Genomic DNA, 70,897 nt, shown 5'->3' with positions numbered 1-70,897 from the left:
AAAACATACATTGCATCAATTTTATCATTCTATATTTAAGCTCATTACGTGCATTTCCATTGCTGTGCAGCCCACATCACCATCCATCTGGAACTTTGCCATCATCCTAAAACAAAGTTCTAGAGGCATTCAATAACAGCCTCCCTCAGCCCTGGCCACCTCTATTCTATTCTTTGTCTCTCCAGATTTGACTTCTCTGAGAGCCCCCATGCAAGTAGACTCATGCAGTCCACTTCCCTGGACTGGCTTAGTTCATTTACATTATGTCTTCAAAGTTCATCCATGTATCAGAAGTTCATTTCTTTGTAAGGTTAATATTCCCGGGCATATGTACACTCTCTTATCCATTTCTCCATGGATGGACATTTGGGTTGTTTGTACCATTCAGCTATTGGGCATAACACTTCAATAAACATGCATGTTAAAAATATCACTTCAAAGCTAGACATGGCTCATGCCTGTAAGCCTAGCTACTTAGGAGGCTAAGATTTGGAGATTGTAAGTCAAAGTCAGCCTGGGCAGGAAAAATCCATGAGATTCTTATCTCCAATTAACCACCAGAACACTGGAAGTGGAACTGTGGCTCAGAGTGGTAGAATGCTAACCTTGAGCAGAAAAGCTCAAGCCCAGCACCCAAGCCCTGAATTCAGGCCCCATGACTGACAAGGAATGAAGGAGAGAAGGAAGAAAAGAAGGAAGGAAGGAAGGAAGGAAGGAAGGAAGGAAGGAAGGAAGGAAGGAAGGAAGGAAGGAAGGAAGGAAGGAAGGAGAAAGAAAAATCACTTCAAATAGATGGACCTAAAACAAAAGATGTTAATTGAGGTGAGCTTAGCTCAGAGAGACCAACAGCATATGTTTTCTTTCATATGTGGAAGTCAGATATAAAATACACAAGGACCTGATAAATTCCACAGGCCTGTAGGCATTCACACATAGTGAGACCAAAGGAGGATAGTCTTAGGAGAGGAACACAACGGCATTAATGCCTCTGTGCCTCTGATCATAATATTTATCAAAATGAAAAATAAAATCACTTCGAGCTCCTGCTTTCAAGTCTACCCTAGAATGGGTCTCTGCATCTGATGGTAATTATATGGCTAATTTTCTTTAAAGGACGTGCCACCTTGTTTTCCAAGAACCAAGGGGCTTTTCATACACAGATGCCCAAAGGTCCCCCACCAACCACATCTCCCTGCTTTATTTCCCAGCCATGGGATGGATAGCAATAATGAGCTTCAGCAATGGCCTCCAGGGAAAGAGAGAACCATGGAAAACACCACTTTGCCCATAGGCCCCTGAATAAGAATTCCGACTGCCTTACATGGGGAAATGAACTTGGACTTCCAGGATGCCCAGTGGTGGCTTCCACCCAGCAAGCAAACATCTTCCCCAAAACACAGATGCAGGCAGGAGGGGTACCTACCTCCTCCGGCCTGGCGATTCTTGCAAAGCACACAGAGAGCAAGACCGCAAAAACACAAGTGCCTGCTCTGCCCCTCCACCTAATTATGATCCAGTGTCTCCATGTTCCCCAGGGACTGGGGACTTGTTTGTTCCAGCTGACATGTCTATTATTACTCTTTAGGTAGTTAGGAGAATCATTTTCAGTGTTCATTAACAAGTGTCACCTTATGGATTGCTAAACAGCAGCTCTGCGTTAACTAATGAGACTCCATAGTGTGATACATTACATATTTTATAGTGAGACAATTAAGCAGCGGCTGGCTTTTATAGCAAGCCTTAAAATAAATCACCTGAGACCCAGAAAGGAGACAGGGGTGATGGTACGTAGAGTGTGTCTGTGGTTAGAATTAGGGATGCCGACCCCTTCGTCACCAGTCTTGTTACACCTCTACATAAGTGGATCTGTCAATGAAAGAATGACACTGGCTCTCTGGTCTTTCTTGTCCTTCTCTCAACTGCATAATTGCAAATAAGTGAAACGTGTGTGCTTCCCATGCAGAGAAGAAAGGGGAACGAAGGAGGGGGAAGATTCATGTTAAGCTACATACACACACCTTGCTTCAGTGATCACAAACTCCTGCAGGGCCACTACTAGTATCCCCGTTGCACAGATGGGAACACTGAGACCTGCAGGGGTTGTCACTTAATCAAGGACTCAAGTGTGCTAGGTCTGTGTGACACCAGCAATGCCATTCCTTCCAGGACTTCATGTCGAGGACAGGGGCAGATTTCCATCACTGCCAGCTAGTTAGGAAATGCCCTCACCTTCCCATAGCAGGAAGGGAGCTCCAAGGTCCTGCCCGTACTCATGGCCAAAGGACAGCTAGTCATCCTGGGCCTCCTTGACAAAACCTCTCCTCCACCGAGGCTTCCCTTCACTCCACCCACATCGGTTGATCACAGCCACGTCATTGGCTCACAATGGACCAGTCATAAGGTCCTTGGCCCCTGCAACCCTAGCAGTCAGGAATGGAGGAATGCCAGGCTCTGTCTTACGTTTCTTAGAGAGGGGACTTCAGTGACAAGCATAAGTACCTCCCTCCCCACCACCCACTCAGACCTTCCATCTCCTGCTTCTCATAGCCCTCCAATCACAGGCATTAGGGCTGCAGAGAGACAGGCAGTGTGAGCAGCTGCCCTGGGCAGAGGCCCGGGCCACCTACAAGCTTCCAGGTAGACCAGGAATTTAAGATGCACCAAGATACCAGTTCTCTACATGTGGGATAATGGCAGGTCTTCTCTTCTTCCTTCAAAGCAGAAGGTCATTTCCCTGAAGGAGACATTGTCCCCAAGGCTGGTCCTCATCCCATTTACTCTAATGGCTCTCTAGGGGCTGTGGGCAGCCTTCATGACTTCCAAGAAGGAAGGAGACTCTTACCACAGATGAAGCCAATGGGGAGAGCTTCCAGGCTGTGTTCAAAAACCTTTTATTCAGGCAACTCAAATGTTCCTCTGTAGAGTGTGTGTGTGTGTGTGTGTGTGTGTGTGTGTGTGTGTGTGTGTGTGTGTGTGTATGTAATTTTATTACATATAATGTATTAGGTATGTAAATACATATGTATATGTATATGTATATGTGAGTGCTCTGCTGTAGTATCCTTCTGATAGAAGAAGGATGAAGGTAAAAAGTAAACAAGCAAATGAGCAAGGTCGTTCTTAACAGAAATGGAAATAAATCTAATCTACATTCTAAAGTGAAAAAAAATTGGAAGTACAAATGATTATCATGAAACTGGAGAAAATAAGACTCCACATTCACATTTGTATAAATGCATGATTGGATTCCTGAAGTGGCTCTGAGACATCAAGCTGAATTTCTTTCTTCTCATATCAGATATGCCTAGGAACGCTGAACCTGACGAAGGTATTGAGTACTCAAACACCACTATAAATCCAAACTCACAGACACCCAGGAAAGGGCAGAGCAAAGCAAAAAGCAAGTACACGGGATTTCCCAGCTGTGTCCTGCCAGCGTGGGCCTCAGTGGGCGGGGCCCGGAGGTGACATGGGCAAACAGCCCACAAGGCTGTTGAGTCACAAATGTGTCCCTAAATCTTTGACTGCATCTAATGGGAACGGGTGGCCAATGGAGAAGGAAGAGCCTGTCAATAACTGCTTTTCTCACCCCCATCTCCTCAGCAACCAGCCCCTTCCCCAGGGGTACCTCGAGCATGCTCCAACAGTGAGCTGCTATGCCTGGATCGAAAGCAGAACTTTCCAAGTTCCTGCTAATTGCAGCTTCTGTCGGGGTTCTTTCTGGATGCTGTATCGGGTCTCCAGCACCAGACTTGGGCTCCCTGGATATCTGAAAACACATACACACACACACACACACACACACACACACACACACACACACACATACACATACACACACACACACACACACACACACACACAGAGTATATACAGGAGAGGTTCACACAGTCTGGTTGGATGAATGCAAACCTCCAGAAAAAGCAGCTATTGTTATTTCCATTTTACTAGAAAAGGAATGAAAGTGATTGCAAACAGCATATGGGTGGAAGGACTCATGGCAACCTGATGACAATGGACAGCAAAGCCGAAAACCACGTGCAGCAGCACCAAGGATCCCCACAGCAGCTCTGTGGCCAGCCACTGCTCAGACCCGGGCTGACCCTGCTGTGTATCACCCAAGCCCCAAGCCTTGAAACCAAAGACCATGCTCTGTAGGTTCTTCTTAGTAAGGAGATGGCCCAGATGACACTTTCTGAAATAGTTCTATGAAAAGTATATTTCAGGAACCAGAACTTGAATGAAAACACCCAATGCTCTGGAAAGGTCTCAGTTTGGAGACAACTCAGTCCCTTGTTATAGAAACAAGAGAGACAAGGCCATATTAGGCCTCCTCACTAAGGAGACCAGCATTCTCTAGTTAGGATGCTTGCTCCAGATGCCCAGGCTCCATCTGGTTAATCCCAAGCCAAGGGAATCCTATGGGAAGGCAGAAGCTCCGAGGAGACAGGCCCCAGAAAGGAATGGTGAAGACCATGCTCTCATAGTGATGGCAGGAGACACCGTGTCCTGGAGGCCCACAAGAGTCTACAGAGCTGCCAGCAGCCTTGGCTGGAAACAAAGCAAAATTCAGACCAAGTTACCATTTTCCATCCAGCTTACCACCTCTCAATACATACTCCCGGACCATACTTCCTTCTCCACCATATCCTCCACACTGGCCCTGAAATGATGTCACTCAACACCAGCTCTTAGGCTTGTGTCCACACACGTGGGGAGATATGGGGACCCCAGACCTGCAGAGAGGACGATGAGAGAAGTAAGTCTGTAACTGTGGAAGTGAGCACTGACCAGGGCAACTGGAACCACAAAAAATGAGGCACCCTGATATGTGGATGTTAAATCCAAAACATAAGGAGATATGACAAAGTAAACAAGACTAGAGAAACAAAGGACCTCCACTCATCTGGTCACATCATTACTAAACGACCCCATGCTGCTGACCACCTATATGGTATATATGTACACATCACAGAGAAACTAGGAGGACACAGGGGAAACAGGGGAAAACAACAGCAGGACCCATCAGCTGCACTGGACATTGATCAAAACAAACTAAGCAACTCAGTGGCAGCGATAGGAGGGTGGGAATGAGCGGGAAGGAGGGAACAGCTAAGCAAAAGTAAAGAAATGTACATATCACCCTATGTGGAAGAAATAGCTGTATTGTCAAAGCTCATAGAATTCACAAACTTTATAGACCACAATAAAGACAATTTGCCCCATGAAGGTTAGAATGTGTTAGTGACATTAACTAAGTATCACTATCTCACAAGACTATGACATTTGTGAAATTTATATAATCACTTAATCACAATAAAAAAAAGATGTGAGAGAAAGTGACCATCTCACACTAAAAATAAATAAATAAATAAATGAGGGAGTGAGGAGAAATTGGGTGATGGACATAATCCCAATGATGTTATTTCCTGAGGACCTGCCAGGTGCCAGCCACTATTTTGTCTGTGCAGAATGAGACAGGCCAACACCAATGAAACACACAGAGATGATCAAGAATGACGGTAGTGCTGAGCACCAGTGGCTCATGCCTGTGATCCTAGCTATTCAAGAGGCTGAGATCTGAGGATCAAGGTTAGAAGCTAGCCCAGGCAGAAAAGCCTGTGAGATTCTTCTCTCCAATTCACCAGCAAAATGCTGGAAACACAGGTGAAGAGGGAAAGCAAGAAGCCATGGGCTCAAGCCCCAGCACACGCACACACGAGAGAGAGAGAGAGAGAGAGAGAGAGAGAGAGAGAGAGAGAGAGAGAGAGAGAGAGAGAGAGAGAGAGAGAGAGAGAGAGAGGAGAGAGGAGAGAGAGAGAGAGAGAGAGAGAGAGAGAGAATAATGTTGCTGCAAAAGTATGAAAGTATGTGATGCGGAATGACTGAGGTGGCATCTACACAATGCTCAGTGATGAAAGGAGACTCGTCTGAATTGTGATTGGACTCCCAAGGAGACAGCATCTCTCCATGTTAAGATCTGAAGATACACAGAGCATAAAGCAAATGAAAAGACCATGGCAGGGACACACTTCCAAGAGTGACTAACAGAATGACCAGAGGGTCTGGAGTTGGGGGGAACAGGATGGAATACTAAAAGATGAGACTAGTCACATTGGCCATGAAACTGTCATGCAGGGTCTTGGAGGCTCTAAGAAGAATTCTGGGCTCACTTCCAAGTGTGACAGGAAGCCCCCAAGAGGGGATGAAGTGAGCATCTCAATAGCCAAAGAAAGGAGCAGATCCAGACATACCCACCAGGCCAAGGCTGTTACAGGAGTCACCAAAAGATGGTGATAGACTGGACATGGAGAGAAGCAATGGAGATGGAGAGAGAAGCCACACTTGAGCCAAATTTTTAATCCCTTATTTTTAACTCTTTGCTAATGGGGTAGAAGTGGGAAGGATGTGAGAATAAAGGAATTGTGTGATACTTCATGTCATATGTCCCTTATTGCTATCACTACACATTGACCCCAGTAAGAACTCATTAATGTTTGGATGCCTGGCTGTATGCTGGCAGTCAGTTGCTAGTTGATGAATGATTAATTGGATAGTTGGTTAATTGGGTGGGTGGGTGGTTAACAGGTAAATGGGCAGTTGGCTGGCTAGGTGAGTTGTTAGATAGTTGAATACATGGACAGGTAGACATGGTTAGTTGATAGTCACATGGGAGGATAGTAAAGAGGATGGTTGGGGGCTGGGAAGCTGGCTCAGTGGCAGAGTGCTTGCCTTGCATGAATGAGGCCCTGGGTTCGATTCCTCAGCACCACATACACAGAAAAAACTGGAAGTGGGTGCTATGGCTCAAGTGGTAGAGTGCTAACCTTGAGCTGAAGAGCTCAGAACAGTGCCCAGGCCCAAAGTTCAAGCTCCTCAACCAGCAAAAAAATAAAAAATAAAAAAATAAAGAGGATGGTTGCTTCACTGATGACTTTAATGTCTTCATCACTCATAGAAACTAAGTCTCTTGAAGCTGAGTCTTGTCTTGGCCAAAATCCAACCGCTAACACTCCAGCCCAGTGCCTGCCATCTCTCCTAAGTCCTGCATCCAAAGGTTTTCCTCTAGAAGACCAGTGCTGAGTGCCAGGTCCTGACAGCGTTTCAGAGTAGTACATGCATCTACACAGCAGGCTGTACACTCACAGAGTTCTAGCTTTGCCCTCTAGTGGCATATGGCCCCAGGTAGGGAAGGAGGGCTCACTCTACCTAGCTGCACTTTGGCAAAAAGGAACTGAGAACATTGGCCCACCAACTCACAGGGACATGAGAATTAAGTATGCAGTAAAAGTGTGCTCCTCAGATGTCAGGGACCGTCCTCTCTGTCTTCCTACAGAAGTTAAGAACAGAAGTTGCCACTGGATCAAGCCTCTCCTGAGGTCTAGGTCTTTCTGTCCTCTTCACCTGGAACTGTACTCAGTCAGCCTACTTATCATTGTTGCCTGGCTTTGTCCCCCCTTTGCCTTGGAGACCTGCTCTCTGCTCTGCCAATGTCCCTCACTCACAGCCCCCATCTGATCATCCTTAAGACAAAGTTCCTATGATGTCTTTCATCTTCTGGCTCTGCACTGGCAAAATGAAACCTGTCCTTTCTCTTGAGATGTCACACCGAGCCCCTAACCCAATGCCTAGAACACAGAATGTCTTCGTAAGTGCACAGACAGCTGGGACACCTTGCTAATTCCCCAAACTGTCTTTTGCTCACATGTAGCAGCTTTTACTACACAACCAACCACCCCAATATGTGGCTTAAAACACAGATACTAGTTGTTCGGATTCTGTGGTTGATAGCCAGATCTTGGGCCAGGGTGACTTATCTGAAGACTCATTCCCCTGTCTGTGCTGTTGAGTGATTAGAGCCTCTCTCCAATGTCTCTCACCCTCACAGAGGGGAGCTTAGTGTTTTCAGCCCAATGCACATGAACTTAAGCAGCAGGTATCCATTGTCTTCTGGTTTAGCTACGCCCCAGCCTAGAGTTAAGCTGAGAAATAATACACAAGGGCCTTGACATAGAAGTATTGACTGGAGGCCTTCAATGCAACAACCCACCATACTAGGTAACTCAGAACAGGTTTGATGGTGTCTATAACTTATCAGTCCTTCCAGGAAGCACTGAAGACCACTGAGGGAATTAGGGAGATAAAGTAGCTGCTGACTGGAAGCCCTTGGTTCTGGCTGGAATCCTGAAAAAAGGAACCAGAACTTTCTATCAACATGCCCCTCTACACACAACATCTGTCAGTTCTGCATCTGTCAGCTAATGATAGAGACTATTGCCTAATAAGCATCCCAAACATCAATTTTATACGATTCCAAGTCAGGGCTATGGGCCAATTGGGACCTAGTTATGTTTTAGACTTAGCTGAGAGGAGGAGGTTCTCTTTAGCATATCTCCTTCTGAGTTTTCAATAGAAAGGGCAGTGGTGACCCATAGCATAGACTTCTCATGGAAATGGCAGAGGCAGGAGGGAGAGAACCCAACTGTGCAATCATGTATCATTCTTCTTCATCCGTGGCATCCCATTGGCCAAATCAAATTTCATGGCTAAATCCAAAGTCAAAGAACCTCCCTAACCACTCTGAAACCATGCCCAGGTGCGGGTATAATAGACTCCTACACAGAAGGGAAGAATTGGGTGTTATCATCTCCATAACTTCTCATCCTAGCCTTCCTGACCTATCCATTCCCCTCTCCCCAGCTCCATCACTGCAAACCCGGTCAGCCATCCTTGCCCTACCAGGGTACCAGCAATTTCCCTGAAGCTTCTCTGTGTCCAAGACCTATACTGGAAATGGCAAAACAAAACAACAACAACAACAAAGATGCCATGAAGGTGAACTCTGTCTTCCCTCAGAGGAGAAGGCACTGAGGCCAGCGGATGCTTTGCTCAAGATAGGATCATCCCATTTTGCCTATTTCATCACTTATCATCACTGGTGACCAACAGTATCAATACCTTACCACCAAGGTGGAAAGCAGAGCCAATAGCTAACCTCTATATCTGATGGAGACTCTTATCCGGGACATGTTTTTATCATTAAACTCCTATCCGTTAAAATAAAAGAACACTTTTGAGGTGACTGGATAAAACTTCCTCAGGAAACACGCTGATTTCAACCACCTGGTTAGAGCAGATGCCTCGATCTTCTTTTTATCTTGCTGAGCTCCTTTGTTGGTTTATTGCCTTCCCTGAACATGTGTACAGGGAGATGTCATTCATGAGCTCATTAGTTCCTGGGACCTGAGGACTAGGGGGCACCTGCTAAGTGCTAGGTACCAAATCACAAGCTAGAAGCAGTGGCAGGACCTGGTTCTGGTCCTTGAGTAGCACAGGCTGCTGGAAGAATCCTGAGGAGGCAGAAGAAGTACTTGGTGTGGGAGTAAAGCTACAGGCATGGCCTGTAGGCTGTCGGGGCACAGACAGGGCAACTTGAGATCACTGGTATAGGTGGTTTAAGGGCACTTAGATTGAGAAAGATGAACTGAAGCTTGTGAAACTAGAAGTCAACCTAAACTGTCCTGAATTTGGGTTCCAAGCTCTTAGAGCACCTACCATCACTGAGAATTTTCCAGACATGCCTCGCTTAGTTACGCCAGTCTCAAGATTATTTTGATGGCCATGATGACTCACGACTACAAACCCAGCTACTCCTTTTTATAAAGGAAGACAGTCAAATCTCTACAGCTGATTAACACAGTAATCATAAGTCTATAATCCAGCCAATTAGTAGACAATGAAGAAGCAGTGTCACCAATAACTAGGAAAAAATAAGCCAATTAAATTAAATTAATATAGTCTAGATGACATAATTAGCAGATGAGAACTTTAAAACAACTATTACAGTTGTTTTAAACTACAATAGTTTGAAAGCCTTAAAGGAAAATATGGACATGGTTAAAAGAAACATAGAAAATACAAAAAGAGCTAACTGAAACTCTTAGGCTGAAGACTATAATGTAGTAAATGAAAAGTTCAATGGACTTACTGGATACAGCAGAAGAAAATATCAGTAAACTTGAAGAGAAATCTTTTCTATCTGATGCACAAATGAAGGGAAGGCTAAGAAAGTAAACAGAGCCAAAGTCATCAGGACAAAATATTAAGCAGGCTAACCTGCATGCAATTGTAATTCCTGAATTTGAGAGGGGGGGGAATACATGAATGGCTAGATTTTGTACAGATTTGATTAAAAAATAAATCTACATATCAAAGAATCTTAATGAATAAAACTACATCCTATCACATCATACAAATAAATACAGGGAAGCAGGGTGCTGGTGGCTCACGCCTATAATCCTAGCTACTCAGAAGGCTGAGATCTGAGGATCGAGGTTCAAAGCCAGCCCCGGCAGGAAAGTCCGTGAGACTCTTATCTCTAATAAACCACTAGAAAACCAGAAGTGGTGCTGTGGCTCAACTGGTAGAGAGCTTGCCTTGAGCTAAAGAGCGCCCAAGCACAGAGTTCAAGCCCCATGACCGACAATACATACATACATACAGGGAAATTTTTGGAAACACAGTACAGACTCCTGACTCTTTTAATAAAATGAAACTGAGGAGACAACAGAATGACAACTATGATGCTGGAAATAATAGGAGAGAGAGAGAGAGAGAGAGAGAGAGAGAGAGGGAGAGAGAGAGAGAGAGACTCTAAGACTAGAAACCTATATCCACTAAAATGCTCTTCAAGAAGCAGACAAAATGAAGACATGTTCATGCTCTCACACAAAAAAATAATAGATCAAGAAAATTTATAGCCAGCAGATCTGCATTGCCAAGGGAATGATTTTAAAATTCCTTCAGGCTGAAGGAACACAGCAGCAAACAAATTCAGACCTGCATGTTGGAATGAGGAGAAACAGACAAAATAAATGCAGGGATTAATGTAAAATATGCTTTTTATTTTAATTTCATAATAACCAGTGTTGTGGGGTTTATAATATATGTACAGATGAGATATATGATAAAAGCAAGAGATGGCAAAGAGAATGAAATATTATTATAAGATTAGTGTGTTGTATAAAAGTGACAGAACACTGTTCCACGGTTGACTGCGATAAAAATTAAAGATGCATACTGTAAACCCCTTATCAATCATATAAAGAAAAAAAAGAAAAGAAAAAGGTATAGGTCAGAACCCAATAAAGAGGATAAAAATGAAGCACTAAAAGTTTCTCAACTTATTCCAAAATAATAAAATAAACATCAAGTCGTATTTAAGAAAAAAAAAAAGAAAGAGTAGAAATAACCAACCCTTTTAGAATTTGAGGTGGCTCAATTAGTAGAGCACTAGCCAATGAGCAAAAGCATCAGGTACCGAGTTCGACTCCTGGTGAAATAAGGATTATCTCAGCAAATTAGAAATAAGAGGGACTATTCTCAATCTTTCAAAATGGTACTCATGAATGTCTTACAGCTAACATCATATACACTGCTAAGTAGTTAGAACATTTTCACTGTAAGATCAAGAATGGTGGTCTATAGACTTGGATCCTGTCTGTTTAACTCTCACCCTCTGCCTGCATTGATGCAAATCTGTGCACCGCTAGAAATAAATATATTTCCAGCTACTATAGTCAGTGTGGTTGTGTAGCCTTACATCTAACAACTTTCTCCAGCATTCTGCATTCCAACTCTGACTGTCCCTTCAAACCAGCTCTGTGGCTACCCTGGGAACAAAATCATAGGCATTCCCAGAGCTTTTCTGGTTACTTTCAGACAACATATGACCTTGTGGTCACCCGCAGTCCCAAGCACAGTCTCATTTTAGTTGTTAAACTGTCAAGGCCTAGGGCCATAATGACTAAGTCCCTAGCATCACACAGTGCCATCCCTCCCCAGCTCAGACCGGCCTCAACCAGGGAGGCCTGCATGGGCTGAAGGCCACAAGTAGCCTCCTCTCTATTCCCAACCTTGTGAATCACTCACGCTGACCAAACCCTTCCCTTTCAGGGAAGTTTTCTTCTCCTCCAAAGACGACACAGAACGGAAAGCCATAGCTGGCTGTCTTCCATGCCAAACTTCACTTGTCCCTTGGGTGCATCTGGTTTCTCTGTGCCTCTACTTCTGGAAGTTTCTGGTCCTTCTGCAACTTAAGACCTCCTCCCTTCAGCTTCCAGAAGCCCTCCATTCACACCTTCTCTGTTGGGAGTCATATTGCCTAGCAGCGCCCCAGCCCCCTGCCTCCAGCAGTGTTTCCTGCAGGTCCCCTAGGTTCATGGGAAATGCCCATGCCCCATAACACTAGGAGCCTGCCTGTCTGTCTTTCCTTGAGTCCCTTAGGTGGGGCAGAGTGGGGTGGGCATGAAGGGGGTCTGTGAAATGGAGAAATGTAATGCATCCCAGGCAGTCCCTAAATCTACAATGGCGCCCACTTCACCTCAGACCTCTCAGAACCATCAAATGGGTATCATTTTTTGCAATCATCTGAGCACCAAGTGACAGAATCCACACATGGACTTTCATACACACACACACACACACACACACACACACACACACACACACACACACACACACACACACACACACACACACACACACACACACACACACACACCATTTGAATTTCTCAAATTCTAAGTTTGAGCCAATTTACCAGGAACCATCATTTATAACCCTACGGGTCGGTCGCCGATGCATATATTCATTCACCTCACCGTTATGAGCACATGATACTACTAGACTCTGGTCCTCTCATCATTCCCACACCTGGCCAAGAAATGTGGCCATGAACAGAGCAACCTAAGGGGAAGTAGTAAGGGACAAACCTTTAAGATTTTGTCATGCTGGGCGCTGGTGGCTCACGCCTGTAATCCTAGCTACTCAGAAGGCTGAGATCTGAGGATCTCGGTTCAAAGCCAGCCCGGGCAGGAAAGACCAATTAACCACCAGAAAACGGGAGGTGGCACTGTAGCTCAAGTGGTAGAACACTCGCCTTGAGCTGAAGAGCTGAGGGACAGCACTCAGGCCCAGAGTTCAAGCCCCACGACCGACCAAAAAAAAAAAAAAGAGAGAGAGATTTTGTCACAGGGGCACATCAGGCCACATGTGGAAGTCTAACTCTCCAGGATTACATACTTGAAATTTTCTCAAATGGTTTCCCCATGAGACATCCTGAAGCCCTGGAGAGTAAGAAGATAAGTATACAAGCCTGGCACCAGTGGCTCATGCCTATGATCCTAGCTACTCAGGAAGCTGAGTTCTAGGTTCATGGTTCGAAACCAGCCCATGCAGGAAAGTCTGTGAGACTCTTATCTCCAATTAACCACCAGAAAAACAGAAGTGTCGCTGTGGCCATCCTTATTGTTTTCTCTTGCTATAACCAAATACCAGAGGTGGGGTCTTTTATTTTTTAAGAGATTTATTTAACTCACAGTTTGGGAAGGTCAAAGATGAGGCGGTCCCATCTGTTTGGCCTCTGGTAAAGAGCACCCCTTGGTTGTATCAAATGTAGCAGAGAAATGGAAAAGGAAGCAGCTACAAGCAGAAGGGGCCAAGCGTATGTGGTGTCCTGTGACCTAATGACGTCACCCTAAGCCCCACCCCTTAAGGGCTCTACCACCTCAACACTGGGAACCAAGCTTCTGGTGAATGAGCCTTTGGAGAACCCAACTGAATCATACCCCAACCAAACACCCATGATGGTTCCAGGGCAAGTGAGTATTCAGGATGTGTCAGTTGAATAGATGAATAAACAGAAACCAATAACCCAGGCTGGCAATGTATCAAAGCTACTTCACAAACATGTAACACTAATTGCACGGTGCTTTAAGAGATCCTCATCACATTCTGACTTTAGGAGGTCAATATGATGACCAAGCCCCTATTACCGATGATGAAACAGGCAGAGGCAGGGTAGGCCCAGCTCCAGAGCTCTGCTCTGAACTCCTACATCCATGGTTGCTGTCCCCAGCAGTGTACCCACCATCTGCAAGACCTGAGAGTATGGTAGACATGCAAGTCCCCAGCCAGGCCCTGGGAGGAGGCGGGGGGGGGGGGGAGGGGGAGGGGGCTAGTGGCGGGGGGGGGGGGGGCTCAGGTTGCACTCTATAACAAGCTGCTACTGATGCAGATTCCTGCTCTGGTTCAAACAACTCCAATCCTTGTCTCCTGCCTCTGAGACTCAGCTAAGAATAAGAATTATCTGGGCTCTGGCTTCCCCCACACCTGGGGAGACTAGGTAGGGTGAGCTTCTGAATCTAGCGTTTCTAACTTCCTATGAGACAAGCTCTAGGAAGATCCATCCAGGCTTTTCACATTCCAACTCTGAGCTGGAAGGATACAAAGCGGAAGGGCTGGTGAGCAGGTGGGTGGGTGTGTCTGGTGGGTGGCAGGTTTGTCTTTTCTAAAAGTCGAGTGGAACATAACAGCTGTTCCAGCCCTCTCAGAGGGGAAAGGACAGCCGATTGTAAGGTATAAATCTCCATCCTGCCACAGCCTGACAGCAATGCAAGGCCCTTGTTCACAACTTCCGAATCAGAGCAGCAGGTCCCGCCTCCTGCAGGAATGTGGGGGTGCCTCCCTCAGATCCTGGCAGCTCAGCCTCAGAAGTCCTCTGCTCCAGGCAAAAGCTCCTTTATTGCTGTCTCTGAGAACCATTAGCTCTCCTTGCCAGAGATTTCCTGTAATAAATACTTTTGTCATCTTGACTGAAGAAGGTATTGATCTAAAACACCTTGGGCAGGAATATTTCCTCTCCTCTCTAGCCACAGTGGCAGAAGCTGGGTACGGGGGACTCTTGAAGGGAAAGATCAAGCCAATGAGGGGCAGAGTCACCTAGGAACAGTGCTGGGTCTACCCACCACACCTGCTTTCTACCTACGAGTGGAAATCAACAATACAATCCAGGGAAAATTTAGGAGTCCTAAAATGCAAGGGTTAAGTTCACATGAGTGGCTGGTCATACTGCTTTGAATGGATCATATATTCTAGAACATTCATGATGTTCTGTCTGCACACACACATGAGAAAAAAGAGAGTACTCAAGTCTGAGCCTTGGAAGCCAGTTTCAGTCCTGCTTGGCCACCGTTTACCAGCCAATATGATTTGGGCTCTGATTCTCCTCAGCCTTGGGTTACTTACCTGCAAGAGTAATGGTCATCCTACCTGCTCAGCTGACCGCAAGGGCTGTTGGGAAAGCACCTGAAGTGTTCCATAGGTGAGGAGTCTTGGTGGCACCTGACATTGAGGAAAGAGGAAGGTGGAGAAAGCGATGTCCCGGATGGACAATGAAAGAGGTTTACGGGACAGTTGGCTTTGACACTGAAATCCATGTCTCCAACTTGTCAGTGTAAGGATCTGAAACATCACCCACTAGGCCAGAGCCAAATGGACCCGAGAAATCGTTCCTCTTCCCTGGGCACAATAAATGTCAAAGAGCTGACCCTCAGAATCCAACTGTGGAAATGGAAATGCAAGAGCAGCCACCCACTTGCAGTGGTCCCCAGAGCTAGCACATGCTGGCCAATTGTGTGCACTGGTCCCCAACTCACCGCCAATGACATCGTGTGAAGAGCTTGAATCTGCAGGGTAGAAGTGTTTACACCCCAGCAATGGGCAGATGCAGTAAGCCAGGACCGAGGCGGGTGCTGGACATGTGTCACTGCAGCTCAGAGACCAGCGGCCCTGTTCAGAGGTGTGGGCTGCTGCAAAAGTCCAAAGGGGAAGACAGCAGGGCTCGCCTTCTACTGGGAGAGAGGATGGCATGAAATCACCAAAGGGCTCCTGATTAATCTAAGCAGACTTCTCAAAAGAGATAGCACTTCATAAAACAATTTTAAAAATTATGATTAAAAAAATGCTTTATCTGTAAATAGCTTCCCCGCAAACCCCATCCCCAGCAGGCATTCTGCAATGTCAGACAGAGCACCACCACCTCCAGGCAGTCTTCCTGGATTCTCCTCTCCTTACTCAGCACAGGACTCCAGCATCTTCTCAGTTGTTTCTCCACAGTCACAGATGGTTTCTGAGAGCTCAGGACTGGCAGTTTGGTGTTTGAGTTTGAAATGCTGAAAGGAGCCCTAGCATCAGGAGACCCTCAGGAAATCCATACTAGCCTAACAGAGATGAAATCAGCCATGCTTCCGTCCAAAGATGGGACACAGCACGGACAAGAACATGCCGGATGGGACCAGGTCACGTGGCAGACAGCAGAACCCTGTGCTGCCTGGCACAGATCCCTCCGGCTGGGGCCTTTCCCACCATGTGCCCTGGGCTGTACTCCGTCCAAGGTCATACACCTGCCTGGTAGCCGGTGTTCAGGAGGTGACCCACACAGGATCCCAGAGACCTGTCCCCTGGCCTCAGTTCAGAAGGGCCAGCTGGAACATGTGTTACAGCAGCTCTGCCGGACAACCCCTCGCTGGGTCCCGCCCAGCGCCCCTTGCCCTCTCAGGACATCCCCTGGGACAGATGGCTGTGGGCCCTGAGCACAGATGGCAGCCCCAGGGCCATCTACAGGCGTCTTCAAGTGATCACACACAGGTCATCTGTACCATTAAAAATGGGCAACAGACATTAACACATCCTAGGACGCAGGTAGAAATATTCTGCCTGCATGACCCCACATGTACCATTCACGGAAGCAAAATTGTTGACCAAGCAAAAAAAGAAAGAAGGAAGGATGGAACCAAGGAAGGAACAAATGAACAAAGGGAATATCCCCTAACAGACATGTCAGCCTTCATCTCAGATCGGAAGCAGAATCTAGCACGCTTGCATCCCTGTGCAAAGAAGAAGACCACTGTGCAGCCCCTACTCGCACCCGAGTCCTTCTGAAGCTGTCCCGGGCCCTGTGAACAAAGCTCATCCCCAGACAGACTCCACCCTGGTGCCACCCTGGCCTCAGTCAGGATGGTTCCCAGTGCTAGCAAGCAGCCTCCCCTCCCTTATCCTTGTTACCTTCTTCATCTTGGAGCCTGGCCCTGTTGTTTTTGGTTTGGTTTGGTTTGGTTTTTTTGGAGGGGAGACAGGATCAGAAGCAAATCTGGAATGAGGATGTACCTTCTAATGACATAAGAAAGAAAAGAGCTATAAGAATATCTAGGGGAAGTAGGACAAGAAAGGGTCAGACCTCCACCAGGTAGCATTTCCAGTTGATTTCCAAATTCTAGCTGGAGATCCCAGCACTTCCGGGCATGAGTCGCACCTCAGGGTTGGTCCTCCATGACTTCCCACGCACCTGCAGCTTCAGCAGCTCTAAGGCAGCTTCTAATGGTGGGGAAGTTGTGTGAGAAAGAGCAAAGAGCCTGGGGAATGGGTTCTGGAACAAGAGAAAGAGGCCCACACCCATCTGGCAGAGATCCACTAGCACCCAGCCCAGTGCCCCCCACCAAAACCGAATGAGAAGATAGACACCGGAAAGACCTGTCAGGAAGAGAACACCTGGTTTGAGCTAGAATCCCAAACCCAGCCTGGCTGTTACTTTGTGATCATGAGCAAGTCTCTTAGCCTCAGTTTCCCCATCTGTAAAATCAACATAGCAAGGCAAACAAATCCTTTCTAGCTCTGGGGGTGCAGTGTGGTTTAAGTGGAATGATGTTTGTGGACCACGAGAGAACCCCTGGCTTGGAAGAGGCAGTCTGCTATCACCAGCATCACCAGCCCTATCCACACCCAGCCGGGAGTTCCCTCTTCTCCCCTGGCCAACCTCACTTTACTGTCTCCTCCAAGCCTCCCATGTCTGAACTGTGCGATGTTAAACTCCTGATCCCAAATAATCTGATAAAATGCTTTCTGAGGACTTGCTTCCAAGTAGATGGACAAGGATGGCGTTGGCCCCAGACACCAAACTCAGAGCTCCCAGCACAGCAGAGATGCTTTCCACAGGCCTGTAAGGAAGGCTCACCTGTGGCCCCCAGCTCTCTGCATCTAGCTCATTCAATCCTAATTGCCAGGTCCCCAAGCCTGGTGGAGAGGGCTGTTTGTCTAAAGCTGTGTGAGACACAGACGGATGTTCACAGTGTATGTCTCTGACACCAGCCCAAGAAGAACCCTGCTTCTGCTCACATTCCCTATCCACCCTATGGCAAAGACCTCTTTCCTTTTTCCAAGAGCCGGACCAAGCCCTCTGGGGCAGGAACCTATGGCCTTAACTGGAGGGAACAGTTCATACCTGGGAACAGACATGCTTAGTAGTTCCTGGGGCAGGTGAAGAGATGAGAAACTGCTGAGATGTTTCATTTAAGCTATATTCATATCAGCCCACCAGACTGAAGTCGAGTGAGTGCCGGCCTGAGAGCCAGGTGTGCCTTGAGGCCCAGGCTTACTTGACTACTCCTTGGGCAGGTCATCCTGGTCAGGGCCTGTTTCCTTACCTGCACAAGGTGACTGTGCTACTGCAGCCTGTCCTGGGGCACCGTGGGGGACATGATGGAAAGACAGGAGCTTAGAGAGAGGAACATGTCTGTAACAGGGAAGGCTGTGTGCCATCTTCTCTTCTGATCACCTGGTGGGTACCAAGTGCTCCACACACCCTCTCTTGCTGAGTCCCAAGGGGTATGTGGTACCCATCTGGCTCCAAAACGCAGTCTCTTTCTGCCTAGAAGGAGCCAGTGTGGGCAAACATTCCATCATCCATGCATTCCTCTACTGAGGATATTCTGGAGCCCCCTGGCTGGGAGCTAAGGGATGGTGGATCGTGACCTATGCCATGGCCCACAGGGAGCATCGCCACCCTCCTAATGCTCTGTCTCCCCCTGGTCTTGCCTTGGGAATCCTCTGCCAAAGGCAAAGCTGGTTCACAGCCCCCCCTCGTGCTCCTGCCCTGCTGTTGTCTACTGCTCAGCCCTCACTGGACATCTCATCGAGGCACGGAGAAGGCCTCACCCTGGGCCACAGGGCCACACTGAACATCAAGAGGTCACAGCAGAACTGGCGTGGGCACCATGCTGGGTCCCTCAGATGTGTGTTCTCCATCCTCTCTCAGGCCCCCAGATGATGCATTTGGTGTCCCCAGTCACAGAGCCCAAGGAAAAGAGGCAGGCTTTGAAATCTGGCTTTCTTGCCCGCTCCACCCTTTCATCTCCAACCCTACTTCCTCTGGCATGCCCAATGACTTTGGACAAAGCCCTTCTCGCTCTTTGCCTTAGTTTCCCCATCTACAACCCATTGGGTTCCAACTTGCTCTTCCAACCCTGACAAGTATTTTGACCTGGGAGATGGAACAGGTAATGTACCCTCTGCCCATGGGCCTCTAGAATCCGCAAGGAACCTGGAGAAGAGCCCAGTGGAGCTGAGCCTGAGCTGAGCAGAGAGGAAGTATGGCAATGGGGACCAGCCTCACCAGACAGCTTCTCCCTGGAAGCCAAACTGCTTGTTGACGCCAGAGTAAAGCTCTTACCATGTCCACACACAGACCACTCACTGGCCTTGGCTCTTGCGCTAATGAGTTCGGGATGTCAAACTCCATCAGTCAGGCATGAGGACAGGGCACGATGGCACATGCGTGCAGGAGGAGGTGTGGTCCGCTTGCCCTTCTCTGGGCTTTGCAGTAACATTTGTCATGCTACACATGGAAATTAGAACCAGATGGAATCCCCAAGCCATGGTGAAGGGCTCTCCATCCCCAGGCAGCAGGGCAAAGGCTGCGGTGGGCACCCAGGCCCCTGTGGACTGAGGAGCCATCAGCTTCCTCACAGAGCAACTCCCCAGCCAGGATCACAACATGGCCAATCTGGACCTTCTTGTCTCTTCTCTTCTGGGCCTTAGAAGGTCACTGGAGATGAGAGGTTCCTCCAGCCAGGCCTAGATACTCACTGCTGTCTTCCCTTGGGCCTTTGGGTACCCCTCAGGGCCACTCTCTATGAACACCTCTGTGTGGCATACATGCAATCTCCCCTCCTCCAGGAAGCCTTCGCTCACCTCCCCAGCCCTCGCCTTCCAAGTCTTGCTACCCTAAGGCCAAGCCTCACGCCTTCAACACCAACTTGTCTGTCCACTCAGTATGTCATGAGTGGCTGGCTGTCATCATCACCCAGCCTGTTAACAGCTCCCTGGGACCAACGACACTCCACACTTGCTCTGAGGTCACCCTTGTCTCCTAAGGCAGCTCCCGCTTTATCAAAGTGGCCCTGTCACTGCACACAGAATGAGCATGGTCAGAGCGTCAGTTGAGGAACACAAACCCAGCAAAGACACTCACTTTCCTTTTTTCAGTGTTACGCATGCCCTGGGCAAGGTGTCCTAACCATCCTATTACCCCAGCTGTGCTGCCCACCAACTATGAAATCCTTGAATCGCAGCTGGCACTGGCCTCTATGCCAGCAGAGGCTTGTCCAGGGTTTGGTTAGGGTTGGCAGTCTCTTGGTAGTTTGGAGGCAACATCTTAGAGCACTCTCCCTAGGCCTCAATTTGCTCATCTGCAAAGCATAAAGGACTAGAAAATGTTCTGACCCCAGCTGGGAGACTTGGGTGCGGGTGGGGGTGGAATCTGCGCTGGGTGTCCCCATCCTCCCTTCCCTACCATCCCGGAAGCAGAAGCACCTCCAATGTCACAGTCCAGAGGAGTATGGAGCAAACTCAGTCAGGGAAGAAGAGGAACCCACACCCTGCAAGACAATGCCCCCAACCCCAGCAAAGTCCTAAATCTTGGCCTGGACTTTCTTTACTTTCTCCCTTTGCACCCAGGCCGCCAGCCTGAGAGCATCCCAGCTGAAAGTGCTCACATCCCAAACTAGAAAGCTCTCCCCCACTCCTAATCCAAATCAGCACGAAGCAGCACTCCCAAAGGAGGAGGGTCAGACCCCAGGATCTACGGATGTATCCTGAACTTGCTACCTGTGTCCTCCATCCTGGATGGATGTTGAATGTGGTCCATAATAAATGCCCTCCATTCAGCTTTGGTCCACAAGCCAGCCATTTACAGCTATCTTTGTTACACAGCTGAGTGTTTTGTATTTCTATTTGTTAAATCTGGCAATGTTACTCAAACCTATGGTGTTCTGAGGCCATCAACCACACCCAGCCCTGGACAGGGTGAGAACTACTATAGAGATATCATGGAAGTAGCTGGCTCTGTCTGTGTGTGTGCGCACACGCATCAGAACATGAGAATGGCTCATCTCCATCCAACTAGAGCAAAGCACACGGCAGGAGATGACCAGGAGTTGGGCTGAGTTATGCTAAAGGTAGATTTTCAATCCCTTCCTATTGGGATCTTCCTTCTAGCTTAGGATCCATCCTGTCAGGCCCAGCTCTGAGGCTGAGTGAGGCATTTCAGGGACACCACAGGTTTATGATATTCTTATGCCCAAGAGAGAAAACAAACCCAGATAAGGAAAGGGATTGTCCCAAGGCTCACAGAGAAAGAAGTGGACCTAGAATCCAGGTTGCCCAACCCTAATCTAGGATACTCATCACACTGTATAAATAGATGCTGTCTCAGAGCAGGGAGACATCGGCAGCAGCGTGTGGTCCAGAGGAAGCTGCACTCTTGGGGATACCATGCCAGACCTTTGCTCTCCGTCTCAGTATTAGGTACAGCCATGTGTAGCACTTACTGTAGCTTGTGCCGCAGATGCTCATTGCAATCGCACAGCTCTCCCCGTTGGAATTTTTATTATTGTCTTCATTTATGCATGGGGAAACTGTAGCTGTGCAAGTCAGGAACTCTAGCTCTGATCTGTTAACCTTCTCCCTAGGAGATTTGTCCTGCACAGGGGGCAGGAAATAACCTGTGTTTCCACCTTGTAAGTCCTGCCTTTCAACTTTCCCCTGGAGACCAGACACTTTCTCTCCTTTCCTCCTAAAAGGCTCTTCCTGTGCCACCCCATAATCCCCTCCCCTCCCGCCCCGGCCCCCCAGCAGCCCTAGCAGCCCAGCTCAGGTCCATCCACTTCATTTAGCTGCTGCTGTCTCCATGACCTGACCCCCCCTGTGCAGGTATACTGTTCCCTCCCTTGCTTTCCAGAAAGTAAGTAGCTTTTTGGTTGGTGGCCAGTTAGAAAAGACTGGAAATGGGCGGAGGGCCTTACACACAGGATCATCCCTGGGGAGCACTGGCATGTTATCTGGCACTCCTGAAATCCAAGCCTGGTAGTGGGGCAGCCAGGTGTGCCCAACACCAGACTGTCCTCTTCCCCCATGGGGGAGGCAGGGGTGCAGTGGGAGGTGAGGGGGGGTTCTGGTTCCTGCTGTGGCAAGAACCCCTGTCGGGGACTCACCTGTAAATTCTCTCTGGACCTTCTTGCTCTCTGCTCCTGGTTTATGAGCCCCTCCATCTGACTGGCTGAGCTCGCCTTCACCTTTTTAAAAATGATTACTTTTTCTTTTTTTTTTTTTTTTGGTCGGTTGTGGGGCTTGAACTCAGGACCTGGGCACTGTCACTGTCCCTGAGCTCCTTTTGTCAAGGCTAGCACTCTACCACTTCCAATTTCCTAGTGGTTAATTGGAGATAAGAGTCTCACCTCCTTTCCTTCCTGGGCTGTTTCAAACCATGATCCTCAGATCTCAGACTCTTGATTAGCTAGGATTACAGGCATGAGCCACTGGTGCCCAGAAATATATATATATATATATATATATATAATCATATATATAATCTTTAAATAATTGTACAAAGGGGTTTCAATTCAAAATGTCATGCAAGGCAAGTACTCTACCACTGAGCCACCTTCCCAGCCCTCGACCATTTTTACCATATGCTCTCTGACATATTGATTTTCTACTGCTTTATTTTTACCTTAGAATGTGCTTTGGCCTCTTATGTACTATTAATTAAGTTTAAGTATGTCCCCTGAGGGCCACCCCAAATATTTTTTGTAATGACGCAGGAAAGGCAGAGATACTCCATGCTGCGCAGAGACAGGCAGAAGTGAAGAGGAAGGAGAGATGCAGAAGGTGGAGGCAGAGAGCTGGGCAGGAGGAGAAGGCAGCGGGAGGCTGGGCGGCTCCAGCTGGAGCTGGGTACCCACAGACAATGAGAGGAAGGTGGCCAGCCTGGCTCCACTGCATGTCTGCAGCCTGTGGCAGAGGCAGATTTACCTGCTTAGAGAGGCAAGCACATGGCTCAGCAGCAAGGAAAAGGGTGCAGGTGGTGGCAAGAAAGCCCCCTCCGGCACGTCCTGGAGCTCCAGACTATGAGCCTGCCTCAAACCACAAGGAGAGGGCGCCCAGACTGGAGCAGAGGCAAACACTGCACATATACTCATATATACATATATCCAGATGACACACCCATACACACATATGCAAGCACACTCATACATGTGAGTATATATATATATGTGTGTGTATATATGAGTATGAATATATATACATATACTATGCACACATAAATATACATATATACATTGTACACTTATACAGTACCCCCACACATGCATAAACACATATGTGTGCATGCACATACCTACACACACTCATGCACATATTTATAGATATACCTCCAGAGTCATTGCAGGGGCTTCCTCTGAGCACCACAGGGTCAACCACACACACAACAAGCTCCCAGACCTTGTGTCTGGCTGCAGACTATGGGCTCTCCCAGTCCCAGCCTTGTGCCCCAGCATGCTTTGCAGAGGCTCAGGAGAGCAAGAAGAGCTTACGCAGGGTGCCACACTGCTCCACCCTCTCCCTCTTAGGCCAGGCTGCTAGACAGGGGTCTGTCCAGACAGGCTCCTTGTCCTGTAGTCCAGCCTGGTCCTACCCTGGCCCAGGTATCCATTGACCCTCTGCCTTTTTAGCACAGTGAGAAGGAAATCTGATAGGTGGCTCCCTTGAAATGGAGAAGGAGGTCAGAGACACATTTCCTAACTTTCAAAAGAAGCTGTTTGGATAATTAATCAACACATCACCAACACTAAGGGATTGTTTTATACCTGACGACATATAATTAAGGAAACAATAAGCAGGCTTGTTGTGTGTTTTGTTCCTAAAGAATGCTAATTATGTTTAGCACCCTGACACATCCAAAGGTTCCCCCCAATATTTAGAAATCAAACAGAAGTTGTCACCAAGGTATATCTTTGCCAAAGCTTAGAACAGGAAGGGTGGAGGGGCACAACAGAACCCCATCAGGTCTTTGAATGGGCCCTTTGCCTGGGATGGCCAGCCCAGTGAGTAAACCCACTTGCAATTGCTAAATTGCATTCACTATTGCTTAATTACACCTTCAGATCAGCACCTAATTTGCTTAGGGTGCAATTGAGCTGCCGAGGGTATAATTACTTGCCAAGGACACTACTTAACAATGCAGCAACTGCAGGAGGAAATGGTGAGCCTCTCTTGGCTCTGCTCAGAGAGGCGGCAGCCCCACCACTGAGCATTCTAGGGTCGAGGACCTCAGAAGCCCTGAGGGGAAGATAGGTCTGGCCCCGCTTGCTGCCTGAAACATGCCATAATACCAGGACATGAGAAAGGTCCATCCGAGGTATTCAATGACTAACAAGCATCCCCACTGAGCCTCTGGCTGGGACTCCAGCCACCCTTCCCTGAGGAGGTAGCTCTGGGATCTGAGCATCTCTGGGACACCCAGCATAGTGGCCTTTACAGGGACCATAGTTCTGGAGACTAGAAATCTGAGGTCAAGTTGGCAGTGAGCTGGTCCTTATGAAGAAAGGAGTGTCTTCCAGTCCTTGGTTATATCTACCTAGACCTGTGTGTATCCAAATTTCCTCTTCTCCTGTTTTCTTTAGCTTTTTTCTCTTTTTCAGTACTGGAGAATGAACCCAAGTCCTTGCATATATTAGGCAAGCCCTGAACGGTTGAACTATATCGCCAGTCCCCAAAGACAGTCTCTTCTAAAGCCACTGGTCATAACTTAGACACCATTCCAATGACTGCATTGAACGCTTATTACTTTAATGAAGATCCTACCTCCAAACAAGTCCTATTCCAAGCTATTAGAGGTAAACACAATTCCATTCACAAGACATTTAGGGTGGGATATATGTGCATTCCACTACTTACACTATTGCACATGTTTGTAGTTTAGTTGGTTTGCATGATGCCGGGAAGGAACAGGCCAGGTGACAATGCTCCCAGCAACTGACAGGCACCACTTGAAATTTCAAAGAAAATACTGTAACCCCAGGCTGTTTCAGAGGAGACATGGAAGGCATCGTTGGGAAGAAAGGGAGTTTCTCCACACTGGCACCATCCAAGCTCAGGCAGAATGATCCATAGGGTGCTTTCTGGAAGATTCCTTCATGGAGACCAAGCTGGACCTCAGATAGCTAAGCCCAGCCACCTCAGGCTGCATTAACAGAAGTATAGTCGCTGGAACAAGGGATGGGAAAGTCTTGCTCCACTCATCACTGAAGGGGACATCAGGATCCGTTCGTTCCACTCTGGAGTCCTGCTGCAAAGGGAGCATTAGCATTCAAGAGATGCAGAGCTGCACCTGGAGGGGAGCAGCAGATGCTGAGGGAGCTGGAAATCATGCCTTGGCATCCCAAACAGCCGGTGCAATCGCATCCTCCTGGAAAGATTGTAAGCAAGCTCCCCCAAAATATCCCTTATAAGTGGTTCCATTACACTGGTGATCGTGCATACACTTTTGCCTTTACCAATTAACATTGATGCATCCTAGAGAGCCTTCTATTTTAGAACACAAACTCTGCCTCATTCTTTTTAACTGCTGCCTACCACCCCATCCTAAGGTCACTATTTGACTAATTCCCTTCCCTTAGATTACTTCCGATAGTTTCCTATAATAAGCAATATTTAGTGACTAATATAACACATGTCACTTCACATAGGAATAAAATTATCTGCAGAAATATAGATAGGTAGATAGATTGATTGATTGACTTTATGGAAGAAAAGAAAGAAGGAAGTGGTGCTGTGGCTCAATTGGTAGAGTGCTCACCTTGAGCTGAAGAGTGCAGGGACAGTGCCCAGGCCTAGAGTTCAAGCCCCACGACCGCCCCCCCCCACAAAAAAAAGTCTCGTTAATGAAAAGTTGTCAACATGGTAAAATTACCCAGGGGCCACTGACTAAATGTTTGAGCCAGGTGCAGGTGGCTTACGCCTGTAATCCTAGCTACTCAGGAGGCTGAAATCTGAGGATTCAAAGCCAGCCCAGGTGGGAAAAGTCCATGAGACTCTTATATCCAATAAACCACCAGAAAATCAGAAGTGGTACTGTGGCTCAAGTGGTAGAGCACTTGCTTTGAGCTGAAGACTTGAGGGACAGTGCCCAGGCCCAGGAAGGAAGGAAGGAAGGAAGGAAGGAAGGAAGGAAGGAAGGAAGGAACGAACGAACGAACGAACGAACGAATGAACGAACGAATGAACGAAGGAAAAAAAGAAGGAAAGAAAGAAAGAAAGAAAGAAAGAAAGAAAGAAAGGAAGGAAGGAAGGAAGGAAGGAAGGAAAGTCACCCAGAGAAGGGGTGACACCTTCCTGGGCACAGTTCTCCCCTGGCCCTAAGTGAACTAAGTGGAGACAGACTTGAGACTGAAAACCTTAGTCAAGCAAGCAGCAGGAATGGCTTGGGTCCAGGGTAGGGCTATGTGGGATCCTGTCTATTTGGTCTGTTTCATTGGTAGGTCTGAATAAATGAGGAGAGTGGGAGGAGAGACACAAGGCCCTGGTCATCCTATCACTCCATTGTTGGACACAAGGAAGAGACAGCCATTAGGGCAGTAGGGAGAGCAGGCAGACACCAAAGACCCAACCACTGGGGTGAGAGGTACAGAACTGATGTAAAGTTTACAAAGGCCAAGGGCCAGGGTCGGGGAGGGAGTTTCTGAGCTGACTATCAGTCTGGATGCTAGATTCCAGAGGCTACTGGTCCACCTTTCCCCTGGAAGGGACCAGGAGTGGAGTGACAACTTTTAACTGCTCTTCCAGAGGCCCCATGGCATGGGTCCTGGGCATACACATCACACGTGCCTTCACAGGTCAACTCACACCCTCTTCCTCTCCCCTGCTCAGGCAGGCCACTTACTTGAAATATGCTTGTAGTATATGCTAAATAAAGTCTTCTTTTCAGCTATGCAAATCAAGATTCAGGTGAGCATGTAGTGGGGTTGGGGGGGCACAGGAGAGGGATCTTTTAAAAGTGTGCTGGCTTTAAAGTGTCCCCTCTGGGTGCCTAAGTCCCCCTGCGCTGCTTCTGTACAAGAGGAAGCAGACATCTGAGTCAACAGGACACCACTTACTTAACAAAGCTGCGGCTTCCACTTGAAGCGATCTGCCATATCACAGGGCACTTCTGGTTCGTGTGGAAGAGCATAATTGCAGCCGTTTAGAGTGCAGCAGGGGGAAGCAGGAAGAGGATGGGGTGAGTCTCTGGGGGGCTCAGCTGAAGGAGGCTCCGTGCGGCCTGCCAAGGCAGCTGCACCCTACCCCTGTCCCTGTGCAGGAAGCGCCCCCGAATGTGCTCCAGGGCTTCACATCGCCATAATACATGCACTTGCAGGCTCCGTCACACATGTGCGCATGCGCTGTGTGTGGTAGGCACATAGAGTTTCAGCTATTCCTGTGTGTATGTGCACTTCTGTGACTCAACCACAGCCCAATTTCCTTGCTAGTGGATGGTGTTCAGGACCTCTGAAGGTCACAGGTGGCAGTGGTCCTTGCGATTCCTTCAGATCTTCCACGTGTCACAGAGGCAGGGAACAGGCCTCAGCTGAGTGAAAATGTGACACTGCTCAGAAGAAAGCAGCGTCTCCACAATAAAAGCACCTTCAAGAATGTCACCCCCACCCCCACCAATACCCTCTTCCCAGCTTGTAACTCTGGTTGTGCTCAGTGTAAGAAGTTTAGCTCGTGGCCAGGGTGGAGAGGGCTTTGCTGAAATCCACCTCATCAGGCCTTGTGCCAGGCCACGGGGCACCCAGCCCCCAAAAGTAGGAATCACTTTTTCCTTCCTTTCTTTTTTCTTTTTTTTTTTTTTTTTTGCCAGTACTGAGGATTAACTCTACTTTTCCTGCTTGCTAAGCACATGCTCTACCACTTGAGCCCTACCCCTAGCCCTTCTGACCTTTCCTAAAATACATATTTTAGTATATTTAAGTACTTGTACAAAGGAGTTGTCATTCAACAGAGCAGTTTGTGTGTGCAGTGCATTGTGATCCATGTCACCCTGGCTTTTTTTTTTTTTGGTCCGGTCATGGGGCTTGAACTCTGGGCCTGGGCGCTGTCCCTCAGCTCTTCAGCTCAAGGCCAATGCTCTGCCACTTGAGCCCAGTGCCACTTCCGGCTTTTTTCTTTTTGCTTATGTGGTGCTAAGGAATTGAACCCAGGGCCTCAGGTATGCAAGGCAAAAGCTCTACCACTGAGCCACCTTCCCAGCCCCCTCACCCTGGCTTTTAAATGATATTTTAATAACAATATCCTTCTACGTTGTGTCCAGGCTGGCCTCAGACTATGATTCTCCTGCCTCCTAGCTGGAACTACGGGTGTGTACCACTATATCCAGTTAGGGATATCTGTTTCTAAGCTACACAAAGACATGGTCCATGGGTCTGTCACCCATGGCCATGGGCACATGCACGCACATATAGTATGGAGGTCCATATGCTCCACCTGACGTGCTATACAAATGCATTCAGGTGCAGTCACTGAAGGATATACAACCACACTCTTGCAAGGTGCCTGGCCAAACTCAGCAACATACTCTACCTGTCCTTTCTCCCCCAAGCCAGAATGAGGCCACGACTGGGGCTGTCCCCAGCGGAGGTCAGAGCGGGCCCTCCCTGCCAAGGTGACCCCAGGCAGACCAATGTCTTGGCTCTGAGAGAAAAGGAAAAGCTCTTCCCTGAGGGAATCCTGGCTCCTTCCTCCTAGAACCTCGTCGGTTCATGAAGCCAAATAGGGGCCAGATCACCAGCTTCCACGTAAGCCAGACCCTCTGATGAGGTGGGCGTCTAGTCCCTGGGTGTGCTTTACTTGTCCTTGCTCTGAGGAAGCACCCGTGAGGGCTTGGGGACCCTGCCCTTTAATTACCTCATTGGGGAGTCCTGAAACTTCCTCACCTTTCATGATGCCTCCTCTCCCTCCCCCCCCCACAAACACAGAGGGAGGGAGGGAGGAGCAAGGAAGAAGCTATCTGGCTTCTGGGTCTGCCCAATCCCGGAGGGCCCCTGCAGGCAGGTACCAAGGAAGCCAGCCAGGCCCGGACTGTCTTCAATATCACCCTGGCTGTCTAATCCAAGGCAGGTTGAGGTCCAGCCCCAGGAGTTCTGCTGCCCTCAGGGCAGGCAGTCCCAGAGCTTGCTGCCCGTCCAGCTGCATGCCATTTGAGGGGAGGGAGGGGGAAGGGCCATCCATGTTCTCTGGGGAGCAGAGCCCCGCAAAGTGACCCCCGTCTCACAATGAAATTGAGCTTCCATTTTCATCTTCTTCCCAAATGTCAGCCGCGCTAGATCAGATTAGGAACTAATCTCTTGCCAAAATTCATTTCCGAACAGGAGAGGTGGCCGTGGGGCTGGCGGAGGAAGTTCGTTGTTCCTTTCCTTGTCCCTCTACGTCCTCCCTTTCTTCCCTGGTTACCAGGTGGAAATCTAGGTAAAAGTCAGAGAAGCCCTTGGGGGACCTGATCTGGCATCCAGGGTTGGAGGTTAGGGATAGCCCTAAAGCCATGCCCAGCCAGGTGTTTGTTCTAGGATCACTCCCCTGCACTGAGGATCCCCTGAGGGCATCTACCCTGAGCTGCAAAGAAACGGAAGTGGAGGGGGGGCTATGGCAGATGGAACCAGAGGGCCCGACTCTAGGAGGGCATCCACAGCCTGACAGCCTTTAGTCCCTCCCCACACCTGGCCCAGTTGCCTCCCACCCACCCTGAGGGCCAGGGTAGTAAATGGGGCAGGAGGGGCAGGGGAACAACTGCAACCTAAAGGGAGTAAAGGAAAAATAAATGCCCAAATGAACTGGTCAGTACCTTGCAGGAGGCCTCATCTGACAAGTGACCAGAGCGCAGCCGCTGGCCTGAATGCGTAATTACCCCCACGTGAAAATTCCCCATCTAATTTGATATTTGGTTCTTTGCAGAAGCTATAACCTTCGTAAATAATATACAAAGTAAGAAACCTAATCCCGCCTGCTAGAATGTTTAATTCATCATTATGCGAGCTAATTGGAAGGTGATTATATGGTAATTGCTCATTAGTGGTGTATATTTATCGCTGTACCTTATGTCAAGGCCATGGGAATTGTGTAGAGTCTGTTCTCTCATTTCAAGGATCAGTTTCAGAAGCAGGAGTGAAGCAGGCAAGATCAAGTTCTTCCTGACGTCAGGGTCCAGCCAGGGCTATGGAGATCAGGGCTATATATAGGCCCTGGAGCTGGCTTGGGGGCACCGGCAGCCTGGGGCCAGGCTGAGGCACGGGAACCTGGGAAGCTGCAGACAGCTGGGTCAAGGTTCGGCCAAGCGCTGCTTTCCCGATCATTTCCCCAAAGCGACCCCACCCTCATCCCCGGGCCCTCTGGGAGAGCCCTCAGGTGTGTCTGGGCCTTTGGGCTCATGCAGGGCACCTGTGCTTTCTCTAGGGCTCCTCTAGCTCTAGTAAGTGTGCAGGGGGCGGGGGGGGGGGGATGGGAGAGAAACCCGAGGACGTTAGCCTGGGATGGGGGATCTGAATGAGGCTTGACTTGGAGCAGACAGACAGACCGAGCTTGGAGCCCTGGGGTGCCTCTCCATTGTATTTCTGAAGGGTGCCCCTCCCGGGGTCCCTACGTGCCAAACATTCTCCCAATCCCCCCCCACTCCGTAAGGCGGGGTGCCGGCTCCCGGCAGGTACGGACGGACGGAGTTGGTGCCCAGGAAGGGAGAGCGCGGGCTCTCTGGGGGAAGTGCGGAGCCAGAGCTAATTAACTCCAAACACGGAGCCTGGCAGGACGTGAACCCAGCCCCGCCCCAAGCCCAGCGGCCGTGCCGGGAACTCGGGAGAGGTCGGAAGACAGCTCTGCAACCTGGAGGGTGCGGAGGGAGGTGAGGAAGGGCTCCGATTGCGGGGGAGGCCGCCAGGAAGCCAGGCCGCCCCGCCCCCGCCCCCCCCCCCCGGCGTCCCGGGACCCCGGCGGGGACCCTCGGAGCGCGACCTCCTGGAATGCCTCCCCGCACGTGCTCCGATCTGCAGCGCGCTCTGGCGCCCCCTTGGAGGAGCGCGACGCGCAGCCCTCCACCCGGGGTGCGGGCCCCCTCCCCCCACACTCGGCACCCCGACTTGCAGCCCCAGGGCCCTCCCAAGGTCTCCCGCTGGGCAACAGGCACTAATGAACAAAAGGCCAATTAGACGCCGGGACGCGACTGATGAATGGACCTTTCGCTTTCAAGCGTGGCACCGCCTCGGGTTTGTTGGTGCGCACAGGGTCCCGGCCTGGAGAAGCTGTCTCCTGGTGCGGGGTCACGGCTGGGGTCAGAGGGTTCTCAAAACTCCCACTGCCCCCCTCCCCACACACACACCCTCGCTACGGTCCTAGTTAGGGGAAATAAATCAGGGGGTCGAAGCGCGGACTCTTGCCTGGGAGCTCGGCATCCGGGCGGGTGCAGGGGTTCAACGCTTTAGGCCCGCATCCTCTGCCCCCGTCCGTGGCTGCTCCAAGGCGCCATCCAAACATATCAGGCGCTAATTTATTTGAAATAATAAAGGTTGTCCGGGGGTGGGGGAGATGTGTAATTACAAAAAGAAAGACATGGGTTGTTGTTTGCTAAACTCCCGAGTGGGTTAGCGCGATTCCGGAACGGCACCCCAACTCAAGCCCCCTCGCGCAACTCACACGCCGGGATCCCAACACGCACACGCTGCTCTGGCGCTGGGCTTAGATGTGGATGGTCCCGAAGGGAACACACACACACACACACACACACACACACACACACACGAACACCGGGAAGTGTCCCGCAGATCACACCTCTTAGACGCCCAACTTCCCCAAACCCACACACACTGAGCAACCCGACCGTGTGTTACCACCTCATCTATCGGCACTCCGCAACCTCCAAACCCTCCATTCCTGCCGCAAACCATAACGATCTAGGTCACCCCCGCCCCAGAAAGACAGACATCTTGGCACCCTCGTGCAATCTAGGCGCAGAGCCTGAGCCAGACAATCAGCACCGATACAAAATGGACTGAGGTCCGTGTGAACCCCACAACGGCACCTCCTCAATCCTCTGGTTCACGCACCCTATGTATATAATCACACGACCTCACCCTAACTCTCCCCTTTGCAACCGCCCACATGTGGGCAACCCGACCCATATCCTCCCCCCGCCCCCTCCACACAGCATCACCGTGAAGCGGGCTCCCTGCCAGGCCTCCGAACCCCCAGCACCCCTCCCCAGCCGGCCAGTGCAGTCCAGGACTTTGTTTCCTGCGACTCGAGGCGGGGACAGGGAGGAGCCGAAGTTTCCCAAGCCGCGCGCAGGCCCGAGTGCCCATTCTGCCCGGCCCGCCTGGCGCGCCTGACCGGCGGCCACAATCCGCCCCTCGCACAAAAGTGGCCCGGCAGGTTCCGGGCCGCGGCCAACGCGTCCGCTCCGGCTCGGCTCGGCTGCCAGGAGCCAGCGATCCCCGGCAGCAGTCGGAGCCTCAGACACCCAGAATGAGAGCTGAGAGAGAACCGGTCACGGGTGGAGGTTTCACGCGCCTTCCCGGAGGATCAAGCAATGCACGCGGACCCCACGTGTACCTCGTGGGAAAACGCAGCCACGGGCCTACTTGCGTGGTGTATTCCGCTTGACCCTCTCCGGGTAAAGCAAACTGAGAACCCGCGTCGCCTCGACATCCTTTTGGCACTGGGACCAGGGAGGGGACGGCGGGAGGGGGTGGGGAGGGAGACCCATTAGGAAGAGCCGATAGTAGCCAACAAAAGAAGATCAAATTGTAACCTATATCTCCCTTCGGGGTCACGGGCAGGACACAAGGCAATAGGCATACAATTGGCCTTGGGCTGAGCGGACGGAGCGCACGGCCCGGCCCACGATCGTCCAAGCGCCCTGCCCGGGGGCATCGAGGCCTGGCATCCACGTCACGCGAGGGAACCCTCGGCTCCCGTACAGCCAGCCCAGCCCAGAGGACCCCCGCCAAGCACGCGCGCACTGCAAAGACAGAGCTGGCACGCCGCACACGCGCCCCGCGCACCCTGCCCGGAGTCCCACGCCCAGATAGTCATCGTGGGTTGGCATCCCGCAAATATTTATATTCCTCAGCGCCACAGCGGCCCGCGTCCACATTAGACGCTCTAATCCTGCCACTTTAAATAGATGAATTAATAAAGCAAACGAGCGGCTAATAAGCTGACTGTCCTGCCTTTTTGAGGCGGGGGGCGGGCGGGGGGGAGGGAAGGACTCGAAAGTGCGCCAAATTTGTTTGCAGTGGATCAAGGCGAGCCGCCTCTGCTTCACTTTCTTTATCTTAATTCCGACTTGAAAAGATATAATTATCTAGTTTGAACAGAGCTGCTATCAAATCCTTCTTTGGGCCGGGAAGGGGGGCGTTGGAGTGGATTGCGGCTCTCTGAGCCGCTCCGTGCAGCCGGAGATAGCGCGTAATGAAGATGTGGAGGCCTGAGATACAAAGGGCATTAACCTCATTAGCATGAAACCTTTTCTTCTTACCATTGTGGGACCCTTTCAGCCGCCTAATCCCCCCTATTTTCAAAGCTTGGTTTGTAATAAAGCTTTTAGTTTTTTTTTTCTTCTCTCAAAGCTAATAGTATTCTCTGATGATTTTATTGCTGTTCCACACTACATAGGACATTTACAAAAAAAAATTCTTCACTACACCCCCTCTTTCTTGTACTTAAAGAAATTAAGTATATGGTTCCTACCGAAAGTAGTCTTTTGATCAAGATGGGAGGAAACATTCTGCAACGGTCACCCTGAATTTTTGCGCTCTGCATTTGAGGCGTTTGAAGTTTGGGAATGTAGGTGGAAAGAAAAGGTAACTTGGCACTCACTGGTTTAAGTGAAAGTGCTATGGATTCGGAGCAGCAAGTAGGAAGCGCTCTGGACAGGAAAGAGTCCGTGAGGGGCCACTATCCCGGCGGCTGAAACCTTCAGGCAGGTTTCCCAGGTAGCCCGCTGCACCTGTCCCTGTACGAGGCAAGCTTGGCTCCCTGAAGCCACCCCACTCACCCAGACAGAACCACAATTCACACTTTCCAAAGAGGAATCTAGTGGGAAAACAAAGTTTGAGCAACCAGATCTACAGAGGGGCAAAAATGGAGGGGAAAGAGGGAGATGGGCAGAAAGAGGAAGGAGAGGGAGACAGAGAGAGAGAGAGAGAGAGAGAGAGAGAGAGAGAGAGAGAGAGAGAGAGAGAGAGAGAGAGAGAGAGAGAGAGAGAGAGGAGAAAATTCTGCTTTACAGCAAAAGAGGAAAAACCAGAAAGAAAAAAAATTCCATAGTGCCCTATAGTCCCCACACGTGCGTAGAATGTCTAATCTTAACTTTTCAAGGCAGGATGTTAACAAAGCTTGTATTTTTGCCCTGCATTGTAACTTGGCCTTATCGCAGTGTAAAGGGTGGGGAGATTGTCCTAAATTATGTCCAGGCAGCCCCCCTGGATCTGTGGATTAAGAGATTAAAGGAAACCACTGGGCAAGGCCTCCTCTTTCCTTCATATTCCTGGTATGATAATTGCTTAAACTGATTTGCACTTTCACAAAAGCTCGCAGGACGCTTTGTAGCCCGAACAGAACAGACGAGGTTTCTCTATCAATGGAAATAAAACTGATTAATGCAGCCTATCAGGATAAGAGGCAAATGAAGCATGCAAAAACAACCTCATACCCCCAGAAGGGGGAAGGAGGGAGGGGGGAAAAAAAGCTAAGTTTCCTCCAAGAATAGTTACAACTTTTTCTTTAATGTTAAAATTAAGAGTTTAAGGTTTCCCCCAAATGCTTGCCTTATATGGCTCCTGCAGGCCGCTTCACTCATCCCCAGCAACTCTGGCAGCTTGGGGCCAGGGAGAAAGGAAGGAAGGAAAGAAAGAAGGGAAGGAAGGAAGAGATGGGGGCAGGGGAAACTTGCACTTAGAGAGTTGAAGTCAGAAACAAAGTTTAGAAGTCCCCGGATGCTGGTTCTGCTAAGTGTTTTTCCCCAATCCTGAGGAATACTCTTTAAGAAAAAAAGAAAAGGCAGAATTAGGGAGCTGCAAGCATTTTTAACCTAAAGTTGAAACCAAATTCCCTCAGAGGGCATGCCACCAACAGACAAAGGTCTGCTTGGAAAACGTTTCTCTTTCCTTTTCTAAAAGACTTTAGTTGTCCTAATCTTCTACCTTCTCCATTCTCATCTCTCTTTAAAATGACCCCCCCAAGCCATCAGTTTGTGGACCCTTTGTGGGTGGGAAATCAGGGGGTTGCTTGAGCCTAGTTGGCAAAAGACCACACTCAAATTACAGGGATTTTTTTTTGGGGGGGGGGAGTAAAGATTGACTTCAATTTCCCAAGACAACTACTCTGAGGGCATATTGATAAATCTTTATTGACAAAATATTGACATTGACATACTTCTTGGAAGTATATAGTGTGTTAGAATTCTAACAAATTAACACAAAACACAAAAATATTTACATTCTGGTATAGAAGACATTAAGGAAGCATTTGTCACTCTCTTTAGTAAGTCTATGGTCTTGGAAGAGAAACTCTGCTTGAAAATTTGCCGGTGTCCTTGGCACACTAGCATTATCCTTGCTAACTACAGTCCTTCAGCTTTTGCAATAGGTAGATTGTAAGTTTTGAATAGATCATTATGGTGAGTGGTTGAACTCCGCCAATTTCTTCAACCACTAAAAGGAGAAGCTTATTTCATGATTTTTTTAAGCTTCAGAATGTTGGGAAAGGGATTGTCCAAGAATTATAATTAATTTGAAGGATTTTTTTTCCTCCCCCAGCACAAGTCCTGATTCTTCTTGTGGACACCCTCCCACACCACCCCCATCCCTGACCCCATCCTGTTCCCCGTTTCTCTGTAAGAGGACCACTATCTCCAAGCCTATTTCATTTAGCTTTCACAATCACTTTGACATGAGAGAAGGTATCAAAAAGTGTTTACAGACTGCACGTTTCTCCAAAATTAAAATTAAAATTAAAATACACACAGAACCTGTCTTTAAAAAAAAGAAAGGGGAAATAAAATTACAATTCATTTGTTTTTAGACACCATTCACCCAACAACTGCTACATGCAATTCAAGTTTTTGAAACAGGTGTGGGATGGGGCTAGATATGGAATTTCACTTGTTATTACTAATTTTTTTAAGATTGGGGAAGAACACTTAGAAGTGCAAAATTAAAAGTCCTGTGCCTGGTTGGGTTGGATTTTTTGTATAAAAACATTATTATTATTATTATCATATTTTAAGTGGACTGTGATAAACGGAATACCTGCCAATCATCTTGTCTCCCTGGTTTGGCATTTGACTGACAGCTCCCCTTGTCAGAGTGCGAGGTCAGCTTTGCCACACTGGGCTAGCTCTCTCTCTCTCTCTCTCTCTCTCTCTCTCTCTCTCTCTCTCTCTCTCTCTCTCTCTCTCTCTCTCTCTCTCCCTTCCCTCCTTCTACCTCACTCACTCAATCATTCAATCACTCACTCAGCTGCCTCTTTAGACGAGGGTTGTACGTTGATGAAGGAGTCTCCATCTTCCGCCATCCCTGCCTGGTCTCCAACTGGGACCCAGCGCCCTCGCTGTCCAAAGTCTGCGAAGCACAAAGTCGCTCCTCAGATCCTCTCTCCCTTTCTCAATGTGTGTGCGGTTTTTGTTTTGTAGGATTTTTTTTCCTTCTTCCCCTTCTTTCCCAGTCTGTTTTCTTTTTCTTTTCCATGTTGCTGTCCATTTCTGTGGGGTTAGGTTTGTGTTTTTAATCATCTGAGGTCACGTCTATTTCCTCCGGACTCGCTTGCTTGGTGGCAATTCTCCACCGATTAATGTGGTGCGTCCCTTTTTTCTTTTGTTGTGAATCTGAGCCTTCTTCCTCTAGCTTCTGCCTTTTGAACTTCGTCCGCCGGTTTTGAAACCATACTTTTACCTGCGGGAGAAGCAGGTGGGGCCACATTAGATGCTTCAAGGCGCCCTCCCACCAAGGGCTAGAACCCAGCCCCAGATCAGACCCCAGGGCAAGAGAGAGGAAGCCCAGTCCCCCAGATGCATATCCACAGGACCTGCCGCCCCTCGGCCTCCCCAGCAGATTTAGGCCCCTGAGACTGAGGGTAGGAAGCTCAAGCCCATGTCCCAGTTCCTTGCTCTTCCAAGCCCTACCAGAGGGCCTTCCCCCAGGGCCTTGGGGTCCCACAGTGCACTAAACCCTTGCTGGTCTGGCCCTGCCCAGAACACACACATTCCCCTGAGAGCAAAGGCCTTGAAAAGTATGAGAACGCCAGTAAAACAAGAAGTATTAAGAAACGCTCCTAACTTCCCCAGCAAGGAAGTACAGGGAAGACCTCTGTCAGGCTAGCGTCCTCTCAGAAAAGCGCAGTGTGCTTTCTATTTTCTGCTGGTCTGACAGTGCCTAAATATAGCGCCTCCTCTGCCAGGCAGAGGCCCTGGTAGAGGATCTTAGTCTGCAGGAGCCGTGGAGGCCGTGGGGACTGGCGCAGGTGTGTAGGAGTCAGGTGGAGGCAGAGGAAGCCAGTTGGCAGTGAGGTACGCAGACCCGCAGGCACGGCCTTGCTGTCCCTTTCGGGCTAGGAAAGGGGGCTTCCAAAGTGAAAGCTTCCCCAAAGGGTGGGATAGGTCGGAAATAACCAGAGAAAGTGAAGAAGAAGGGGACACAGAGAGAAACTCCCAATTTCCCTCAGCCCCACAACAGGTCAGGGTTAAAGTGACCCCTCACCAAGTCAGGAACGGCAGCCTGGCCTCCCCACAACCACTGCTAGAGGTCTAGGCAGCAAGGAGGTTTAAATCTGTGGCAACCAGATGGCCCACCGGGAAGTCGGGAGGTGGGTCTGCATTCAGCAAGTAGACAAGACAGGAATATATCCAACCTTGCCAGCAGTGGGGTACAGATGAGTTAGTCTGGGGGGCGGGAGGGGGGACTCCTTGGTCTATATTCCCCAGCCTTGCTAAAACCGTAGCCATCCAAGCAGGTCCTAGCCTTCCCCCCCCCCCCAGGTCCCTCTACTCCCTCCTTTAAGACAGCCACAGGGTCCGGGCTTGCTCTCCCCGAATGCCCCCGGTCCCTTAAAGTGCCCCACGAAAAAGCAGAGCGGGAACAAGGCTGAGTTTAATTTGCTTTGAGTTTGCTAATTGAGGAGGAGGACGGTTCAATTCTCCCCCCGGCGCTCGCCCAAGGCGCGCGTCGGTGCGCTCAGGGCTTGACACGCACACAAAGAATTCAGGCAGAGTGGGCAGCGAGGCGGACAAAGACCACCGCTGCCTCGGCTGTCCAGGAGAAATCAGCCTGGCCTTCCCTGCTGCACTAGCCCGCGAGGCCCACTACGGTTTTTGTCAAGGGTGTGTGTGGGGTGTGGGGTGGAGGAGAACATTTTAAAAACAAAAGCCTCGACCTTTTCTTTTTTTCCTTTTCCTTTTTCTTCTTTTTTGCGCTTCCCAGGAAAAGTGTTACAACTCAATCTGCCAGAAAATGTTACTGTGCGCTGAGAACTTTGACCCCGCCCTTTGGCTTCTTCTACAGTAGGTGCTACTGTAGCCTTGCGCCCCCTCCCCATGCTGGGGCCAGCCCCAAACCAGGCCCACTGAGGGACCTCGCAGCGCAGAGGGGCCGATCTCCTGAGGCGAGCCCTCTCCATAGCCTCCCGGCTTTATTGCTCAGTTTCTGGGTGCGCCCCCAGAGTTCCTGCCCCCCCCAGCTTCGAGCTGTCTCATTCTCCTTAAAGGGAGTAACTGGGGGCGGATGATGGAAGCCAAGGACCTTAAAGTCGTCGAGAACTTGCTTTTAACCCACTTCCTCTTTCCCCAACCAGCCGGACAGCAATTAGCCTCCTGCAGGACCCCTATTGGGGTCTCACCAAAAGTGCCGGGCGTCTTACTAGGGGTGATCAGGCCGGCTCCGTGAGCAGAAGGAGCAGCTCACCACGCGGGCCGAGACAGCCTCCTGGGGAGGCTCCGCAAAGCTAGGCACCTGGGAAGTCACACACCGGGGCCCCGGTCGTGGAGCCGTGTGCGTGGGGCCCTTCGCCAAAGCCCCTCTCCTGCCCTAAGCTGGAGCTGCGCACCGGTGTGGGTGGTGCTGGGTGCCGGGCTCCTGGGTCCCCAGGTCTGGAGCGAGAGGCTGACGCTTGCTCTGGGCTCCTGGGCCGCGCTCACCTGAGTTTCCGTAAGGCTGAGGCTGTGCGCCAGCTGCTTCCTCTCGGCGCCCACCACGTAGTGGTTCTTCTCAAAGGCGTGTTCCAGCCGCAGGAGCTGGGACGGCGAGAAGGCGGTTCGGATCCGCTTGGGTTTTCGGGCCAGCGCGTTGTGCAAAAGGAAACTCTCGGGACTCGTGTCGTTCCCTGCGGGGGTCGGGGCAGCACAAGGGCCGTTAGGAGGCCGCGGCCGCCAGCGCAGGGCGCTTCTTCTTCGGAGCCGGACCGGGGCCGCTGAGCGCTCCGGGCGGCGCCTAGCTCGCGCTGCCCGACCCGCCCGGCCCCGTGGCCCTCCCTGGGCGCGCGAAGCCCAGCTGGCAGGCCCGGGCCACCTGTGTGGCACCCAAGAAGTAGCTGCCTCACGTAGCGAGTCTCCACACCACCGAGGCTGGCGCTGGGGCCGGGGAAGAGGTGACAGGTCCTGGCTGCGAGATGGGAGCCGGTCCCCCACCCCAAAAATAAAACCCTCTCTTACTAACTTCGCGGGCAACTTTGAGACAACCCCCCTCAAACACACACAGTGGAGAGGCGGAGGGCCGGTTCCCCGGGACTTATTATTATTATTATTATTATTATTATTATTATTATTATTATTATTATTATTATCAAATGACCCTGGTAATAGGGCAGATCGTGGCAGCCGGCCTGGGACAGAAATATGGCGAGTGTGCCCGGCTTCTACTGCCGCTGCCTTCGGAGGACCCGGCTCTGGGGTTCCCCGGTTACAGAGAACGAGGACAGAGCTGTGATCAAAGTCCAGGGGACGGAGGGGGGGACGCCGAGTTTCGGGTGCCCGCTAGAACTGTCCGCGTCCCAGAAGATGATGCCCTTTGCTTCAGATCCGGGTGTGTGTGTATGTGTATGGGGGTGATCCATAGCGTGGCTGGCACGGAATGAGAAAGGGACCCCTAAACTTTGAGAGCACAGCCAGAATGTTTCGGATTCACTTATTAGAGCAGGAAATCGATTGGGGGGGGGGAAGAGGGGGGAAAAAGCCAAACAAAGAAAAATAAACCGACAACCCGGGGTGGGGGGGGGGATGGAGGCAAACTCAGGGCAGGAATGAGGTCCTAAGGTTTGGGGGGGTTGTTTATCTTTTAACAATGGAATGAGGGGGGCGACAACTACCCGATTCTCCTCTCCCGCAGGCAAGTCAAGGGTTAATGGATGGACGGGCTCCCGAGTGGCGAACGGACGCCTCCCCGGCCCGGCGGCTCGGGATTCCGTTCAGTAAACTAATTATTTTCTGGAGTTTTAACTTTCTTCCCTAGCCCTAACTCAAAGCGGGGAGAAAAAGCAAATGATTTTCTTTTTAAAAAAATAGTAAGAAGATATCCAAGCAGATCTTTCCGCCTTCCCGGCCCATCTCTCTCTACCTGGCTCATTTATGTTGAAAAGAAAAGAAAAACAAAAACCAGACCGAACCTGCCTGGGTCCCTCCCCGCCCGCCCGGCCGCTCCGCGCGGCTCCAGCCAAGCCGGTGGCGGGAGAGAGCCGGGCTCTGGGGTTTGGTGTGGGTTTTCTTTTCCCTTAATGATTATTATTATTAGTGTTGGTTTTCCTTTGTTGGTGTTTGTTTTCCCTCCTCGCACGGTCCTGGCCCCTCTCCAAGGTCTCCAAAAATCGGGGAGCAGGAAATACTTCCTTTCGGGGTCGCAAAACGTCCCCTGGCCCCTGCGAAAGGGTCGAAGGCCGATGACTTAGGGGGGGATCTGGGCTGCGGAGAGAGCGGCCGGACAGAGTTGAACGGGGCGGACGGTGAGCCCCGCGGCCGCGTTCCCGCGGCGCCCCTCGGACCCAGCGCGGCCCGCCGGCCCGGGACGCCGCCGAAAGAGAGAGGAAAGCCTGGGGACCCCCGCGGACTCCGGGCTGGCTCCCTAGTGGCGGGCCCGCGGCGCTGCCCAGACCGGAGCGCCCTCGGGGGCCCGCTCGTTCGCGCCCCGGAGGCCGGGGTCCGGGAGGCCGGCAGCCCAGCACCCCCAGCGAGGCCGGCCGCTTCCGAGATTGGAGACCAACACCTCCCGGCCCCCCCGCCCCCCGCCCCGAGCAGGGGGCTGCGCGCGCGCGCTCGGGCCCTAGAGCTGCAAGATCCTCCGCCCGGGCCTTGCCACGCTCCCAACCCGAGCAGGCCGGGGCGCGCAGGGGAGGATGCGGTGGCGGTGCGGCCCCCGCGACGTGGCACGTACCTTGGAAGCGATGACCCAGATACCGGTAGCGGTGGATGAGCCAGGGGTAGAAGGTGGACGGGTCGCGCTGCTGCGAGGCGAAGAGGGGGTGTGGCGAGTGCGAGGAGGGCAGGGGGTGGGCGGCCAGGGCGTGCGGCGGCGGCACCGGGTGCACCGGCACGGCGGGGTTGGGCGGGTGCGAGACCGCCTCGGCGAACACCAAGTCCGGGTTGGAGTAGACGCCCCTGCCCGCGGCGGCGGCGGCGGCGGCGGCCGAGTGGAAGCCGTTGAGGAACGGATTTATGGGGCTGGAGTTGGCGTAGCTGAGCGCCGCGGGACGGATGGGGTCCTCGGAGCGCGAGGCGGGCAGGGGACTGTCCTTGGCCACCAGCGATTCGATGGTGAAGCAGCGCTTGGGCGCCGGCTGGAACATGCTGCGCCCCGGAGCGGGCGCCCTGGGCTCCCTGCTCCCGGCGACCGCGGCGCGCTGCCTTCGCCGCCCGCTGCCCGCGGCGAGGACCGACGAGAATTGGGGGCTCTTGTGTGGGGGGGGTGGGGTGGGGGGAGGACAGGAAGAAAGGAAGGAGAGGAAAGAGGAAAGGAGGGGGGAGGGGGAAGAAAGGCAAAGCCGAAGATCCCGGGAATCTTGCACCAAACTCGCCCAATCTGGAGAGAGGGGAGAAAAAAAATCCTTCCAGAAGAATTTGCAGGCGTGGATTGGGGGAATATTTTTTTTTGGCGAGATGGCGTGGAGTGTTGGAAGGGGGGTTGGAGGCAGAGGTGGGGAGGAGGGGGGGAAAGTTTCTCGGGGGAGGCAAAAAAAAAGTTTTCTCTCCTCTGCAAAAGGCGGGCAGGGCGCCCTAAGTCCAAGGACAATCCATGGAAGTGTTCGCTTCTTCACAAGTTGTGCAAACGATTTGTTAGTTCATGAGCCTAATTAGTGCGGGGATCACATAAACAGCTTCCTCCGAAGCCTGGTAAATGGCTTGATGATTGGTCGCTATTACTCGCCCTGAGGTGGAAGGGGGGGAGACTCTTTAAAGTGCGTCAGAGGGAGGCGAGCGCCTGGGAACCCGGAGGCCTGGATCCGGGCCGAGAGTGGAACGGAGTCGGCGCCGCTACCCCGGCCGTGCCTCCCGCCGCCCGCCCCGCCGCCGCCCGCCCCGCCGCCCGGCCTCGCCGCGCCTTCGCCCCGCGCTGGGCGCCGCGCTCACTCGCTCCCTCGGCGCCCGCCGCGGCTGCTCTCCTCCTCTTTCGCCTCCTCCTCTTCCTCCCGTTTCCTTTCCTCCTCCTCCTCTTCTCCTTCTTCTTCTTTTTCTTCTTCTTCCTCCTCCTCCTCCTCCTCCTCCTCCTCCTCCTCCTCCTCCTCCTCCTCCTCCTCCTCCTCCTCCTCCTCCTCCTCCTCCTCCTCCTCCTCCTCCTCTCCTCCTCCCCCCTCAGCCACCGCCTCTTCCTTTACCACCACTCCCTCCGGGGCACCGCGGTCCCTGCAGAGTTCCCGCCCGCGCTGCCTTCGTTGCGCCCCCCGCCCCCCTCGGATCCCAAGCCTGCTACGCCGCCGGAGGTGGGAAGACAGACGGACGGATGGACAGACACGCCGATTCTGGCACTCAGATCTCCACCGCCGTGCTCCTCGCAGCCCCGCGTTGGGGTCGCTGAGACGGCTGGCGGAGCACCGCGAGGGTAAGCGGGCGTGGTGGGGCTGAAGGCACCGCGTGCTTTGACCAGTCCCCACCCCCAGCGAAACTCCCGGGGGGTTCCTAGGCGCCAGGGGGTGCAAGGAGGGGTTGTCCTCCTTCTCCTCCAACCACGTGTAGGACCGAGGTCCCAGGCTCCACGCCCGTGGAGCCCTAGCCTGGACTGGGGGTTCGTTTTCCAAGTTGGGACCCAACCGTGCCGGGCCGGTGGGATTTCAACTTGCACCCGCGCGCGCCTCACAGCCTCGGATTATTTCTGTCTGAAAAGTGCTCACCTTCTCCAAAAGAGAGGTCATTCTGAGATATTTGGGTGGGACGGGGCTCCCAGGGGAGGGGAGGGGAAGGGCCGATGCTGTGCATGCATGATCGTTTTTGTTGTCTTTATAATTAGTGTTGGCATGGTTTTTCACATTGTTGTTGCTATTATTATTTCTTTTCTTATTCTGACATCTGTGGTCCCAAAATTAGTTTGCTTTGCAAACCCAGGAACTGCGGATGGAGTCTCTGGTCCTATGTCCGCATTTTCGAGCTCGCCTTCGGTTTTGGGATGATTTTAGGGCCGTGTTCTCTCGTCCCTATTGGCTCACGCCGCGGCATAATTATGATCACATCCCCCAGGCTGCTGGCGCTGCTCTCTGTTTATTGGTGGTTAAAGATCTATTATCTATCCATCAGCCGCCTCTTTTTTTCCTTTTTTTTCCCTTTTTTTTCCCCCTTTTGCCAATTACATTCTTCTAAAGTGAAGTACCAGCAGGTATTTTACACGTTTACAATGAATGGTTTTAAATTTTTTTCTGGCGTCCTTTATTACTCCCTAGGCCCATGTCACTTACCTTCCAGAAGCAGAAGTATCTGTGTTTGGTGACTAGGTAGCATGAGACCCTGAAAATGTCGATCTGGAACAGAAAAAACCGAATCCTCCCAGAGGGAGCCTAGAAGGCTCCCCAAGTCAGCCAGGGGGTTGGTGCTGAGGATGTGTGCCTGGGTCTCTCCAACTGCTTGGTCCCCTGTCTTCCTGTCTCCTCTGCTGGCCTGGCTTTCTCTACTGCTGGATCTTTGGTCATGCCAATTAATTGATTTTATTTTAGGTCTAGGTTGAGCTGGTGAGCCAGGGATGTTCAGGTTTTGTCGACAAACCTGGGCAGAAGAGTTGGGAGAGGTATTTTCTGATGGAGTTGAGGCTCTAGTCGGATGAACTAAGAGCCCACAGAAATCACCTGGTTGTTGCCCTTAACCTTTGGAACACATACCCATACATCCATTTACATAGGACATGCGAACCTCACTTTGGCCCTCTCAATGGGAAAAGTTCATGCTTGCTTCCACACTGACTGCAGTTCCCTGCCCCACTCCCAAAATACTGTATCTGCTCAGAAATCCCTCCCGAAACCAAGCTGTGGAGACAGAGGCCTCACTGTGCCCTCTGGGGGGTGTGCAGGGTGGAGATCTCTGACTACTCCCAGCCTGCAAGTTCCAGTGGAGGGAAGGATCAACCCTGGGGACCAGAAGCTGGAGATACCCAAGTCAGATTCCTGACCCTGAGTGCCCCACCAAGAGGGTTGGAGGGGAGACTGGCCATCTATGCTGGGCGGGGAGAGTCCAGGGCCCCAAACCAGGACCATTAAAAGCTTCCAGATCCTGAGACCGAGAATTAGCTCCCCCCACACTTTTCCCCACACAGGTAGAATTCATGGTCTTGGCTAGGGGTAAAAATCACTGATCTTGAAGGCAGGAGAAATCTAGTCTTGGCCATGAGCTTGTGGGAGATCCCAGTGGTGTGTCTTGTAAGGATATGTCCCCTCTTGTACCATGGTCAGCCTTGAGTGCTTCAGCTGTGTTCAGTCCTCGGTGCATTGGGAGGAACCCAAGGGAGCAGGACACACGCTGTAGACAGGATGCCTCAGCCTCTTGCTCCAGGCAGGGACATTTGTTCAGTGCGATGGCATCCTCCCAGGGTCATCGTTTTCCTGGGTCAAGATTGCTCCCAAAGGATATGGCTGGCTAGCAGGTGGGTGAGAATGGAGGAGGGGCTTCTGGTGCTCATCTTTTGGGAGGTAGCAGGGTGGGCATCTCTCCTCCACTCTTAATCCCACAGTCCCTCAAGCCCACTTGCCTGCCCTCCTGAGGAGCTGGGTAATTATGCTAATCCATGCATCCCAACCTAAGGCTCCCGGGAAGGTCTGAGCCATTGGCCCTGACAAGTAGGAGAATTAACTAGCAGAGTAATTCATTAACCGCTCTGGCCAGCCGAGGCTCACCAGTGCACTAGGATCTCAGTTCTGGACCCTGGGCTGCCTAGGACTGCATTTGTGTCTTCCAGCCTTTGTGGACCCCCTTTGTTTCTTAGCTGCTGCTAGAAGAATGGGTGTTCGGTGAAATATCCACACCGTGGGGCTTCTTCCCTTGGCTGGGTGTGTCCCTCCAAATCACTTTGGGTCTGGAAGGCCTGGCTGTGTACACTTATGGATCTACACTGGACTGGCAGCCAGACTAGCAGACACTTGGGAAGTTCTAATCCCAAATCTGTCACTGATTGGCTTTAAGCAACACCTTGGACTCTCCGGACCTCATTTTGTTGTGTGTAAAAATATAGCCAAGTGCTGTCTGGGAAGCAGTGGAGGGTAGTGGTGAGCAAGGACGCTGAGATTTTGTTGTTGTTGCTGCCGTTTGTTTGGTAGGGGAAAGACTATGATAGAGCTGTTCTGCTCTCTGATTGTGACTGTACTTACACAACTGTGGTTTTCAAGACTCAAAGAAATGTACAGTACAAAGTGTGAATTTTGCTATATGCAATTATATCTTAATATCCCTGTATCCCCCCCCCCCAAGAGACTTGCGTTCACAGGTTAACTATGTGGCTGTAGGTTAGTTACTTAACCTCTCTGTGCCTCTGTTTTCCTTCAGATGGGAAATGAATAATAGTATCTTGGCCCTTGGGATTGTTGGCAGAGATAAGCAAAGTGTTCAGACAGTGTCTGGCACATAAAGAACGTTCATAAAAGTCGGCTCCTGTCACTGTGGCCATTAATATTATCTCCCCAAGGCCACGGCTACTGGCCGGGCCTCCTGTTCTGTGAATGAAGAAGCTGTGCAAAGGAACTAATATTGATCTCTCGCTCCAGCAGTGCTCCCTGTGTTTGCCTAAAGGCCATGAACTTCCTTCAGGAGGTGTTGGGATGAGAGAGGCCTGGATTCCTCTCACCAGGCACCAAAAGGGCAGAGATTTCTGCGGATCTCTGATAACCATCTGCTCTGTGTTTCCTCTAAGGCCCCTGCCCCAGCTCAGAGGAGCAAACGGCGGCTCTCGGTGGGTCACTGGCTTTGGTGTTAGGCCGCCAGTCTGGGGGTGAGTGCAGGGCTTTCACACCACACGGGTGGTGGGGGCTGGCGAGGTCCCTGCTTGCGGGACTGTGCCTTGTCGCATCTATGAAAAGGGTTTGTTTGTTTGTTTGTTTACCTTGGTGGGAGAGTCCATGAGCCTGCCCGGGGCGCGTTCATCAACCCATTTCAGTTATGCTATGCGGTGCCTGTCCCGGTGTGGTGAGGCCTACCGACCTGGGTTGGCGCAGCGATCTCCCACAACGGGAACCGGTGAGCCCTTCCCGGTCCCAGGTCCCAGGTTCCGTGTCTGGGGCGTGCGATTGGGGAGGCCGCTCGCTGGCGGGTTAATTCGTTCTGGAGTCCACGGTGATTCTCCAGGCGCTCGGGACTCACCGAATGCGTAGAGCCTCGGTGAACTCGGAAAAGTGGAAATCGTGTCTTTAAAAAAATCTTTTCTTTTTTTTTAAACGATCGCGGCAGATCTCTTTCGGTCCCGAGGCCCGGAGCCCGGCCGGCGCGGCGGCCGGGCTGTCATCGGTGTGCGCGCAGCGGCGCCTAGTGGCGGGGACGCGCGGGCGAGGTGTCCTCCGAGCCCCCAGCCCGCGCGCCCGGAGGCGGGGCGGGGGGGGTCCCCATTGCCTAGACCTCCGAATCGGCCACCCAGGCTATTGGAGGCGGAAGTGCCGGACGGGTGGTTGTAGAGGAGAGAGGACGCCGCGAAACCACTCCCGGCCCCGTCACCTCGACGGAGCGTTCACCAGCTTCGCCCCGGGAGTCGGGCTTCCTTGAAGAGGGGAGGGGGCAGGGAAGAGGGGAGAAGTGGGGGACGGGGTTCTGCTCTACGAAACGGGCCGCCAGAGGCAGGACGGCTGCAGCTCTCAGATTCCCCCTCCCCCCAGCACAGTGACACTGAGAGACCCCCGGGTCCGACTGGGGCAGGGTGGGGTGGGGGGTGGGGAGGAGCTGGGGTAGTGGGGTGCAGCGCTGCTAGATTAGCGCCCCTTGAGGCCAGCGGAAGACGTCCAGGGCCGTAGGTCCTTAGTTACTGCCCAGGGGGCACCGTAGCCCCAGGGCACCTGTGGGGCAAAGGGGCGCACAGTCGGTTCCTCCGGTTCCCTCCCCTCCCCTCCCCTGAGGGGGGGGTCAGTGCAATCCTCGGGGTTTGCTGGAAACCCGGGTGGTGTGAAGAGCTATCTGGAGGTGGGGAGACTCGGGATCGCTGCCGTCCCCTCGGTGTTGGCGGAGCCTGTGAGCATCTGGGTCTCCGGGGGTCGCCCTCCCCTCACGTTTCCCTCCTGAATCCCGCACTCGGCTAGACAGCCCGCACAGGACTCCCGGGTTTAGGGTTTAGCGTCAGTTCCTCGGCTGCTTTCAAATGAAAGCCGACGAGCAAGTGAGGGCAGGTAAGGGGAGACGGACCGCGGTCCCGCAGACAGGGAGGCAGGAGCAGAGGGAAAGGGCATGCTTGCCCCGGGACTGTCCTGAAGAGGTGAGGACAGCGCTGTGCCCCTCAAATCTGGGCCTCCAGCCCCGACAGCCCAGGGCTCCCCGAGGCCTTCCCTGGTCATTTTAAAGCTGTCCACTGCCAACTTGTCCTCCAGGCCGCTTTTGCCTGGACTTCAGCCCTTGCCTCCGAACTTAGCCGTTTTCCAACTGTGGAACCGCACGTAGGGTGCAGGCCTGGCGGGCACAGTGCAGCCCGCACGTGCTGCAGCGGGGTGGTAAGCTGCGGAGGAGACTCGGGGCGCCTAAGGTCCCCAAAGTCACTAGTGTAGGTGACTCTGATTGGCCCTGCAACCTTGGAGGAAGGAAAGGGAGCACAGTCCGAGCTGTGCGCTCCTCTTCGAGTTCTGCCTGGTCTGTGCCCAGGGGGCTGTGGATACATTAAGGGTGTTCAAGGGGTGGAAGAGTCCCAAGGGGCCCATAGAGGGTCTCACACGGCCCCCACCTCCCAAAAAACATACATGCTGGCCAAAGACCTCAGCTGTTCCACGCTGGCCTCCCCGTCCTGGAGCTCGTGTAAGCTCCGCAGCCATCGGCCTCTTGCTTTACCCACTGATTTACCCTCTGATTTACCCACTTGGATGTTAAGGGCCTTTTACACCCACAGACTGGGCACACTGGACCAGCCCTCCCCCACCCCCGTCCCCATACACGGGCATCAGGAACGGAGGGAGTGCTGTGCGGGCCCAGATTCCCCCAGATGGCCATGGGGCTGACAATCGGAGGAAAGGCCGAGTGTAGGGCCCGAGAGGCCTGGGCCTCCAAAGCCTCTAAAGCCCCTCTCGTCTCCACACCCGCAGGGGCTGGAAGAGGCTAAACCCAACGACCAGCCGCCGCCCGCCCTTCGCTTAGCCGGGCGGCCAGCGGCTCCCCTCGCCCAGGAAAACCCAACAAAGGGTGGCATCGCCGCTGCGCGCGGGCAGGGACTGCATTGGTTCAATATTAGCTTTTCATTCCAGTCTATTGTGCCCATCTGAGATAATATTGACTCTGAGGTGAGAGCGCATGGCGACAGGCTTGTCTGACACTCCGCGGCAGGGCGCTGGGAGGGAAGAGAAGCCGCCGCGGAGAGTTAAAGAGACTGCAAATAAAAGCTGGTCCGGGCCGGCGCCCTGCGCGCCCGCGCGCGAGATCAGCCCGGACCAGCGGGGGCGCAGGATAGTCTTGGGGACCCAGGGCCCGTGAAGGAAAGATTTCCCATGAGAAACCATCCTAGTCGAACCCACATGCTCATCTTCCCATCGATGTTTGAGGTTCCCCTTCGGAGTTACTCCGAGGAGGGGGAAAAAAAAGAATTCACCAAACACTCCTTTAGGCTACAAGTTGAAGACACTGACATTTCCCCCCCCCCACCATACACACACACTTTTAATGGCGTCACTCTGTAGTGTAAGTTAGTGTCAGAATTCCTCTCCTGTCCCCCTCTCCCCCAACCCCGTGCGGGAGAAGAGTAAACACACGCAGTAATTATCATTAAGCGCAGCTATATGTGAGAGCGCAGTTAATATCAGATTTCTAACAGTGCGTCTTGCTTTGCTTTGAACTGGCTGCTTGTAGTCTACCGGGCAAATCTCCTAACTGCCTTTCCAATCACAGCTTTAAAGAACGTGCAGGTATGTGCGTCTAAAGAAAGATTGATTTCAATTTCCACATTGGCTCTAAATACCAGCGTTGGGGGCGATGGAAAAATAGCACATTAAATTGTTTTAGATGTCTGGGACCAGAACGCTTCAGTTTAAGCCCTGGGCAACCAAATGCCCTGCGCAGAGGCTGGTAGTAACCGTGGAAAGTTTGTCCTCACCTGTCAATTTGAGAAATCTGCATTCTATCCTTAAACTGGACTCTGATCCTTGTTATAAAAGAGGATCTGGTAATTCAGCCCTGCAAAGAACTAGTCTTTGGGGATCTTTTCATCCACACCAAGACAAGGGTGGGTATGTGGGGGCCTGTGTTAGGAGTCAGTCAGGACACAGCAACCTCCTTGGAAAAAGCAGGCAAGGCTGGAGATCCAGGTGTTTCTCTCCTCCCTTTGGGGTCGCCTTGAGATTCCCAGTGAGGGCTTTCCTTTTCATTTGTGTGACCTGTAACCTGTGTACTTAGCTTGTATTCCGTCCTGCTTAACACCTAATATGCTTGTATGGTTTCATCATAGATGGTTTAATACATCACCTCGAACTGCTTTAATACATTAGTTCTACTATTTTTCTCATCCATTTAATTATACCTTATGTGGGTATACAGATCTGGATCTACATTGACATAATGTATAGGTTTGTGTGTACCTGCGAAGATCTTTGGGGAGCCTTTATTCTCCCTGAAAACACGTACTTGATCAATTTTTGTGTAACTTTATAAAGTCCTCGTGAAAGGCCACTTGGAGTCCAACTATGTTTTTAACAACAAATACTTTGGGGTCCGGTTTTAACAACAAATACCTTGGCATCCGGCTTCGTCTGCAGGAAAAGGTGGGGGGCAGCTGTGAAGGATGCCGGCCGGGTCCCCTTTGGAAAGTGGTTCCCCAAATGTCTTTTCCCAGGACCAGAAGCGACCAGGCTCGGCATCCAGCGGCTGCCTCCTCTCCCCGCTGGCTCCTGGGTGGCGGCGATTGGTTTTGGTTTGGAGTGCAGCCATTTAAAGGTTCTGATGCTCTGTAAATCGATGTCATGAATTAACAATTAATTCGGGAAGTGGCATCGACTCAGCTGAGATGTCCGGGAGAGCGCCAGAGGCCTGCCATCTTGGGTTCTGAGCTCTGGACAATGGGCAGTTTGCGGGGTTGCCGTAGCCCAGGCGGGAGGAGCCTCAGTAGGTCAGCCGCAGCTGCTTGCTCCGCTGCCTGCCAGAAAGGCTGCCGGAGCTTGAGCTTGGGCCTGGGCCACCTGCAGACCTCGCGACCTCTCTCCTACCTCCAACCTGTCTTTCCGAGCCAGTAAGAGCTAAAATGAACAAACTCCCAAAGGAGGGCAGAGGCCAGGTAAGTCAGAAGTAGGGACTTCAGATGTGTGCAAGTGGCCCTTTTGAAGGCCAGAGCCCCAAAGGGACTCAGTTAAAGGAGGAAGAAAAAGGAATTTAAAATAAAGGGGAGGGGGGAGAGTCAGATACAGCCAGTTCAAACCGCAGACAGGAAAAAGTCCACTAACTTTACTGTAGGACCAAGAGATTGCTCATTTAGAGGCCCAGAGTTAAGAAGGGAAGTTGGGGTGAGAGGTGGGGGGGGAGGGGGAAGGGAACTGACCCTGCCCCAAAGAGACTTGTCCCAGTGCACTGAGTTGCTTATCTCTTAAAAGCACCCAGACCCAGAGGCTTACTTGGTGAAAACATCATAAACAAGAAACTTGGCCCAAACCAGACCAGTTGGCTTTGGGTTCCCATTTCTAGCAAAATGTGGAGGTTCCCTGAGGGCCCTGTGATTCTGAGGTGGTAGATTCCTAGGCTTGGGAACAGGTACTGGGTGTACCCCCCCACCCTCCCCTCCGGGCGGGGAGAGCTCCTGCTTTGTTCTCCAAACAAATTTCCAAGTTACCCGCTGAGATTAGCGGCTGAAAAGGGAGAAGGGAAACAGGTAAGAGGAAGGAGGGGGGGAAAAGTGTCATTTTGTTAAAAAACACTTCCCTCAGGCCTGCAGTCTCTGGGCCTGGCTGCTGTGCGGGGAGGCGTTTATGCCAAGCCTTGCTGATGAGGAGGGGTCACTGGGCCAGGCTTGTGGCTGTGGATCTCGCTCAGATGGGCTTGGGCACTTCTGGCCCAGCTAACAGCATTTTCTCCATCCAGGTGATCCATCTTGTCAGTGCTCAGTGGAATTAAAAAACTTGATGCCAAGCCGGGCGCTGGTGGCTCACGCCTGTAATCCTAGCTACTCAGGAGGCTGAGATCTGAGGATCAGGGTTCAAAGCCAGCTCGGGCAGGAGAGACCGTGAGACTCCTATCTCCAATAAACCACCAGAAAACCGGAAGTGGCACTGTAGCTCAAGTGGTAGAGCTCTTGCCTTGAGCTGAAGAGCTGAGGGATAGCACCCAGGCCCAGAGTTCAAGCCCCACGGCCAACAAAAAAAAAAAACAAAAACTTGATGCCAATGGTGTAAGCATCCAACCTCTGTATTCCTGCCCTTTGCTCTAAACCTCACCATCCTGGTTTACAGGCAGCTGCCCAGATGTGCTGGGCAGGAGATAGGTAGATTTTACTCCTCACCTCCTGCTAGGGTATCTGGCATAAGAGATAGTTCACTCTGATCATGGGAGTCTCTTGTCCCAGGCATCTAGCTGAGCACCTATTACAAGGATCTGTCTCTTCCCAGGTTGATCCCAGCAAGCCATTGGAGCAGTCCATTGATGGCTGCTCCCTTTTCCCAGGTGGAAAACAGAGGCTTTGTGATAATAAAAGTTCTACCCCAAAGTCACACAGACTATTGATTGGAACCCAGACCTATGACCTGGACCATTTTTCCTTTTTTCTCCCACCACTAATTCCCCACCAGAACACCTCTTGCTTTTTAGTTTTCCCCTCCCAAAAGCCAATGATCGTAGGATTCAGAGCCTGAATCTCACATCCTCTCCAGGTCCAGAAGAGACAACAGGCTCCTGGGTAGTGTCTGTAGTTTACAAAGAGCCTGTCACTTCTCCTACCTTCTCTGAGAGGTGGACAAGATTATTGTTCCCCACTTTTGAGAGGGAGCAATGGGCTCAGAGAGGCTGCACAACTGGCCCATCCCACAGCCAGCTCGCACAGAGCCCTGGCACTGCCCGCGTCTCAAAAGCTTCCCCGTTTAATAGATTACCACATATGGGACCATTTAGTCAATGGGGTGAGGCCTTGCATTCTGTTGTGAAATTGCTAGGTTGTTTTCTCTTTTTCATGTTTTGAGTGTTTGTACAAATATGATTTCAGGATTCCAAACCTGTTCTGCATTTTAGCTTGTCTTGTCCCCCGTCTCTTCTCTGTGTGTTCACCCCTTTATATGATAGGGCAACCAGGAAACAAGGCAGGGAAGTACCCCTTATCTAGAATCAAGTGATATTCCAAGAGTCAACTATATATTTCTATTACCATTTGTTTTATATACCACTAAAATGTGTGATCAGGGGCTTTAAACATGTTGTTGAGGTATATGGTTTTTCATGATTTTCGTAATTTGTGTGTGTCATTTCTGGGGCTTGAACTCTGGGCTGGCACCACTACTTTGCTTTTTTGCTCAAAGCAATCATGCTACCACTTGAGCCACAACTCCATTTCCAGCTTTTTGGGTGGTTAATAGGAGATAAAGAGTGTCAGGGACTTTCCTGCCTGGTCTAACTTCAAACTATGATCTTCAGATCTCATCTTCCTGAGTAGCTGGGATTACAGGTGTGAGCCCCTAATGCCTGTCTACCTTCATACTATCTTTCAGCCTCACCCTAGACATGTTGCCAAGGGGAAGAGTTTGACTTCGAAGGAATCCTTTGGTTCTAAGAATCCAGCAGGAAATGGCTCAAGAGGTCTCTGATCTGGAAGGGATGTTCCCAATACTCCACCTCCAGCAATAGCCCACCCTTGATTACTATTCTCTGTCTTCCGTAGTCTGGGACTCCTTTCCCAGGCCCCCTTCTAAACATCACTATTCCTGTCTCTCTCTTATTTTTTCCCCCACCTTAGGAAGAAAGAAAAAAGCTTGATTTTTCTCTATTATTATAAAATTACCTGTATATTTTAATATACCAGAATACATAAAGAAGTTAGTAACAAACACCCAAATCTTCCCTACCCACTGGTTACTACTGCCAAACATTTCAGGATGTTAACTTTTGACATCTTGGAAAAGAAAAGAAATTAGATTACGTCTACATAGTTTGTTATTATTGTCCAAAAGAAGAAAAGAAAGGAACTGGCTCTGTAATTCTACTTATATGAAGTTCATATGGGCAAAACTCATCTAGGGTACGGAATTCAGGAAGGGGGCTGTCTCTCAGAAAGGGTTGGCTGGAAAGAGTCACAAGAAACTTTCCAGGGGGCTAGAAATGCTCTGTGTCTTGATTTAGTGATGATAATATGGGTGTATGCAGTTGCCAAAACCCATCAAACTTAAGACTTTCAAAGTATTTTACTTTAAATCTTTATACCTTTGTAAAGAAACAGAAAACATTTTAAACAGATATCACAGTGAGAGACTAAACTAGAGAGGTAAAGAAGAAGAAGAAAAAAAGCCAGAATTTTTAACCGAGAAGAGGCTGAACAGGAATAAGCTACAATGGGACTGGGGCTTTATGGCAAGGGAGACAAGCTTAGCCTGGTTAATCAAGAAGACTGAATCCTTCAAAGGGGACCCATGAAGACCCTGCCAGTACCCACCGCAGACTAAGCTTCCCACTGCTTCCCTGACTGAGGCACTGATTGGGACAGGGGTCCTTTGTAGCCCAAAAAGAGTCAATGTTGAGTTTAGAAGGAACAGAGGAAGCTTTAACTTTTACACAGATTCTAGAAGTTTCCTTCTGGTCCTTGTCTGTCATTTTCAGTGCTGTTCCTCATAAAAACAATGCTATAAAAGGTGGTTGAGATTCCATCCTTGAAAAACCTATTAAATGCCTAACTCATAAAAATATAGAATTCTCAGCTTGATAGGACAGAATTATGTATATGGAGTTGTACGTGTGCCATGAAAAAAAATTAATGAGAAGAAAGCAAAAGCTCTTTCTCTCAAAACATACCTGTCTATGTCAGGTATCATGTTGGCATTTGGTATTTAAAACGGAACAAATCGATGATACTATCTAGAAGAGGAAGACCACCTGTTACACACCGAGCAATAAACCTTACAGGTGTTAACACGTGAGGGATGTGGTCTTAGTCTTACTACCTTGAAAGCATTCTGGCTTAACCTCTTAATCACTGCTGGGCTCTGTTGATTGTTTTCTAATTTCAAATTATTTGAAGGGAGTGAAGGTGAAAATGATCTGTAATTCCAAAGGGAAAAGGAAAGAATTAGAAAGGCACTAAAACCTAGCATAAGGACTGTCAAAGCTAGGGCTGAGGGCTGGGAATGTGGCTTAGGGGTAGAGTGCTTGCCTAGAATGTATGGCCCTGGGTTCGATTCGATTCCTTAGTACCACATAAACAAAAATAAATGAAATATTTTTTTTAAAAAAAAGATAGGATTGAAGCTGGGAGCTGGTGGCTCACAGCTGTTATCCTAGCTACTCAGGAGGCTGAAATCTGAGGATCACGGTTCAGAGCCTGCCCAGGCAGGAAAGTCTGTGAGATTCTTATCTCCAATTAACCACCAGAAAACCAGAAGTGGTGCTGTGGCTCAAAGTGGTAGAGGGCTAACTTTGAAATGAAGAGCTCAGGGACAGTGCCCAGGCCCAGAGTTCAAGCTCCACAACAACCAAAAAAAAAAAAAAAAAAAAAAAAAGGATTGATTGAAATATGAGAAAAGCAGAAACATAAAACTGGACAGTGGGAAGAAAGCAGCACCGTTCCCCAGGCCAGTCCCTCGATGCTGAGGTGCGCCCTCCCCAGGATGGCTTGGGTGCTGTCTGAAAGCAGCGCAGTGAGGAGGGCTTGTGCCTTCAGGAATATGAAGCCTGTAGCCACTGAAAATCACATAGGAAATTTGGGATTCATTTGTTCACTCCACTGCTACTGAGCATGTACCTTTTATAAGGAAGTTTCCAATTGACCTGCAATTAACAAATTTAGTCAATCATGACTCTTGCCCTCAAGAGCTACTTGGGAAACTGGACAGCTAACTATTATTTAATAAGTGTCCAAACACAGAATGCTTAGGGAAAAGCTGCTGACATCCTCTTTCAGTGACACAGGAAAGCATGTAGTTCTAGTACTTCTTCCCAAGAAAGTCCTAGAGGATGAAGAAAACTAATCTTCCCAAAGAACCTTTAGGAGTAAGGTGGTTCTATAATGGGTAGCGAATAAATCATGGCAAGCAGGGAGGGGACGATCCTGGGCTGGTGGAAAAAATATAGAAAGCAAATGACAAAAGGGACAAACACCTGTTGAGTGCTCATTGGGTACTTTGTGTGGACTATCATCTTTAATTGTCACAAAACCCTTTAAGGGGGATATAATATGTCTTTCTCTCCCTTTGTCAGATAGGCAGACAAATAGATGTGGACTTGTTATATCTATAATATAAATAGCCCTATTTTACAGATTTTTGAGTGTGATTTATACAAGTCAAGTAAATTCTCTAGGCACGTGGAGAAATTCCCATAGCAAGAACTTGAACCCTTGTCTTAAACAACCCAGCCCTCATTTCAGACTGAAATTCATCAGAAAATTGAGGTGATAACGATGCAGAATCTTTCAACCTGGCACAGTAGTTTCCAGAATTAAATGCAACAAGGAAGTTTAAAAAATGCCTTTGTGGGCTAGAAAGATGGCTCAGTGGTAGAGTACTTACCTTGCATGCATGAGGCCCTGGGTTCTATTCCTCAGCACCACATAAGCAAAAAAAGCAGGAAGTGGTGCTGTGGCTCAAGTGGTAGAGTGCTAGTCTTGAGCTGAAGACCTTAGGGACAGAGCCCAGGCCCAGAGTTCAGGCCCCACGATCGACCAAAAAAAAAAAAAAAAAGCCTTTGTAAATAAAGTGCAAGCATTGCAGAAGTATTGGTTATTAAAATAACTTGCAGCTATGTCTTCCCCTTGCTGGTCAATTATTCATTCAACAAACACTTCCTGTGCACATGTGCTGAGCCAGGCGGCACAGTTCTAGGCACTGGGGATATAATCGAGGAAGAAACATAAAATCTCTATCTTCATTGAGCTGGTGATCCCTGGTAGGAATCTCTTGACATGAAGAAAAGGGCTGATGAACCCCAAGGCGCAGGCAGAGAGCCTACAGTAACTATTTATTAGTCACTGAAATACTGAAAACTTGGAAAAAAGCCTAAAATGTCCTATAATGATGAGTAATAAAATATTAGGATGTTTCCATACTACAGAAAACTGCTACCATTTATGAAGTGGCTCTGTACAGAAGCCTAGAAAGATTTCTAAGACCCAAAAGGAGGAGGGAAAAAAGTTCCAGAACAACATGATCCTGTTAAGGTTTTAAATGAACACTACTTGTATGTTCTTGCACTAATACATAAATTACATGTGGAACTTAAGAGGTAAAGTCAGAGAAAGATCTAGAAAGGGCTACATCAGGCTACAACTACACAGTGGCTTCAAGGGAAGAGAAGGGAACTGGAGGATGGACTGGGCATTTTTACAGACTACAATGTACACTTAATTGTTTAATTGCTGACAATGAGAAGGCATTCATGGATTGCCCGTGTAATTAAACAAGGAGACACATGCACATAAGGAGAATTTAGTTCTAGCAATGGGATTATGGCTGACAATTGTTACTCTTTTAATCTCCTTTACTGTTGCTTTAATATGGCTATACAGAGATACAGACACATAGATGGGTTGGTGCCAAGACATAAAAGGTGGAATTAAACATGGTATCCTGGCTTGGAAGGCTTGCCACTCCCCACCCCACCTGCAGTTTATAGGGAAACCTTTTTTTTTTTTTTTTTTAAAGAGCATCATGAGATGTTGGCTAGAACCCTTGCTTTCCCAGTTCTGAAACACATGTAATTATTTCAGTTAAGTAGCCTCAAGGATCTTTGTGATAGATATGACTTCATTATGATAGTATCAAGCCTCTCCCCACAGAGACTGAGAGTCAGTGTGGGGGTTCTACTCTGTGGGGGGGGGGCTCCCAACAGTGTCCCCGGGTGCATGAACCAGTCAAGCCAGCTGGCCTTTGCTTTGGCTGGTCTTTGAATACCACCTCATGTATTCTTTTCTAATCTCATCCAGTCTTTCTTTGCCAATCACTTTGGGCAAGTGATTGCTATTTCTGGTCTTACAGATGAAGAAGCTGAGTTCTCATGGCCTATAATGTCATTTCTTTTCTTTTTTGCTGTTTGTAATTTGGATTTTTTTAATTTTTATTTTATTGTAAAGGTGCTATAAAGAGGGGTTACTGTTACATGGGTAAGGTAATGAGTACATTTCTTGTCCAGCATTGTTACCCCCTCCTTTTTCTTCTACTATCCCTTCCTTCCCCACCTCCCCAACTCATTTCTTTTGATTTCTCTCATGTTCCATCATAGCAGGAGATCTCCATCCACCCATCCATCCATTTACACACGCGCGTGCACGCGCGCGCGCACACACACACACACACACACACACACACACACACACACACACACACTTGCCATGGCCAGGACAGAAGCAAGAAGCAAGATCTCTGCTTAGATCACTGGGTATGGTTGAACCGAATAATTGAAGTTGTTGAAGCTGGTGAAACTACCAGAAAGGTGGACCTGGAAAAGTACAGAGTCCCAATTTCCCTGCAGCCTTCTATCTCTTAGATCTCTTTCAATCTTTTAGATCTCTTGAATAACATGAATAACACTGGCTTCTAATCCTCAGCCCCTCAGTCCCAAGCCTAAAGCTGGCAGAGTCCCTGATGATGTACTTGGCCTCAGGTCCAGAAACTGCCTCACACCCAAGTTCTGTAAGGGAAAAAATTGCACGTAGGGGCAAGGATAGCAGAAGGTCACTTCTGGGCACTTGGAGAATAAGCCCAACTAATCTTCGAGGAGCAGAAAGCTGCTGGAGGAGTATTAGATATATCAGACACTAAGTCCAGGGCTAGGAATCAAAAGGCATTTTAGATTAGAGCAAGAAACTCCACAGTGCCCTTAATCAGGGTCAAGCCTGAGCATGAGGAACTTGTATCCATGGGCTAGGCAGGAAGTGTTCAAGAAAAGAAATGAGGGACCTGGCACTGGTGACCCATGCCTGTAATCCTACCTATGCAGGAGGCTGAGATCTGAGGACTGCGGTTCAAAGCCAGCCCAGACAGAAAAGTCCCCATGAGACTCTTACCTCCAATAGCCACTCAAAAACCAGAAATGGCACTGTGTCTCAAAGTGGTAGGGCACTAGCCTTGTGCAAAGAGCTTAGAGACAGCTCCCAGGCCCTGAGTTCAAGCCTAGCAATCAAAGAAAGAAAGAAAGAAAGAAAGAAAGAAAGAAAGAAAGAAAGAAAGAAAGAAAGAAAGAAAAGAGAAGAAAGAAAAAGAAAGAAAGAGAAGAAAGAAAAAGAAAGAAAGAAGAAAGAAAAAGAAAGAGAAGGAAGGAAGAAAGAAAGAAAGGAAGGAAGGAAGGAGGAAAGAAAGAAGAAAGAAAGAAAGAAAGAAAGAAAGAAAGAAAGAAAGAAAGAAAGAGAGAGAGAAAGAAAGAGAGAAAGAAAGAAAAGAAGGAAGGAAGGAAGGAAGGAAGGAAGGAAGGAAGGAAGGAAGGAAGGAAGGAAGGAAGGGGGATAGCAGATGACCCAGCCTCCTCTTCCTTCCTCATAATTCCTAGCTGTGTGATCAGGCAAATGACTCAACCTGCCTCAATTTCTCTTTCTGTAAATAGTCACAATTGCACAATTGCACATATGCTTTTTCCTTCTGATGATTCTGAAGCTCAATTGTAGCAGTCGGTGGACAGGTAAGATGGCAGGCGCTTTCATACACACTGATGTAATAATCATCGACTCTATGTCTTCCTTTTTCTCCACTCCTCATACAGCCACATTAGGCCCTTCCTGTCCACTGTGTAAGGCCTCCCAGCACAGAGAGCACAGGGACAGCGTGGAGGTGGGGTGGGAGCCCTGGCCTGATCACCACCCATGAATGGCAGGGTCCATCCAGAGCTGGCAGACACCCTACCGGGTGAGTAGACAAGCTGGTACTAGTGTGGGCATCATTACTGAGGGTGCACATCCACCCTGAAGCCCATAAACCAGTGCCTTGGGTATGGGCTCCTCCCAGCCACCGGGCCTAGGGCCTTGAGGTGATCTGCACGGTGGCTGCCATGGTTCTCAGAGCGTTCCTGGGCTCCTCTGGTGGAGAGGCCACCCGGCACCCTATGGGCTTCTGGGTGGGAACTAGGGAGTCCTGGGGAACAATAGGAGCCTGGAGATCTGAAGAAACAGTTCCTTCTGGTTGTCACATGCTGGTCAGCTTGGGCAAGTCACCTCACCTTTCCCGGCAGATTTGTGCTCAGTGTCAATCCTGTGCATTGCTTTTTAAAAATTATTATTTAAGGATTTATGGTCATGTAAAAGTTGAATATGACATAAGAGGATAAAGTAGAAATGGCTTTTTGTTATAATCCTACAGTCATTGATTAACACTATAAAAAATGGTCCTAACTATAAATCACTGTGTTTACTTCTTAAGCAGAATTAGACTACAGAGGTAAATTGTTTCCCTGTTTACTTGCCAATATTTCCTTGCTTTTCCTTCCCTCAGTGAATAGTTCTGGAACATTCACTCGACCACCTACACTACCACAGCCTCTGTCTAGAGTAAGTCTTCACACAGGGTTCACTCCCTGAGTGGAAATCCTTGCATCAGATGTATTTCTACACAATCACAAAATGCTGAATATTAGCACCTTCTTTTAAAATTTGACAATTGGGAATGACAATGATGCTCAGTTGTCCTAATTTCTAATGGTTTATTTTAATAGTATGCTTGGTTTAAAAAGTTTTCCTGTATCTTCCAATTTTTCTTTTGGAATGGTGGCTACTCTCTGTTTTCTGTGTGTTGTGGTTTTATGGTTCTGGGGGCAAACTTTTTTTAGTATCTTAGAACAGCACTTTATATAGGAAAGCTCTTTATTGCTTGTCATAAAAGTTTCATTCCTCCTCTTCTTGTAGTGAAGTTTAAATATAGAAATATACTATCTTTAATATTGTACTATATTCTGTTATTTGGAAGGAATTATTGGTGTTTTTCTCTCTGCAACTCCTGAAGTTTATCTAATTTTCCAAGAAAAGCCTTTCTTCTTCTCAAGATTATAGAACTACCATTCTTTAGCCTCTTTTAGAACTTTTATAATTTTAAACAATATGTACATCTTTAATGCATTTGGAATTTTTTCAATGAATGGCACATTAACAACTATTCTTTTTTTTCCCTCTCCAAATGAGTAACAAATTTTTCCAACATCATTTTGTGGATCATCTAGACATTTTCCATTTATAGAAAAAACAATCTGTCAAGTGTGAGGCTCTCACTTTTTATTATATTAACCTGTACTTTATTCTAGGTTCTATTTGATTGGTTAATGTACTTGGTTTCAACAACAATATGTGCTGTTTAATTAGTGTCACTTTGTAATACCTTTTAAATTGAGTAGGACAAGTCTGTCTCATTTTTCTTTTTGGAAAGTTATCTGTTTTCATGTATCTATTCTCTGAGGTGCTGTTTAGAAAATCAACTTGTCAATTATTCTTATGAGAAATTTTTACCAGAACTGGATAAAATGTACGAACCACTTCATGAGAAGACTACACTTTTACAACCATCAGTTTTCACAACCAGAAGCACAATAATTTATCTAGAACTTCTTTGATATACTTCATTATTCTACATAGGTGTTTTATACTTCTTGTATGAATGAGTCATTGTATTTTCAGTTCTAAAGATAATTTATATTTTTCTTTTTTGCTATTGAATGCAACAATTTTTCACTTTGTATTTCTAAGTTAGTACTTTTAGATGAGAAAACTAGTTTGTGTCAAATAATCCTTAGGAACTCTCTTATTGTTTCTATTATGTAATCAGCCACATCTCTCGGATTTTCCATTGAAGAGTTGCTTTACTTATTACCAAAGGAAAGCATGACTTGTGTAGAAAATGAAAACATACAGGGCAGGGGGTGAGGCTCAAGTGGTGCAGCTCCTGCCTGGCAAGCAGGCCAGGCCTCCCTGAGTTCAAACCCAAGTACTTCAAGAAGAAAAGAAAAGAAGGAAAAGGAAGGAGGGAGAGGAGGGAAGGGAAGAAGAGGAAAGAGGAGAGGAGAGAGGGGAGGAAGAAGAAGGAGAGGGAGAGGAGGGAGGGAAGGAAGAAAGGGATGGAAGGGACAGAGGGAGGGAGGGGGCACTGGGAGGGAAGGAAGGAAGGAAGGAAGAAAGGAAGGAAGGAAGGAAGGAAAGAAGGAAGGGAAGGAGGGAGGGAGGGAGGAAGGAAGTGAAAACATACAAGAGGAAAGAAACAAGGAGTGCCTGTGAAATGTACTTTTCAAAGACAACCCCTCCCAGTGTTTCAGGAATATCACTCAAATATATATTTATACAGTGTAAGATATTATCAAAATATATACCTTATAATTATCTACTGCAGTAGGCATAGGTATATATGCTTTCTTGAGACACAATGTAATCACAATGTTTTATAGTCAACTTTCCCTACTTAATACAACATTATAAATTTTTCCTCCATTAATCTTCTGTATCATAACAGCTGTATCAAATGAATGTATTTATTTAAACAATCCCCCAATGCCACCTTTCAGTTTATCTATGAAAATTATAAACAATCCCATAGTGAACATCTTGCTGACTCTCTTGAGTATTGATGATTATTTCTTCCCAAGAAAGTTCTAGAGTTGAAATGTCTAAGGCTAAAGTCCCACAGCAATCTAAGTCTTTAGTAACACGTGGACAAAGTATCTCCTAGAAACCCTGTGCCCACATATACTCCCTACCTCTAAATAGGTCCTCTATACACCCCACCTTCCTCAGGAAACATTATACCACCACATCTCTGGGGTTGTTGCACTAAAGGGCTATAATATCCTGTCCAGGTTAACAATGTTTTGTTGGCTACCAACCCTCAGAAGTCCCCTGTGCAGCGCCATCTGCTGCCTGGGTTACATTTGAGAGTCCCTGGCCTGACCAAGGAGCTTCATTTGATGGTTGGGATCCTCAGTTTTGGGGACCATCATTTAAGACTGAAAATGGTTAACTCAGCCTCAGTCTTTGCTGCCTACAGCCCAAAAGGTATTGGGAGGTCCTACGAGATGCCAATCATCTTGAGATTGCTACTTATGAATAGCAGAAGTTATGTGTGTGCTTTAAGTAAAAGATGTCCTTTCCTTGTCATTTTTTTTTTAATCAGGGAAGACAATGTCAGATTTCTCCCCATCGGGTGCTGACTTGACAAGAAACTCACTTCATTCACAAACCCTCCTCTCTAGGGAAGGCATTTTTCTAAGCAGCAAATGAGGACAAAACACATCTGCATTGACAAGTCGAAACTTATATCCTTCTATGGTGTTTTTGCTCTTTTGAAAATGTTAATAAAAACTTAATGTGGAAAAAAAACAACTTTTTTTTCCAAATATGTGTACCAATGGGCCCGAGGCAACTCATACTTTCTTATAAAATAAAGTAGGTCACTCACATCAATCATGTCGTCTTAGCACATTTTTTCCAAATTAGGAATTCTCCATCCATCATACCACGTTATGGCATCCGTTCTCCAAACATTTCCTTTTAATATGCTCTTTAACATGATAAGCAAATCTAATAGAATACATTAGTGTCACTTCCCAGTGATGGAGCACTTCCTTCTGCTGCAATCCTCCAGGAGCTCGGAGAAACATTTTTACTAGCTCTCTCTTTGACAGCATTCACTTACTCAAACTGTAACAGGGCTCCCAATGCTGTCAAAGCCACACTTGGATGGTAGCCTTAGAAAGATTGCAAAGAGGGGTAAGCGAGGGAGATGATGTCCCTGCCTCACCCCTCCATACGCTGTACATGTAGAAAGGGAGACACTGTGCCCGACACAGCTGTAAATCCAGATTCTGTGCACAGGCCAGGGTTGATGTGTCACCTCCACTCAGTGAAGTTGCACACAAACACATACCACCCCATGGAGATCCAAAGCTTCTGCTGGGCTGCATTTTAAAACCATCGCTGCTCTGAGAACAAACACTTCCAAATCTAGGTGATGCAGAAGGGTGGGTCCTTGGCTTCCCCTGTGTGCGATTCCTCACTGCTTTCCAGCTCTGGTGTAAAGACATGCTCCGTTTGGAACCCATTTGAGATACGTATATTTGCATGTTTATCCATGATCATGTGACATTTACCTGGCAAAACCCAGGGATGGGTTTTCTCTTGGCTCACTGGTTCTTCTATGCAGGTGTTCAGTGTTAGTGCTTGAGTCTCGTTTTTTTGTTTGTTTTTTATGTTTTTTTTTTTAAATTTGGTTTTATTAGATTTTTTTTTTGGTACCAGCACTGGGGCTTGAACTCAGGGACTGGCTTTTCTAACTCAAGACTAGCACTCTATCACTTGAGCCATATCTCCACTTCTGGATTTGTGGTGGTTAATAAGAGATAAAGATCTCATAGAATTTTTTGTTCCTAGCTTGCTTTGATCTGTGATCTGCAGATCTCAGCCTCCTGAGTAGCTAGGATTACAATTGTGACCAATGCCTGGAAGTTTCAGACTTTTGGACACCTAGTAGGAAAAGATGGGAATGGAGCAGAGAAAGTGGGGGCTGTGTGGTGTGCTGAGGAGTCTTTTATCTAAAACCGTGGGATCGTGTGGACAGTGGTTTGGAATGCCCATCTGGGAACCACACCATTGCGTCTGTTCAGAGGATGGAAATCTGAATGGCACAGCACTTGATGGCACACCATTTTTGCTCAGAGCTCATGACTTAGGCTTTGTGTCCCCAGTAATATCATCAACTCATTCATCAACAAAAATGACAGTGTTCAGGGTAGCAGGAGACACAGAAATGAGGCACATTCCTGCCCTTAAGGCAGCTTAAAGTCAAGCTTGAGTCAAACAGGAAAGATGGGGAAAGGAAAAAAAATTGCCCAGGGGGGTGGGTTTTGAGGAGGGAGAGGCAGCTGAGGTAGGGGTGGATGTGGTAGACAGTTGGGGAGATCGGCCCTTGATGGATGGTTTCTGGGATCTGGGCATGCACAGACAGGGAAGGGCATTTACCTAACAAGACTGAGGGGCTGGCATGTAAAACGGGAAGGGAAAGGGCATAGGGCAAACACTCAATACCAGTGGCCCGCAGGTGATGATAAGAGGCATGAAAAGGGCTCAGGGAGGGGGTCCAAGAGGATCAAGTACAAGAAGAACCTCAGATGCCAAGCTAAGGAGCAAAGTATCTAAGGAGTACTCTCCTTCTGTATCCCCAAACTGTTCCAAGGGCATCAGTACAACTTCCTGGAATGGGAGGATTTCATACGAGGGGACAGTGTTATGTAGATGCATTTGAGTCCCCCAAATCTTCTAGCAATTAAGCATTTTTCCTTCTGCAGTTTGGAGCACTCCCCAGGAAACCCCTCCTATACCTCAAATCATGACTCACCAAACTTTAAGGTTTGTTCTGTAAGTTGGTTGAAATTTGTACAGCTTTTCCTAGAGGGGACAAGACAGTGCTTTCATGAATTCCTTCATTTGTTCAGCAAATGTTTGCTGATCAGGTACTACGCAGCCAATGTTGTGTGTTAGGTATTAGAGACAATTGTGAACAATGAGTGGAGCCCTGCCTTTATGGGTTTTTGTTTTTGTTTTTGATGGGCAAGAAGTAAGCATGATACTTCCAAAGAGTTTTCAAGGAGTAAAAAAATGATCTGGGTGGTGTGTTGGAGGATCTACTTAGAGAAAAGGATAGCATGAAGACAGGCAAAGGCAGAGCTGGAAGAACTCACCAAGCAAGGCCCAGCAAGTGCGTATGTGGTGTCAGCAGAGGTCAGCAAATGAGCGGAAACAGCTGGGGAGGTGGCAGGAGCCAAGTTGGGATTGGAGGGGCAATGAGCCCCCCCCGCCTCCATTTCAATAGGGCAGTGAAAGGGCTATGAATATTGGGGTCTCCGCTATAGAGCCACTGTGAGCCACCATATGTCCTTGGCCTTAGTCATACCCACTTTTCCTACAAAGTCAAAACAAGTGCTTTACAGTGCATCAGCTTTTATTTTTACAGCAATCTTTGTACCCAAACCACCGTAGCATTTTTAATAACAAACTGGCAGAGAGTCAGACATCTGTACTTGAAAAAAAAAGCCCAAGCCAAGTATTTCTAAATGTTTTATATTTACTTGTAACATTAGAATAACCATGAGGTTGCTTTTTGCATAATCGGAACCATTCTCATTAAGGTTCGACAGATCTTCTCCTCTATGGGCCTGGGAGGTGGTTTTCATTATGGCAAAATGACATTGATCTGACAGGAGTGAATCTCTCCTTGAACATTCGTAGGGAAAGAGGCAAGAAGTTGAGAGAAGCCAGGGCAAGCTAGGAAAACGAGAGCTCTAGGAAGATAACCATCAGCTAGGCATGGGGGTACCATGGCAGGGGCTGAAGCTTTGAAGTCTGGTAGGGCTGGGCTAAAAGTCTAGCTGGAGAACCCTGAGCAAGTGACTTAACTGCTCTGAGATTCACTCACAAAATGGTGCTGATCCTGGAACCCTAGAGAAGTCTAAGGCGAACCACACAGGCAGAGGGGTCTGGTCCAAGGCTGCTTTCTGGTTGTCCTCTTGCAGAATTAGTATTTCACATCACTATCAATTTCTATGTTTTTAAGATTTCACCAATAAAAAGACACTCAGCTGAATCTGAACTTTAGATAAATAATAATTATCTTAGTAGAACCATGTGTCCTGTAATATGTGGGATCTATTTAGGGTCAAAGTATATATCAAGTATCTAAAATTTAAATTTGACCAGGAATCCTATGGTTTGTCTGGAAACTCTATTCGAAAATTTTCATTCTACTCCAAAACATTAAAAACTATTTGTGAGAGCCAGCCCAGTCTTAACAACACAGGCACTTGTATCAGATCTGGCATGAAGGAGGTAGTCAATAAAGATGTGTGGAATAAGTGCTAAGACCTTGTAATGAGCTATGCACTGGTAGCTCACACCTGTAATCCCAGTTACTCAGGAAGCAGAGATCTGAGGATCATGGTCCAAAGCCAGCCTAGATAGACAGAAAAGGCCATGAGACTCTCCAGTTAATGAGTTGGTAGAGGATTAACCTTGAGCAGAAAAAGCCAAGCCAGAGTAAGAGGCCCCAGTACCAGCCTCTATCCCCAAACCCTGTGCTAAAAAAAAGAAAGAAAGAAAAAAAGAAAGAAAGGAAGGAAGGAAGGAGGGAAGGAAGGAGGGAAGGAGGAAGAAAGAGAAAACTCCAGCACACCATGTCATAAGTCAACAAACTTGGGAAATAAATGCCTTTTAGGCATGTCTTATAGGACAAGCATCAGAGGAAGGCAAGAGAGAGTTCCCTAGTCTGTACACCCTGCTGCCAGAGTAACCCAGGAATCCAGAAAGACAGAGGTTCCCAGCTGTGACCTTCCCTCAGCCACCTGCAGCCAGGTGGAGCCTGGTTTGTACAATTCCCATCTCAAGTCTCTGAACGCCCCTCCACAACTCCCCTGCCACACCAGGCCAGGCCGCAGGAGTATTTCCTACCCTCCTCACTTCAGCCTTTCTTTTATTACAAAAGGAGATGAAACTTGCAAAGGCTGAGCCTGCAGGCTCCATTGGTCCCGTTCCTCTTAGTACACAGAAACATCTGGGCTAGGAGCAGGAGCCAGTGGGGTTTGAGCTGGGAGAAGCCACTGGGGAAGGAAGGACAAGTCAGGTGTCTTGATGTGCAGGGGAGACCATGAATGATATGGATGGCTTCCCCAGCACCCCAGACTGGGCTTGTGAAGAAAGGATTCCAACATCAAGAAAAGCAGCCGGCCAGTAAATTCCTACTTAGTTCATTTTCTAAGACTTCCGAATGTGTTTTGAATTTTCTCTAAATTAAGATAATCATAAAAGGTTAAGATATTTAAACAGAGCGCCACCTGATCCTGGGGCTTGATTTGTATGCTTAATTAGTTCCCGGACATATGGTTCAGAGCTTCTTATGAAAACAGGGTACTGACTCGAAGTATATTTGGGTAGTAGATGGAAGGATGTTAAAGGGACATTCAGACCCATCTCAAAGCTCTTAACCTGCCCTTGATCTGTGCTGGGAGCTTTGGCTGACATCTGTTTCAAAGAGATATATATATATTTTTTAAATCTTTCCGGGGGCCTCGTGATAAAACAAACCGCCATGTGGAGATAGATATCACGCATTTAAATACTTTGAGGAATGTGTGGCCCTAAAATCTGAGAGTGTGGAGGTGCAGAGATCCTGGGATACTATTCTTTGCCTGAGCCTGGGAAGGAGCCGATGGGTCACCAATGTCCCCAAGTCCCTTTGTTCTTTGGTCTGTTTCAATCCCCGGTAGGACATTAGGCACTCCAGCATGTAGGACATAATTCAGATCACCAAGGTCCTTTGCCAAGTTCCCATGCACCCAGGGATGCCCCCCCCAAGGGTACTTCCCGGAAGTAAGGTGCTAAATGGACTGCCCCCGCCCTTGCCTGCCAGCTGTACGGCACAAGCCATTCTTCACCCTATATCTCCACTTTAAAAAGAATGTGCTTAGTGTCTAGACAAGCCTTCGCCCCAATTTCTATCAGATTTCTGTCCCTAGAACACTCTTCTCTGAGCACTCCTGCTGGTAAAAAAACAAAACAAAACAATTGAGGCTACACATTGGAAATGTGCCATCAAGGGCCAGTAAAGAGCCTCAGAGGAGATGGATCATCCTACCCCTTTGATGTTGGGACCTCCATACTTCCCCAGGTCACCCATTCATCCACATCCTACCCTGTCTTTGAGCTAGGGTACTCTAGCAGGTGTCAGGTGAGGAATGGGATGCTATAGGAAGGTGATCTGAGAAGGGGAGAGCTCACTACTTCTCACAAGACAGTGTCTCACAAGACAGTGTATCCTGAGCTCCCAATGACACATCCATCTGGACAATGGTGACACCAGGTGTCAGGACATTATAGAGGACCAAATGACCAAAGCCTCAAGAAAGGAAGTGCATGTGGTCCAAAACAAGAGTTGCTTTCCAGGGTACAAACAGCACACACTCCCACTCATCTGATTCTCTGGCCGCTCTGTTAAGTCATCAGGCCGGATGATCCTTTCTGTTTGGTAAATAAGTAAGCCAGAGTGCAGTGAGGTGATCTAGCTTTCCCAGATTCACACTCAGGCTCAGATTTCCCAGGCCCACTGAAGGCCAGGAAGTTCAGACAAAGGTCAGATGGCAAAGGAGCTTTAATAGAGGAAGGAGACCAACTATTTCTTCCACACTCCTCAAGATCCTCAGGGGACGCTGCTGAGCAGAACTGCAGGATCAGGAGCTGGAGTGAGGGAAGCTGAGGGTAGAAGTTTAGAAGCAGCTATGAGAGGCCCTTTGAGATCTAGAGCAAACTGAGCCAGGGACAAGGAGGGAAATAAGAGAGGTGGAGCCCTGTCGGGCAACCAGGAAGTTGGCTCCCAGGCCCCATGCAGCTTTGTGTCCACACGACTGACTCTACTCCTTCCACAGCCAGCCAACACCGCAGTGTGGGCAAGAGACACAGTTCCCAGAGGTGGGACACATTGGCTGCGTTCATAAGACCTCATCAACTTCCCACAGCCACCCCATAACATGAAAATCTTAATGCCCCCATTTCACTGATGAGCAAACTGAGCCACAAAGCGGCTCATGAACTTAGTCATGTGTGAAGTGGAACGTGTGTACTACAGCTTGTGTTTCTGACCATGACCTACATATCACCCGTGAGGCCTCACCTGCCCCTCAGGTGGCCAGCAAGGACTGGCTCCACCTTTCCAAGTGAATCTGCCTAGCTCCCCCTAGCTGTAAAACCCTCCCCACTCCAGCCCAAAGTTACCTCTCTCTTTTTTATTCCCGCCCCAGGCCCCAGAGGGCTCTTGCTGTCCCAGCAAAGCAAGCAGGAGGCCAGATCAGGGCTGTGATAAAGTGAGGGAAAGAGTCCCTGTGAGCCATCCCGGGGCTTCACAGCGGGAGACCTCTGAGCTGGGCCAAGCAGAGAGGGGGGCGGGGAGATCAAAGCCAGCAGGGGATGGCGGAGCAACAAGGAACAGAAGTGCACAGAGGCAAGGCTGCTCCACTATCATTCCTGTGGCTGGCTGATCTTTGAAGATCCAGGACACCCTGACCCAGGGTGCAGGGTGGAGAGGCTTGAGGCCCCAGCCTTAGCATGGCCTGCCATCCTGGGCCCAGGCCTAAGACGAGGAGAAGGAGATCAACTACTTCTTCTGCAGTCCCAGAGACTCCCCCCCCCCCACACACACAAATGGGGGAAGGGAGGGAGAAGCAATAGGAACTGAGAAGTTGTGAATCAAAGCCTTCCCTCTTCTAGCCCAGCCATCAGTCTCTTTCTTGGGCACCCCTCCATCCCATCTCTGAGATGGCTGCTTTCAGTGTCCTGTGTGGGTATGGATCCTGCATAGTGGCGTCTGTCACTCTTAATGGCTCTGAGCAGAGTGCTGTCCACTCTGCTGGACTTGCGGAAATCCTCATGCCTGCCAGATGGAGACACACCTCTCTTTAAGGCTCTAGAAGGCTCACTGGGAGTGTCTCATGAGAGGCAGCTCCACCGCCTGGGGGTGAGAAATGTGAGACGGGCATGTCACCTCAGTGTCCTCATCTGTGGCCCCAAGGAAAGGCTAGCCTGTCCTAACATTCTGCAGAGCTTTGGGACTAGGCATGAAGTCTAGGCATAAATCAGGATTCCTTAATTTTTTAACTTGACCCTTAAAATTAAAACAATCAAGGGCAGGGGTTCCTCACCTCTGTCAGCTGACTGCCTCTAGCTCAAGTCTTAGTTCTGTGTTACATCCCCCAAGCCTTCCTGAGGCACCTGCTCCAGCAGCTCCCTCTTGTCTGCCTAACAGTCTCCCACCCACACTGCTGGTTTCTACTGCTCTTGCCCAGGGCCCCATGCGAGACTAGTAACTGTTGAATGGGTTTATGGATGGATGGATAAATGGATGGATGGATGAATGAATGAATGAACCATGAGAACATTTCTGTTCTCACATTCTTTAGCAGTGGTAGTCAGATGGGTACATGACAACCCAAAGTGTGGGTATATTAAACCAAGTCCAGATGACGAGATACTCCTATTGTTTCCAGTTCATAGGTACTATTTATTAAGTGCTAGAAAGGTCCCTTTTGCATCCCTATGTACTGTCTGTCTCTCATTGAATCCATTGTCCAGGGTCTGAGCTTAGCAGACATTTTATTTAAAGATATTGCAGAAGCCAAATAAAGGGTTTTCCT

The 70,897-nt window shown here is 49.3% G+C and overlaps 1 protein-coding gene and 1 long non-coding RNA gene across 3 annotated transcripts; one reads left to right on the top strand and one right to left on the bottom strand.

The window, feature by feature from the left end:
* Positions 1 to 35,367: 35,367 nt before the first annotated feature.
* On the bottom strand, positions 35,368 to 42,480 carry Emx2 (empty spiracles homeobox 2). Of its 2 annotated transcripts, XM_069988110.1 has the most exons (3): positions 41,391 to 42,461; positions 39,167 to 39,351; positions 35,368 to 36,929 (listed from the first exon to the last, which is right to left on the bottom strand). In XM_069988110.1, the coding sequence occupies exons 1-3, from the start codon at positions 41,800 to 41,802 to the stop codon at positions 36,762 to 36,764; spliced, it is 765 nt and encodes a 254-aa protein (XP_069844211.1). In that variant the 5' UTR covers positions 41,803 to 42,461; the 3' UTR covers positions 35,368 to 36,761. The 2 variants fall into 2 exon arrangements, with proteins under 2 accessions (XP_069844211.1, XP_069844212.1); XM_069988111.1 differs by lacking the exon at positions 39,167 to 39,351 and having other exon boundaries at positions 41,391 to 42,480.
* Positions 42,481 to 50,588: 8,108 nt separating this feature from the next.
* LOC138803911 (uncharacterized) lies at positions 50,589 to 63,131 on the top strand. Its single transcript, XR_011365088.1, has 2 exons — positions 50,589 to 50,864; positions 62,842 to 63,131. It is a non-coding gene; the product is annotated as an uncharacterized lncRNA (long non-coding RNA).
* The last annotated feature ends 7,766 nt before the right edge of the window (positions 63,132 to 70,897 follow it).

This window comes from Dipodomys merriami, unplaced genomic scaffold, assembly GCF_024711535.1.
Source record: "Dipodomys merriami isolate MVZ:Mamm:240054 unplaced genomic scaffold, mDipMer1.0.p SCAF_35, whole genome shotgun sequence".
In the NCBI taxonomy this organism is placed as follows: domain Eukaryota; kingdom Metazoa; phylum Chordata; class Mammalia; order Rodentia; family Heteromyidae; genus Dipodomys; species Dipodomys merriami.
The sequence above is the reverse complement of the archived record's forward strand: the minus strand, read 5'-3'. Positions and strand labels throughout refer to the sequence as shown.

Coding starts and splice junctions, on each gene's coding strand:
- Emx2 (XM_069988110.1), bottom strand. CDS start 41,802: ATGTTCCAGCCGGCGCCCAAGCGCTGCTTCACCATCGAATCGCTGGTG. Junction 39,352..41,390: donor TCTGGGTCATCGCTTCCAAG/GTACGTGCCACG, acceptor CGACCCCCGCAG/GGAACGACACGAGTCCCGAG. Junction 36,930..39,166: donor TCAGCCTTACGGAAACTCAG/GTGAGCGCGGCC, acceptor CTTCTCCCGCAG/GTAAAAGTATGGTTTCAAAA.